General features: G+C 31.5%; 7 protein-coding genes and 2 long non-coding RNA genes across 10 annotated transcripts; 4 read left to right on the forward strand and 5 right to left on the reverse strand.

The window, feature by feature from the left end:
- Positions 1-11,446: 11,446 nt before the first annotated feature.
- CycB (Cyclin B) lies at positions 11,447-16,063 on the reverse strand. The gene is made up of 7 exons (XM_068770457.1): positions 15,840-16,063; positions 15,548-15,753; positions 14,873-15,008; positions 14,160-14,564; positions 13,161-13,283; positions 12,795-13,015; positions 11,447-12,495 (listed from the first exon to the last, which is right to left on the reverse strand). The coding sequence occupies exons 1-7, from the start codon at positions 15,867-15,869 to the stop codon at positions 12,111-12,113; spliced, it is 1,506 nt and encodes a 501-aa protein (XP_068626558.1). The 5' UTR covers positions 15,870-16,063; the 3' UTR covers positions 11,447-12,110.
- Positions 16,064-17,253: 1,190 nt separating this feature from the next.
- LOC137926741 (guanylate kinase) lies at positions 17,254-24,155 on the forward strand. Of its 2 annotated transcripts, none has more exons than XM_068770430.1 (5): positions 17,254-17,467; positions 17,539-17,806; positions 18,865-19,088; positions 19,792-19,896; positions 23,971-24,155. In XM_068770430.1, the coding sequence occupies exons 2-5, from the start codon at positions 17,550-17,552 to the stop codon at positions 23,985-23,987; spliced, it is 603 nt and encodes a 200-aa protein (XP_068626531.1). In that variant the 5' UTR covers positions 17,254-17,467; positions 17,539-17,549; the 3' UTR covers positions 23,988-24,155. The 2 variants fall into 2 exon arrangements, with proteins under 2 accessions (XP_068626531.1, XP_068626530.1); XM_068770429.1 differs by lacking the exon at positions 23,971-24,155 and adding an exon at positions 20,755-21,323.
- Positions 24,078-26,310, reverse strand: msb1l. The gene is made up of 2 exons (XM_068770428.1): positions 25,992-26,310; positions 24,078-25,745 (listed from the first exon to the last, which is right to left on the reverse strand). The coding sequence occupies exons 1-2, from the start codon at positions 26,115-26,117 to the stop codon at positions 24,603-24,605; spliced, it is 1,269 nt and encodes a 422-aa protein (XP_068626529.1). The 5' UTR covers positions 26,118-26,310; the 3' UTR covers positions 24,078-24,602.
- Positions 26,311-28,853: 2,543 nt separating this feature from the next.
- Positions 28,854-37,392, reverse strand: LOC137926956 (E-selectin-like). The gene is made up of 6 exons (XM_068770706.1): positions 37,207-37,392; positions 32,173-32,212; positions 30,628-31,016; positions 30,339-30,553; positions 29,735-29,933; positions 28,854-29,428 (listed from the first exon to the last, which is right to left on the reverse strand). Exons 1-6 carry the CDS (start codon positions 37,244-37,246, stop codon positions 29,202-29,204), a joined length of 1,110 nt encoding a protein of 369 aa, XP_068626807.1. The 5' UTR covers positions 37,247-37,392; the 3' UTR covers positions 28,854-29,201.
- Positions 37,393-42,090: 4,698 nt separating this feature from the next.
- LOC137927005 (uncharacterized) lies at positions 42,091-44,773 on the reverse strand. Its single transcript, XR_011107724.1, has 3 exons — positions 44,492-44,773; positions 42,833-42,994; positions 42,091-42,178 (listed from the first exon to the last, which is right to left on the reverse strand). It is a non-coding gene; the product is annotated as an uncharacterized lncRNA (long non-coding RNA).
- Positions 42,646-44,122, forward strand: LOC137927004 (keratin-associated protein 9-4-like). The gene is made up of 3 exons (XM_068770774.1): positions 42,646-42,987; positions 43,281-43,586; positions 44,023-44,122. The coding sequence occupies exons 1-3, from the start codon at positions 42,646-42,648 to the stop codon at positions 44,068-44,070; spliced, it is 696 nt and encodes a 231-aa protein (XP_068626875.1). The 3' UTR covers positions 44,071-44,122.
- Positions 44,774-47,531: 2,758 nt separating the features above from the next.
- Positions 47,532-48,636, reverse strand: LOC137926490 (uncharacterized). The gene is made up of 3 exons (XR_011107712.1): positions 48,522-48,636; positions 48,213-48,333; positions 47,532-47,638 (listed from the first exon to the last, which is right to left on the reverse strand). It is a non-coding gene; the product is annotated as an uncharacterized lncRNA (long non-coding RNA).
- A 6,304-nt stretch (positions 48,637-54,940) lies between these two features.
- On the forward strand, positions 54,941-57,053 carry LOC137927053 (uncharacterized). Its single transcript, XM_068770838.1, has 4 exons — positions 54,941-55,018; positions 55,086-55,140; positions 56,265-56,661; positions 56,937-57,053. Coding segments are annotated over exons 1-4 (546 nt in total). The 5' UTR covers positions 54,941-55,016; the 3' UTR covers positions 57,029-57,053.
- A 1,055-nt stretch (positions 57,054-58,108) lies between these two features.
- Positions 58,109-60,186, forward strand: LOC137926686 (uncharacterized). Its single transcript, XM_068770362.1, has 3 exons — positions 58,109-58,258; positions 59,442-59,543; positions 59,989-60,186. Exons 1-3 carry the CDS (start codon positions 58,109-58,111, stop codon positions 60,130-60,132), a joined length of 396 nt encoding a protein of 131 aa, XP_068626463.1. The 3' UTR covers positions 60,133-60,186.
- Positions 60,187-70,177: the final 9,991 nt, after the last annotated feature.

Here is a 70,177-nt window from a genome sequence, read left to right on the forward strand (position 1 = left end):
TGGAATTCTCATGCACCTGCTTGTTTAAAGCGTGTACAACACTCACAATTTTTATGATGTACAATCGTAAATAAATAAAAAAACAAGTTAGATTTAATAGCTACACACAATTTGGTTATATTTAACAGTGCTTGCCGTGCTTACTTATATATACAGCTACAAAATACATTTGGGAGAACACGAAGTTCTTTTAACCCAACAGTTGTGCTAGACATATACATATCCACTGATAATAGCATTTTTGATCCACTCCAGTGATAATCTTTCACTCTTGGTGTTAGGTAGCATTGAATAGTTACAAAATTGACTTTTATTTTGTTTTGATTATTATATTTATTCACAATTTTATTTTGTATTTTTATATGTTTTGACTTATAGAATGAGTATTTTTTTTTAAATAAAAGTGAATTGTTGTCTTTTTATTAAAACATAAGTAAGACGATTTTCATAGTTACTTCTTTTGAAAGGAAAAGTATTTAGAGCTCTTACTAAGGAACATATCTACCATAAGTTGGGTGTAAATGCGAATACACCATATTATAAAACAAACCAAAAATAGAATAATTATTAATCTATAAGTAACGAATGTGACAATATCGCTTGCTAAGGCGAGAATATATGTGGAAAACTTTGAAACGTCTAAAGTAGAAATACACAGCATGCGGATAACGGAAGCGGAAAGTATACAGCATTGACGTCCCGTGGCGAAGCCACTTCAGTTCCTGTGATCACTTACTCCCAGACGCTGACAAAGTAACTTAGTAATATGTTAAAACCAAAAGTGCTTAACGCAGTTAAGGTATCCCCGTGATGTTATACAGTGCAATTAGCATACTCCTATATAAATTTGCTTTCATAATACTTTTGCGCATTTTAATGATCTACAAAAATACATCATTAGACGGTTGAGTACTTGCATTGGATATGTCTGTGCTACGTATATACAACCTAAGGGTTACGGTGTTGTGAACAAGAGGCAGGTTTTTAGCTACTGACATGCACTCTGTGCATTTGTAGGATTTTGAGAATCGCTTTCGGCTTAATGTATGTGCGTGCTGCAGCAACAATAAACTATTTCAGACCCGGCGCTGACAGCAACGCGAAATAACATTTCTAGTGTTTTTTTTTAAATATTTTTGCAAAATATGTAAAGATCATTATATTCGTTAAAAAACAATACTTAACTATTTTATTATTCAGACGTTTAGTTTGAATTTCAAAAATTTTATTAATTAATTAATATACTATATACTTAAAACCTGGCGTTCTTTAAAGAAAGCCTATGTCTTACAGTGGGATTCTATCTGCTAAGCTGACATGATGGCAATGTCGATGCATTAAATAAAAATCGAGTAAAGATAATTCATTGAGTAAATAACTTATTAAACTAAACTATTAACTAACTAATTAAACTATTGATATATCTGTGAAGATGCCGAGATATAGATAATTAATCGATTACAATCTGTTACTGAGATCAAGTGTTATAGAGTGACCGTTAAGAGTGAAAGTAACGATTATTTCCCTGTTATTTTATTAGCTCCTTACCCTCGACCGGTCCATGTAGATGGATGGAACAATCAGTCGAACCCTGTCGGGGTCGAAGCTGACTCGGATATCGCAGCAAGTCCCTTGCAGGGGAATTTATGGATAACACGTTGTAAATCTACACGCTCTGTTTGCGCATTACATATAACTGCTCGATAAGGCATGACATTACGTACTGATTTATGCATCCTGTTCTGGTTAGGGATTGAAAAATAGACTCTGCTTACGAATGTCATAATATATAACTGACAGGGTTTTAGACAGAGACAATAGACCGTCACGATATCATCTTTATCATTTCAGTTGTAGGACGTCCATAGCTGGACTTGGAAATTCCAATAGATTTTCAATAGAACTGCTTTGAAACTACTCGCGTACAGCGTCTTCTGACGAGGTTCTTTGTCCACCTTGTGGGTGAACATACTACGCTGTGGTCTCCTTTTAATGGTCTCCAGAAACTTGGGTCCATCTTTTTCTGCGTGGTATACCTGTCTATTCCCACAACATCAAGCTATATTTGTTTTAAAACTAAATATAAAAAGGTCGATGTGATTGATTAAATTTAATAAACAAGGTACATGATTCGCAAGTTACAAAATATAGTAAAATACGGCTTATACGCAAGGGAGCCAAAAATAAATGAAAATTATTGTCGAACGTGAAGGGGGTGACGATTGCCCCACCTGTCTCCGCCTAGTTGATTTAAAGCCGCGGCTGTTAATAAAATAAGCTGCCTAATAAGAGTTCGTAATAACTCTCGCTCGAGCTTTTCCCTACCGCGTTTTTAAGGTTTTAAACAATTAATTTATTTTTGAAAGTAACCCACACTCACCGACGTTTAAAGAAATTGTGTGTTTGTAATTGTTATAAATCTAGGCCTGATATCAATCACTAATAAATAGTGTATTTTATTATTATTTAATTTAAACCGTTTTATATTACGCAATAAAAGACTACAAAAAAAATTAATGAGGAGTCCCTCTAAAGAAGAGAAATAATTATTTCAAAATGATTATCATCATCATGATTACTGCTGGTAAACGTCCCGTACTAGACATAGTCCTTCTCCAAATTTCTCATATATTATTATGACCTGTTGGAAGCGGCATTCAGCATCTTCCAACAACTAACTCGTCTTTCCGCCGTGTGCGTCTGTTGTGTGTCTTTGTCTGTCTGTCCTATTGATTTTATACTGCGCTTTCTTGTCCATGGTCACCTCACCAGAACCTTAAGGCCCTGGCGGCCAACTAATCTGCGCGCTATGTGGCCTGCCCGCTGCCATTTTAAGTTCAATTCATTTAGCCCAATCGGTTACTTTCGTTCGCTTATGGAACACCCTTATTGCTTGCGTAGATTCCCGATTTGATCTCGTACAAGAATCCCGAGTATAACACTATTAATCGCTTATTGAGATTTTTATATTAGTTGAGATTTTTTTAATCTCAGGAAGTTATCGACGGTCAATTAGAAAAGGTCTTTATATTAAGCACTGAGGACAGGAAATTCCCCCAACAGTCTCAATGGATTCAGACATCAGAAGCCTAGAGGCTTACGTGCTTACAGCGACAATGTTACAAAGCCACCAACAGAAAGTTGTTTACAGAATGAAGTAATACTAACATATAAGCTAATTTAATCTTACGGAAGAAAGGGAAACCGCATCGGCTAGGTCCGATATTTGCGTTTAAAACGGTTTTAGTTACAATTAATTAAATTTTTCCATTGATTTAAACATGACATTATATGTATAACAAATATTTTACATTTAGAAGTAACGTGGAATTTTTGGTATTGTTGCTAATTCTATTTTTGTAATAGAAAATCAGTTATAGTGCTACCGAAACCGGTGTACGGAGACGAGAGTATAGGCCGTTCCGTGCCGCCAGATTGCTGTCAACGCTCGCGGAGGGAGTACTCATGCTCTTTATTAAAGTAGCACTTTGGACCACCGGGCCCTATGGGCTTGGTGACTCAATGACCCTTTCAACTAAACGCTTTAGGAGCTCGGCGGCCTCCCAATTTGAAACTAGTATGTAACGGCACGAAACAAAGCTCCACAGGGAGCCGATGAGCTAAGCTGCCTTAAAAGAGATTTTAGGCTGAGCGCCTTCTCCACCCTGTCGTCTCAAACCGTCGGAATCTACAAATACCAATTGACTACCTGTAAGTTAGATTAAAAAAAGAAAAATAATCAAAGTCAGTAAAAAGTAAGTCTATATAATGGCATTTTTATCGATACTTCCCAGTATATTAAATACATCACTAAGTCTGCATTCGGAATCAGGCGCACGTCGACAATTTTCACCCCATTTTAGGTGCGTTTTCACGAAATCCACTCATGCCTGATGCTCGACCCTTCCACACAGACAACAAACATTGGAATGGATCAAACAAGCTCAATTTCTCAGTTCCGTTATGCGCTCGATGGTTTCTGTCTTTTCTCCCCGCTTTAGACTACTTTTAAGCGCTTTATAACTACTTCATTATTTATATTACAAAACATTATGATAATCTGACTTTATTTCGTCGTTTATTTTTAGTTGGTCTATTGTTAAGGCATTGGAATCCAAAAACTGCTTTCAATAAACGTTACTTTATTTCCGTTTTATACAAAAGTTTTCAACTCACTTCTGTTTGCAAAGTAAAATGAAACAAGCTAAACTAGTATTTTTAACTGTTGTTTAGATAGTAATGTCATCGTTATACCAAAAAAAACATACGTTTGACAGAGAGCGTTAACCATTTAACAGCTTTATCTAATTGACTGTTAAAATAATTAACTAATTAATTATTTAATTCATTAACACCGTTGGCATATCAATATTATTTACGCTATATATAATTATCATTTTATTTTCTGGTCATAACCTTCAATTTTTTAATTAATTAACACAGAAAAATTTTTTTAGTTTTATCTTGGCGTTGCACTCTTATGTTCTTCGTTCCAATAAAAAAGAATATTAAAGCTTCACACAAAAGCAGGAAGTTTTAACTGACATAAATTTAATTTAATTGAACTGTTCTTATACAATTTTACAAAAGTTAAATACCTATAAAAGTCCTACATACAAAAGAGATCCGTCACTTAGTAGATTTTAAAAAGCGTTATGTCAGATACTTTCGAAATCAACACACTTCCAGTACAAGACAGTTTCGATAAATCTCCTTATATTTGCTAACAGCGTAACAACGTCCTAAAAGATTAGATCGCTTCCGCTATTCCAGCGACAACTCTCCATTTACCGTTGATGTCTCTTTATTAATGCGAGGTTCCCTCGTCGGGGGCCCTTGATCCTAATTAATCCATGGAGAATCCGCCAAAGCAATGGTAAGAGCTCAACGGCCTCCCAGTCCGGTAAAATAGTAGAATGTAACCCGAGCAGAGGCTCCCAAAACAATAAGTGTATAAACGTACCAAAGCCTTGAAAGAGAGAAAGATAAAGAACTCATTTCATATTTTGTAGTTAGAAGTAACACATGTGCGTCATCACTTCGGGCTTTTCCACTCGTGTCCGACAAACTCGTTAAAAGTTGGCGAAACAACGGAAGCGTCGTTACTTTGAGAAACTTGCGTCTTGTGACGTTAAGCATAAAACTATAACAGGGCAATAAAATAAAATATTTTTTTTGCTAGATAATGTGGCCAGCTGTTTAATCCAGCCAAGATTTTAGGCAGAGCTGTAACATACATTACCTTCCTCGCTCATCTAAGTCAGATGAGTTAACGATTAATAATTTCTAAACTCCACGTAAACGAAGACTATTTTTACTTTTAATTATGCTTACAACAAATAATAGTAAATAGCATAATATCAATGACTATTAATACTGTTACAATTTGAAACAAAATTTTTTGAATTTTTCAATTACACAGCCAGAGAAAAAAGGTAATAACTTTGAAAAAAATTTGATCACTGAAGACGTAGATGGACGGCAACTATGAGGCCGCAGCCGCATACGTTGGTCCGATCAGATGCAAGCTACGCTGTAGTATCGCACAGTAGTTGAAGACCGTGGTAAATGGCGTAACATAGTGGTCATGATCCTAAATAGTGTGGGGTACAAGGCAACGAAGAGAAAATGTCAAGCGCAAGATGACATGCAGATTTTATATTCACCATCCCTGCTTCCTAACCTGGTGCTGATGAGACGAGATTGTTCTTATATGTATATACAAAGGCAACTGGCTGGCCATTTTACTTCTTGTGGATTGACTGCGCTAGGAACGACCTAAAGTTGTCTGAGATTGACCAAGCCATGTATTCTCGTCTTTTCTTTAACGAACACAAGTAGCAAATTAACAAATCTTTATATAATGAATTTCTTCTTTGTTTGTACGTGAAGTGCATGACTTCATAAGAAAACTACATTTCTCATGTGAATTAATGATCATTAAGAGGTTACAGAAAAAAAATACTCTACTTAACTACGCCAGTTTTCCGTTAAGAGGATTCCCAAAGCTGTAAATTGTGTGAGCGAAATATTTACGAGACAGGACTACGCAGCGCTACAATAGTTGTAAGCGTATATTGAAGTAATGCGTTCGTTGCAAAATGTTATGTTCAATACAAAAAAAAAACATTATACTTTATGTATATCTGTATACTGGCTATGATATAACTATGACTACTGATAGCCGCTAGGGCCTTGAGGTTCTTCGTAGACGACGGACCGGCGAGCGCAGCGTGGGACGTCCACCCACAAGGTACACAGACGACCTTGCTAGGATCGCCGGAAGACGCTTGATGAAGATTGCTTCTAATCGGTCATATTGCAAATACATGGAGAAGGCCTTTGTTTCGCAGTGGACTAACTACTAAAACGATGATGGTGATATTTTAGCTATCGTCGTGTTTCAAAAGTCCTTTTTAAATAGTGTGTTTTGAGGTTGTAATTTCATAAAATCCATTCTTGGTCATTTAATATCCTTAACTCTTGTAGTTGGTAAATATGCATTTATTTTAATGGCAGCTCCCTCAAGCCCTTTTAGCGGTCGGAGTTTCGTATAATCCGTTCTTAATCCAAATTTCAAGTCCTTATGATTCCAGAGAAATCGTTATGAGTTAGTACATAGGTGGAAATCTCTTAAATTGTGTGACTGACTTTAGATGTAAAACTTTAAAGGGATGAATACATAGATCATTTGCTGTTAATTAATGTATAATACCCGGCGATGAATATTGCTCATGTACCTTTGGAAAAAGATAATAGGCTAATTTCGGCTTCGTAGAGCATTATCTCTATCGTACGAGTGTGGGATAGAGAGAGAGGTCGATGTGCAATATTTATCGTCGGGTACTGTATGAGGATTAGTTGATTATATTTCATAAGCATTCATATTTAGACTAGAGTCAATAAAAATATAAATAAAATTATCATACTGATTTATATCTTATTATTTACTTTTCCTATAAAACTGATATAAACCAATAACTGTTGATAGTACGAAATCGCCGGTTCGATAGGTAGCTAGTTCAAAATCGTTATAAATAAGTTCGGAATTCAAAATAGTACCAAACTAATCCTTCCATGTAATACTTCTATTTTCAAAATATAATATTGTAACAATAGGCCTGTTTTTACTTAAAAATAAAATTATTCGTCTCGTTAGCACTATAATTTCACTAATTAGAGCGCCTTTCAATCCTGATCATGGCATTGCCTACGCGCTTTTAGACGAAGCCAAACAGAACAGAGATGATCCCTTTCTATGCCGAAGAAGTAATAAAAATGTGGAAAAACTCTTGATCACTGGAAAGGTAGCCGACCACGAGACCGCCGCCTCATGAGCTGGTCCAATCAAATTCGGAATACGCTCGACGTCACAGTTGCCGAAGTAATGCACGCCGCCGGAGACTGACATAGATGATGTTACATATAGTGCCACAAACTTTCCAAGAAGGGTTACGATCCTCATTAATGAGGGATTCGACGCAGACTTCTTCCGAAGTCTTGTCAGTGCTTACACGTTTAGTAGATGTAGTACGGGTTCTTGTTGTTGCTTTTAGAAAGTGTTCTCCAGTAAGAACGTTTTCTTTTTTCCTTAGGAACTTATGACGTATTTATTTCTTATAATGATTTTTAAAATAAAATTTTGATGAAAATACTATAACAACATTATCTTTTTAAACCAATGTTACAAGAACTTACATCTTAATAAATAATATATTCAAGTATTATTTCAAAGTAGGCATAAATAAACTCATCGAGCTTTAAAAAACAGAAACAAATCTTTCTTTGTTTCTAGTTCTCACGGCAAGAGACGCAGCCATGAAAAAAACAGAACACAAAAATTGTTCGGCAAACCGCCCAGCGTTAATAAATTCTTCGAATTTGTGGGTAGGGCGAGAGCCATGGAAATCGTGGCGGCTTAGCGTGCGGTGTGGCTTACGGATGACAGTGTGAATGAACTACACGAATATCGAATATTTAAGACGGATACAGTCTGATTTGCAATTTTTCAAAAAAGAAATCAAAAGTGAATGTGTGTGAATTTTCTAGAGTAGAAAATTTAGAAAAAAACATGCTTTAATGTTTTTTGCTACAGTAATATTTATACTTAAATTATAAAATTAAATCAAGCTACTTTGCTTACAATAATTTGAGAAAAATTTACGGTTATCCAAAAAAATATTAAATTGGAGTTCGACTCCTAAGATCGTAATTTTAGTATTATTTTTATAATTAATAATTTAACAAATTAATAATAATAAGTATTATTAAATTCTATTACATTTAATTCACTGTTTATTTTGATTTGTGTAGTTTCCAAATAGTTCTTGAACTGGATTTTCCAAAAAAATTGTAGTTGCTAATGGGAGCTTTAATATGAATAACATGGTAACACATCCAGAATGAGACCGAGATACTAATTATATTAAACACTAAGTTTTAGTATAACACAATTCCTCGTTTTATTTTATTATATTTATATAATTTCATATACATATAACTATATAATTACATAAACATCAATTAAAATAATTATTTCTAAATAATATTAATCTATTACATACTTCCTTACAGGTTATATACAAAAATCTTCAATGTTCTGGTGCGTAACATTTAAAATACTGCCCCTGTGAAATTGCAACTAATTTATTAACAACTTGAGCCTTACATTAATTATATTTACATAAAGCGAACGTTATATATTGTTGTATTGCATAAAGTTATTTAATATATTGCTGGATTGGATAATTTTGCGCAATTGTTGAGCTGTGTAAACAGATTTTGATAAAAACAAATCATATCATTCAAACAAAGGTAATCAATCAGCTATCATTAAAAAATAATTTAATGTTAATTATTAGTTAAAATTTTATATCAACCTTCGCTTTATCGTGCTTTCAGGAGGTCTTATAATAAAGTTAAAAGCGGTGTCGAACAATCTTCAATTTAAATCTTTTTACTTTACCATTAGAAACTTTAATGAGACCTGTCAATTTTGTACCTTCTCGAGCGTTAAAAGATTCCCCGATTAATGCGGAAAATCTTCGCACTCATTTCCTAGTCTGCCGCTGATGGGAGATTGGAAGTTACAAAGGAACAATATTTTGTCGAGTTAACGGCAGTAAATTAATTGTATAACAAACTTAATATTCATAAATATATACGTTGCCAAAGTATTAACAGTGATCCAGTAATATTAACACCACACACTTTTATTCGTCTGCTATTTTAACATTATTAGAAGTTAGCAGCCAGCGGCGCAGAATTCTGATCTAAAAATTCAACAGTTGCTGTTTTTTTAATGAAATTTCACAACGTTTGATGCACACATTCTAATATTAACCATGTAAATCTATCAAAGGAGGTTCCTTATATTTCGATCGCCTGAGTCTTAAATACTACAATAACATTTAATTGATAATATATTCTAAATTTTAAACTTAAAACTAAGAAAAAAAAGATTTTAGATATCTTGTGGAATTTTATTATATATGGGTACACTCAGACCCGTCAATGATTTGCTAACTTTTTGAAGCCGAAACTTAGCATTATAATATCACAGTATTATGAATTTGTATGTATATGCGAATAAGTATTTAGTACATGACGAATTCAGATGATGTTACGCAGTACATTGAAATATAAAACAATGTAGCACCGTAAAATAACAAGCGATTCTTGACATTAACCATAATGATTAACTCTTCCTAGCTCTAAAAATACCCACATTGGTCTTAAATCAAAATTCTAACACGAAGATAAAACGCACTCAATGAACTCACAAAATCTTTTGGACTTGTTCTGTGTACAGTGGTAGTTTCGAATGAGAAGAGTAAGGTGTGGTGAGAGCGCTAGAGTCCCGGATAAGATTTTTTTTAATGAAAAATCTTTCTTGTAGTCGAAGATATAGTTATTATGTTACTAAGTTCTATCATTTTGTCTTGTGGGTGTCAATCGTAGTAATAAATTCGAGACCTTCTGCTACAATTCCATCATCGTAAATTCTGTATGCAGAATCCAAATTAAACATATAAAGATAAAAAATAGCTAAATTAACTGGTTATACCACGGTTAACAAAAAAGTCGGCAATTTAAAATGGCTACCCTGAGTATTCATTTTTTATTTTTTGACTTAATAATTTTTTCACACCCGAACTAAATGGATAACTATTTTTCCACTTATTGATGTTTACTGTGAAAACAATAGAGCAATTATAAAAAAATAGAAAAATTGCTGTCAATTAACCTTTGGCTCACTTCCTATAATAATAGTATCAGAAATAATAAATAACGATAACATAGTTAAAAAAAACTTCCAAATTCTCATTAATAAAATAAATTATTGTTTGCCATCTCTGAAAAAACTAAACTCACGAAAAAATAAACTAATGCATTATATTTTTGAGTGATCGATTTATAGAGGACAATTGTAAATAGCTAAAGCTTTAAAGCTTTTTTGTTGACCAATGGGCTATACAATTAGTCCTTTAAAGCTTTTGCACCTATTATTAATCACCTATATATACCTAACCTTTCAGTATTGTCTAACAGAGCATACTGGTTCAAAACATTATTTCAACCAGTCACTACGATACAGGCTTTGGCTACTGTACTAAGTTTTATTGTGGTAGAAATATCAATTATTAGCATTATTATCTACTTCTGTTAAACATCACCTAGTAATTACTTTATTTTTTAACACAACCGTCCGGCACTCATTCTTCCCACGTGTACAAAAATTTTAATGTAGCATATACTGCTCAGTGGTCTCGATGTACAATACAAACGGCTGTGCAGTTTCCAGTATAACTATGCTAAGCAAAACAAGGTTATTCAGTAATTCTTGTACACTACGCATACTCATATTCTCCGATGACATCGCAACCTTTAGGTAAATTATCCAAAATTCATGTCAACAGGTTCGGCATTTACTCAATCACTGCACTAGCCAACCCTTGACACTTCACCGTCACAAAGTCACTTCGTCTGTACCAAAATATCCGAAAAAAAATTGGTTACAAAGCTGCACAAAGCTGCTGTTTTTAATAAAAAAAAATAAGTAACAGCTTTGTAAGTTTCAAAAAAAAACATCTGTTTTCAAAAAAAATATGTGAAACTATAAATGGTAGCCGCGACTAAACCAGTCTTATCCAGAGTAATCATGACTATATATTCTAAAAACAATTAGTCTACTGTGACAGATTCTTTTTCCTTTAATTTTCTTTTTCTTTTCAGGCGATAACACAACACCCTCTGCAAGGCATAGGCCTCATCACCCTCCTAAGGATGGTCACAATGTCAGTCTTGCGCCTATCATAAAAAGGATAACAATTTTCCAATATAAAAGATAAAAACTATTGTATATTTTTAGAAATAAAACTAATTCTCTTAAACAATTTATTGCAAACATTTCTCAAAGTATAACTAATCACAGGTTCATTAAAATTAAATTCACAAAAATATAACTATATTAAAGTTTAAAATTACTTACATTTATATATGCATTTCAATTTGGTCAATACTTGTCAAGAAAATATAAATTTTACCCTAACATAGTTTTAAAAAATTATGAATACAAGAATATAAACTTAAGTCAATTATTGGAGGTTACAGGGTACAAAATTACAAATTTTCTAATTATTATAATCTTCATTCAATATTTTTATACTTGAGTAAATAATAGTATATATTTCTAATCAGTTCATATTTAGTAAACAAGGTAAACATCATCAACACATGTTTATTCTCTAAATTAACTAAAATGTTTGATAAATATCAAGTAATATCAAATTAGTTGGTCAAAAATGTTATTATTTATTTATTATTTACCATTGCAAAGAAATTACAAGTCCTGTTCAATTATAAAAATACAAAAGTCTTACATAAATAATAAAAAAATACTTGAATAACTTAGTCAATAAAACCTTAACATTTAAGTCATACAATACTACATCAAAAATCTAAAAGCACTCTTAAGCAGACACAGGTACTAAAACAAACTATGCTCAAAAACGAAGTCCATACGAAAATCACAACATAAATTATAAAACAATATTGAGATACAAAACAACTAGATTCTGACTATTCTAACAAATCTTCACCAAGCATAGCTAGGAACCCTGTGGAGTATTTGCCACTATATGAATTGCTTCACCGGTCAATTGCGGTAAAGTAGACACTTTAGCTAGAGATATGTCTGCATATTTTCTGGGCACTGCTTGAAACTTTGAATTTTCCACATTAATTACAATGTTAGCTAATTTTGTAATAATGGGCTGTATATGTTCTAGCGAATATCCAGAATAATGTTTAAGTGTCGGGGTCCATACTTCTTTAAGGCTTTTAGTTGAGAGCAGATGTAAGGAGAGGCAAATCGCAGCAGAAGCCAGTTCCGAAGGGCGGTAATGTGACATTGTGTACTCAACAAGGCTTAAGTCTACAAAATATTTGGCAAGGTGATGATTTTTCGATGTCCCTTTGGCAGCCTTCACAAATCTAAAACAATTCGAAAAAATTAATATATAAAAAAATTGGCAAGAATTAATTAATTTACTACATAATCCGTGTAACAAATTTAACATTTGTATATTCAATTTCTTTATATAAAACATCTGCGATATTACACCGTCCATTCTCACCTGTGGGGGCATTACCCATTCGGTGTCTAATAATGGTTAACAATAATGATCATTTCTCACCAAATAATTACAGAATTTCCAAGATCAACAGCTCATTACACATGAATAATATCAACTGGTTTATTAAAGACATAAATAGAGATATATATAAATTACCTTCGCAGAAAACTAAGAGGTATGGGCCTTGCAAGACAAAATCCAAGTTGTGTCATGATTTTTCTCTCACAACAGAACACATCTGCTTTTTTGTATGCATTATCAGTCACATATACAAAGTCCCTTATTTCAGGTGGATAAATCTCTTCATACTTGCTTGCAATAAACATTGCTGTCACACCAATTAACTGTAACTCATTCCGCTGAACATTTGGTGCCACCTAAAATATTTGAGATTTTTTTAAACAATTAGTGGAACAAACAAGATAATTTCCAAATTCTAATATTATTCGATTACAACTTTAATCAACTCTTATAAACATATTTAAGTTCTGTTATTAATTACTCTTTTAAAGTAATGTGTACCTGTAAATATCTGTCAATTATTCCAACAGTTAAGTGGAAAGTCTCCAACATTAAAGAAAACTGGCAGTGAACTTCAACCAACCAGTCAAGAAGAGTGGCTCTCATTTTACCTGTTATCACAGTCTGCAACACAAAGTTATGTATAAATCAATTTAAAGCAATCATGAGAATATGTTAAAATAGAAAAACATATAGAGTACTAGTTTTACACATAATATTATGTTGAGGTCTCAAAGCGATGAATAATAGTGAACTAAAAAGACAGGTTTGACGAAACACTATTAAATTGATTTAGAACAATGTAATAAAGAAATACTAAAAGCAGAACAAAATTTTGGCAAAGGTAAAATAATTTTTTGACGGCATAGAAAAATTAAATAAATTAATGCAATCATCATTTGGTTTAGTAGCCAATAACTAACAAACACCAATTGTAGAAGCTGTATACTTTAAGTACCGTAATGGTAGAATTTTATTTATATAGTTAATTTTATTTAAATTTTTCTTATACAATATGTGTACAATGGTGAATAAAATATATGTAAAGTAGACATTTTTTACCAGTTAGCTGCTTGGGTGAAGCACAGAGAAATTTATGAAGTGAAATAAGTAAATATAAAAGATGAAGAAAATAAAAATCCCAATGAGAAGGAAAATAACAAAGAAAATAAAACACCATAAATATACTAATGGCTAATACTAACTATAATGATATATAAATGTAATAAATACATGTAGTAAATAATAAAATACAATTATGATGTGTGATGATTCCATCAATTTGTCAAGCAACAGCTTTTCAACCTTCCTTCCCTTCAAATGTGCATTATTCCCGATTGTCCTCAAAGGGGAGCAGTTGCAGAGAAGAATAGACTGTATAGCGAAGAAAGAAAGCTTTTCCTTGTTATCATAAAAATACTTTCTTATTACATGTATGTTACAGGTATTATATATATAATATTTAATAAGTATATCTCACAAATTTTTAATAGCACAAACCTGTTTTCTTAAGTGATCAAATTCAATAGGGTATTTCTCTTCTAATTCTGTCAAATACCTATAAATGTCCTTTATATAAATTGACATAAGTAGAGGACTATTATTATCTCCCGCATCAATATCTTCAATGTCTTCTGGTATTGGCTGTTCCCAAGGTTTTACCCCTTCTTCAATTCCATTGAGAGTTTTAGTTGAAGCTTCTGACAACTTAAGTTTGCCTAGGTATTCTGAAGGATCTTTTATAACTGGTTTCAGCAAATTTTTATTATCTTTTAAAGTGTCCCAAACAGCAGGTAGTTTACAATTTTTTTTGCCATCTTGAGTATTTTTCTTTACTTTGACAATGTTAGCATTACTGGGCTCTTTAAACTGATTTGGTTCATTTTGTGAGTCTTTTAGAATTGCCTGGAAGAAAATTACTCATAGAATCCACAAAGATTTTCACAAAATTAAAGCCTAATAGCTGAAAAAATTAAAAGGAGATTCAAGTTTATACATATTCTAGTCTCTAGAATCATGACAAGTTATCTTACCAAAATTTTATATAAACCATCTAAAATACCTTAATGTAAATACTGCTTTCAAAAACCATCATTCATTTCAAATAAAAACAAGCTTAACTAATTTCTAATAAAAAATGTTTAACCTTAAGCTATTTTAAATAACATATTAGGAGTTATGTTTAAAAGAGCATATAAATAATGAAAATATACCTTGGTGCGTGCAGCTGCTCTCGCAGCCAAAGCCGCTGTGCTTTCCTCACGTCGCAATACTGGTCTTGATGAGGGCTGTAATTTGGATTTACTGGCAAGCCCAGTATCAATTTTAGACTGCACATGACTATAATTACTGAAAATAGATAAATAAATATAGTAAAATATCTCAGTTCTGTAATTTAAGTACTTAATTGAAAAAATAATTATTAGAACAAGACATCCCTTAAATAATAGTATACAATATCAATGGAATTAAGTCAATAAAATTATTGAGATATTCTAATGTATACTGTCCCTATGCAAGTTTATTAAATCGTGGGTAGTGCTTATATTGCCTGCAGCTCATTACAGTTGGCTCGATTTTGTCAGATTCTGCAGCAGCAATTGCAATTTTACTGGTTTATATTACTTTGAAATTTACTTTAAGTCGTATTACTTCGAAATCGTTCATATTACTACGAAAGTTTTTTTTTTATTGTGGGTAATGTTTATCTTATTCACTTCACATTTTAGCTTAGCTTGCTTTTTAATAAATTTTAGCAACAGCAATTGAGATTTTACCATGCAAAAGCATGGCGCTGAAATTTTATATTAAGTCAATAGAATTTATGAGATAATATAATAATTACTTAATCATTACAAAAGTTATTTAATACGGTGGGTAGTGCTTACCTTGTCCGCAGCGCATTACGACTTGCTTTTTTGTCAATTTCTGCAGCGGCAATAGCTTTTTTACTAACGTTGGCATCGCGTTGAGCTTGCACATTGGTATTAAGCTCGTCAAGAGCTCCCCGAACAGTCAAGCCTTGTCTTTTTATTGGGAGACCTAAATTAATTTTACCTTTCGCATATATATTTTCCTGATCTGAATGATGCACCTAAAATTTAATATGCATTACACTATTTTTTATAAATAATAGTATAAGAAAATGATACTAACTAGCAAACTAAATAATGAACTTACCGTCCTTGGTCTTCGAAATTGAATTTCCATAGTAATTGTTTAAATTAACAGTATAGTTATACTTCAATCGAAAATATTGTCTGTAGCTTTAGCTATCTATAAATATTAACACTATTTTTTCCAGTTTATTAGTCCTCATCCACTAAATATCCACTCCAAAGAACACGGACTGTGCTCTAATCCGTCAGAGCACCACTGGAATCTAACGGACAAAATTGAATTTTACTGTCTAATTCGGAAATATATGGTTCCATAGAGTATTATAGACACAAGAGACAACTGCCCAAAATAAAGAAATGTAATTGGCTGAAATAAACTTACCGGAAGTAAACAAGTATATTAAATTTTTGAGCGACACTAATTTATGAAAATAAAACAAAATTAGTGTCTTTAAAAACTATGCTTAATATTTTAAATTATTTGTAACAAAATAATATGAAATTTTTTTAACTGTACTTAGTATAAATATTAATCATTATACGTAAGAATATGTCGTTTTCCGTAGCATAAGCAAATTACTTTTTTTTTAATTCCAGCTACATTTAGAACTTTGTTGAACAAAACAAAAACGTTTATTTTAAAGACATAATTTTACCTTTAAATTTTATACAAAACAAAAGCATTTTCGGATATTTCGTTTTTCCACGAAACTAATGATTATAAAAAACAAAACACTTTTAATAAAATACATAATAAAATTCTTTCTTACACTATATTTATGACCTGTTTTTAATTAATATTATTTTAATTAAATTTATTGATTAATCATCAATTTAATTTACAAAGTGTATTCACCAAACAGCAGTCATGCCACAATTATTCTTATACATTAATTGTATATTCGTTTACATAGTTTACGAAATATCATTTAATTTATGCCAAGGAAAAAATACAACTGTTATTGTTTCATCGACTAAAAATAAAAATGAAACCGTAACTGTAATTGGCTCAACTGATAGTTTTAAGAAAAATTATTTGATATATTACAATAATGTTTGGGAAACGAGTATTTAATACAGCTTGTGATATTTTGGCCTAGTTTATGCAACCAAGAACTATAATTAAAAATTTTCAGACTAATCTAAAGGGATACATTGCAAAAAATATTATACTTTTAAATTATACTATCACTAAATGGAGTTATTTTATAAGATATAAAAATAAAATGGAAAAAAAACTAACTAACTAACTAATAATGTACATCGCCTACATATCACCAAAAACGTTGACACACAGTTATTTTATTGATATATAAAACCGACGGTCAAATTAAAACAAATTTATAAATTACATTATAAGTAAATTTAACTTGTGCACGTATCACAAAAGCAGCCATGTGTAAAAGCATCTTTAGATTTCTCTAAGTTGTTGTCGCTCAATACAATCATCTGTTCTCTCACTTGGGTATAAAAGTGCGGATAAACTTGTCAGTCGGGTACAGTGGGTTCAAAAAGAGACATGACAGCAAGCATTGACATTTTGTGAACGTTCGTCTTTCGTTAGTCTCGTTCGTTACTTATTCGTGAGCAAAATCAATATCAGCGTGTTACTAACTCTAATCACTTGAATGTTCGTGGAGTACGTACAAGTACTTAAAATATAAAACGATATCACGAATTTCTTCAAATGTTAGTTGAAGTGAGTTAATTAAACTATACCTAACCTTAATTCGGTATTTTAATTCAATTATCGTTTTCAGTTTTTGCTAACATGGTGCAAAAGGGTCCACGACCTTTGGTTCTCTGTGGTCCATCAGGATCTGGAAAAAGCACCCTTTTAAAACGCCTTCTGAAAGAATTTCCAGACAGATTCGGTTTTACTGTTTCGCATACTACTAGAGCTCCACGCCCTGGAGAAAAAGATGGAGTACATTATCATTTCACCAATAAGGATGATATGACTGCTGCTATCAAAAAAGGAGAGTTCATTGAAACTGCGACTTTCAGTGGGAATATGTATGGGACTAGGTAATAAATAATATTTTACTGTAGCCATGTGGTCAATGATTAAAAATAAAGTTGGCATTACGCCAAAAGCTTTATTGTCATAAACATTTAGTCATTGTTTACAAATAATTGAATCACAAATATCAAAGAAAATAAGGTTTGATTATATTTTTATTTAATTTTTTAAATTAAGAATTAGTTACATTTAATTTCCCACATTCTTAATAGAACTGTACTTCAATATTCATTAATGTTTACAATAAAAGAATTTACTCTATCAATGAGTAATGATTAAGTTTACTAATTATTTTCACAAACTTTGAATTATAAGTCATCTAAATAACATATTATGTTATAAAAGTAGCTTAATCAGATATGCTGGAGCTATTACTATGCTCCACTTTTAGTGAATACTGAAAGAGGCTTGTAAACAAATTAACATATAATGATTATATTATATAATTACTTTGACAATATCAACAATCCATTAATATTTTTTATATGCTAGGGCTAAACTCCAGCGCCAAGTCATATGCACTCATTGAACAATTATTTTTGGCTCTGATTGTTTGTTAAATTATTTCAGTATTTAAATTTACACAACCATTGTCAGCTCCTGGGAAATTGAAACAAATTACTGGTGTGAATAATAATTATTATTATTCTATCATAAAATTAGTGAAATCCAAATACCAATCATAATTAATTAACCAACATCTAAAGTATTATAAGGAGTGTTGTCATATAAATAAGCCATTATATCTAACCTCAATACACATATTTTGTACTTTTGTTTAAATAATTTCAATATATATAATTTTTAAAAAAAAACATCCTTGACAACAATTTTCATGTTTTAAATATATGTATTCAATTTAAAACATCAGCTAGCAAAAAAGTTCAAATATCGAAAAATGGCTGGCACTATCAAAGAGCTTGGCCATCCTTGTTATATTATTATGCACTCTTAATAATAATTTTTTTTACACAATTTTTACCACCAGTGAGTGGAAACAAATTTTGTATTTTAATTAGTCATTACTAATATAGTAAACTAACATTTTATATTTATATTACAGTAAGAATGCTGTTGATCAGGTTCGACGAACAGGCAAAGTGTGTGTCCTTGACATTGAAATAGAAGGAGTAAAACAGGTGAAACAAACCGATCTAGATCCCCTCTTGGTTTTTGTAATGCCTCCATCTATAGAAGAGCTTGAAAGACGACTACGATCCCGTAATACAGAACAGGAAGAAGCTTTAAAAAAAAGACTTGAAACTGCTCAACAAGAAATTGAATTTGGTTTGTAGCAAATTTTAGTTACCCTGTTAATTAAATAATCTAAAATATTATTATATAAAATATATTGTACAGTATTGAAACAGTGTAAACCATATATCTTAAACAACTTTTTAAATTTTAAAAGTGGTCATATACGTCCCACGTTACCTGAATGGAAAATCTTCAAACATTACTATGGAACGGAACGTGTAAAATGAAATATTACTCTATATATCAATCTTGCGAAATATGTTTTTATTAGACTGGAGCATACATGATAAAAACACAGGCAAATAGAGTAGAAATAACATCAGTTAGTCTATAACAGATTAGGTGTGAACAAAAGTATGTTATATTTAATAAAGGAAATTAAGTGAGTCTAAAGTCTGCTGCATAGAAATAATATACACTTTTAAATTATACATTTTATAACGTCAGGAACATTCATAATCACAGTCACAATATTTTATTTTTAAAAACTGGTTGTGTATCATTATTTTCCTGTGTTATTTGAGTTTATTTTTTTAAGGATACATGTTCATTCTTATTTTAAACTACACATTGCTATATACTTTATAATTATCATTAACACAATTTACAATTGCATATATCTCTTAAGATTAATGTTGCTGAAATTTGATAACATTAATTTTTCAGGGAAGTATGTCAACTAGTGAATAATTCATCTCATATGTTTAAACAAATTATTTTAATATTATTTCAGGTCAACAGCCTGGAAACTTTCACATTATTATACTTAATGACAACTTAGATAAAGCATACACAGAACTATGCAAATTTTTAGAACAAAATGTTCCTGATAAGAAAGGTATTTGTACATATGTATTGTTTATAAATTTAATAATAATTTTTGTGAGTTTTTTTTTCCAATAAATATAAGAATATTTTATGTTTCCTATTTTTGAAATTGTTTAACATGTAAATTACATGAGAAATCATAATTCTGTATGCATTGCATTATAATGAAGACAAACGGGAATATATATATACTTATATGGAGGTACCCATAAGTTTCTTCTTTCATTAAGTATATCAGTTAATAGATCTGTTGTTTTTAATCTAAGAAACCAAGTTGATGTTTGGTCATCTTGAATTAGAGCGCTAAACAAATATGTGGTAAAAATTCAAGTTAATGTTCTCTCTAGTAGGTTCCTGTATTTTGATTATGCCATGGGCGTCCGTCCAAGCGTTTTAAAACCTCGGCCTTGAAATTTAGTGAAAAATCTAAAGTAATGAAAGATGAGGTTTTTGCTCTCTGCCTATACCATTCTGCCCCAACTGTAGAAACCAATAAAAATTATTTTTAATCACGAAGAATATATTTGCTACAAATAACTTATATACAGATTTTTATTGCATTAATAATAGTCGTGAAATTTAAATATTTTTATATTTTATGGTCTGTTACTAATGTCATATAAGTTCATGGCTTTAATCATAATAGACACCCTTTAGTTGAGATCATTTAACTTAGATGATGTGAGGAGGATAATCATATCAGTCCTATGTGTTGTAGTGAAAACCAATCAATAATTAGGATTGCATCATGCAACATTTTGTTTAATTACAATATGATCTCAGATTGCTAATTTTGTTTAACATTGCTTCAATATCTTTGTTTCTGTATATGACTATCATCATTAACCATACTAATAATTTCTTACAGAATCAAACAGTACAAATGAAGAGTGAAAGTTTGGGTGACAAATATATTTGCATGTATTACCTCAGCCTGTTACACCAAGGAAACATATTTCTTAAATATTAAACTGTTATTTAAAAAATTGTTGATACATATTACTGTTAGAGGCATTATATTCTTTAAAATTCTGTTAAAAATACAGAAGAGACCGGTATTTATATTTCCTAATTATTAATAAAAAAATCAAACTAATTTTCCAGGGTACTGAGATATAAAAATAAATAATTTTTGTTATACAATGATATCCCAATACATTGTAATATAAAGTTATTTATTTTATAATATTGTATTTGTTTTATAATACTCTATACAGTTATGAGTGAAGACTATGTGATTACTTAAATAAATGTTTCATCTGCATAATACCCAGTGATTACAAGTATTTAAAAAGTTAAAATAACTGTATTATCACAGTAACCATTCCATGTTAAGAGATTTTTATCTATTATTTATGATTTTGTATATTTTGCAATTGTTTTTTATTCATTTTTAGTGTAATTTAATTAATTCATGATAGTTTGTCATTACTAATATTATCAATGTTTTGACGAAAGCAATTAACAGAAAACTACATTAATAATGCAATATTGTGCCTTGATGATTTACACAAAAATTGACACTAATAATATTTGTAATTGTTTTTTATTTAAACTCCTTTCATAAATGAAAAATACCATCATCATTATTAGATATCTGAATCAAATCTAAAATACAACACTGGATTATTTAAATCAGTCTTATTTTAAAGGCGTCACATTATGATTTCATGGTGTACAGATAAAAAATAGCTCTACCTGTTTCAATAATTATTATATTTTAACATAATAATATTACAATTGGCTTTCATATATTATTCAATGAAATGATGTAACATAGTTAGATTAAGGTTTTTATTTATTATGAATGTGGTTGCTTAGTTTGACACATTTGCGTCCAACTACTACTTCAACTATTAAATGTATTCATGGCAAAAAAAAAAACGGTATTGTAAACAGATAAAGAAAAAATAACTTAAAAATTTTCTCTTTATTGTTTAAAGTTATAAGACATGTCATTTAAAAGTTTAATATTGTTGTATCACATCTCATCTGATACATTGGATTTTATTAACTTGCCTAACTATTAAATTAACTGCATGTTGGATTGTCCTAGTGATAAGCGCAGACTTTAAATTATTTGCTTTTTGCCAAAATACATGTTTTAAATTCACACAAAACAGTGCTGTTATCGAGTGATTAGCTTTAAAGTTTGCGATTAAATATATATTGTCAGTTATAGTCGTAAGTTGTTTGTCACAATTATGTGGTACTAATATCATTCACGTACATTGCTATTAAGCGACTAAATAAAAAAAACTATTATAGCCAGTGCCAAATTAGTTTCATGTTATAAGATAAATAGATAATTAAAAACTTAAGAGTACCTTCGTTTATTTTCAATTGTTTGATAATGTCTACAAAATAATTCTTACATTGTTTTTGATTATATGTATATATCTTAACCTAAATTAAATGCCAAAAAATTGCAATTGATTTCAGAAATTTTCTGTTCTATTCATAATAATTTAAAATTTACTTTAATTTAATGACTAAGTTATATAATTAGTATTTATTTTATATTCTTTAGCCACTGCCATATTATTTCTGGGCTTGATGCTCAACAAATTATAAAAAAAAATTTAACCAACTTTTATGTTTGTAATTATATCACGACAGAAATCGCTTATGTATTTCAAATTGCAATTTATTGGTTTCTGTTTCAACCTATATATATTCTATTTCAATTTTTTTATTATGATCTCACATATTTAAAGTTTCCATTGTCTTCTGATCTTATATATCAGTAAATTAGATCTGTAAGACATTTTAGTGTTAACCCCTTAACCTACGAGTTAGATTCGAAGATGTTGGGCCGAAATCGTATGAAAGCTCGCGCAGCGTGTGAGTCATTCGCACGACTTGTGTAACACGCTGATCGGGTCAATCGTAAATATAACGGGCATAGCTCGTGTACGGTGATCGGACCAATCGTAAATATAACGGGCAACCAACACCTAAATCAAGACCTTCAAAACGTTGTACGGTTTGTCACAAACATAAAAAACGTAAAGAAAACAACAACATGGGAGTGTAAAAAGTGTAAAGTTCCATTACATGTACCGGAATGCTTTGAACTATATCATACCGTTACAGATTATTAATTTCGTATTTTACATTTTTGTATAAATAAACATTTTGCAGTAAACAATTATTGCATCAGACTGTAATTGAATATCAAATATTCCACCTAATATTCACTATTCACTGGCACGACCATCCTACGCGGGCTATGCCCGTAATATTCACTTCTGACCCGACCATCGTACGCGGGCTCTGCCCGTCATTGTAGGGTAAGGGGTTAACAGTTTTATAAAAAATCTAGCAGTAAAGCAGTGTAGTCTTTAAATTAAATTATTTGAATTAGAAAAATCTAATGTAGACACTTATTGTGTGTGAATTAAACTAAATAAAACATATGCTTCATATATGCTCTGCCAGTTATTGTGTGCCATTAATACTTGTGTAATAATTATAGGAATGCTTAATGTGTTTGAAAGTAAATATCTGCTGGCCTGTTGTATATTGAGGTATGAAAACATATTTGTTGTAAGGATCAAACAATCAATCAACATTTTTGGTTGTAATATTTTTAGAAATATTTAATTACAATGTACTGTAAATGTACTAAAAATGGATGTTTTACCATGTATTGCTCATAATATTCTTCAGGTATTAGAAAATAGTTTTTCAGCATTTTGTCTATCTTGTTTTTTATTAAAAATGTGTAAGTCAAAGCATTTCTAAGTAAATTTCAATACAAATAAATATTTTGTTACAATATATTAGTTTTTCGCTTATTATTTATTGACTTATGTCATTTATTTTCTTTTAAATTTGTTAGCTGCAATTATCAAAAATGATCTTTTTGAAAAATAAAACTAAATTATATAATTCATAGTTCTACAATGTTGTTCAGATTAAAAAAAAGTAATTTTAGAATAATTTATAGGATCATGTGAAAATTTTGTCATGTGGGTTAGCAGCAAATATGTTTTTTTAATATCAATATATTCTCAAGCAATACTTTTGACACTTGCATTTTAGTCTTTTTATCTTAATGTACATTTTTATTTCATTATAGCTTTACGGGCATTGTAAATGCAGTTGAAGAACTCAAGACATCATTTGAAATATTTTTATTAATAAATGAAAGTTTTTTTTTTTAACAATGTATCAAAGTAGTTTGATATTGACGAAAGAAATATTTTATATCAATTTCAAATCATTCCAATATTGTCCATAATTTCTTGCATTCTTTTTGTATTTAAATACTATAACTTTGCATACATTATTTTTTGTTCATAAATTATAAAAATAAAGCTGTGTGTTAATCAAAGTTTGAATCATTTTACAAATTTTAGTGAAAAGTTGTCTTCAATAAAATGTTAAGATTGAGCTCAAGAATAAATTTACAATGATGGTGAGGCAAGTCTTTTTGAATCTTTAAAATATAGCACACTAATGCAGAATTACAAAAAAATAAAATGCTGTTTTTTTGTTCTTGTAATTTGCAATTATTTTGGACAAAATAAACATGATCTTAATGTAGTCCAAATAAAGTTGAAAAAGAATGATTATTTATGGTCAATCAAATACTGATAATAAAAACTTTTTTGATTTAATTTTCAGTACCTATGATAAGTAATTATGAAACTATGAAAATAAAGTTCAATGAAAAATAGTCAAAAACCTGATTACACTATGTGTAGTAGTCTAAAGAACAATACTGTTATCTTTGTCCCATTTATCTCTATGAGAATGTGGTGGTGTATTTTCACAATCACCACTGATTGCCGAATTTTTGGAAATATTCTTAAGTGAGACTGAACTTCCTGTAGAGATTGGTTTTGACAATGATTTTAACCTGGGAATATGTGAAACATATTTTAGATGTTTCACTGGAAGAGTTGAATCTTTGTTAGTTTCATAAGTGTTAGCTGATTTTGATCTAGTGTGGGCAGTGTCTGCCTTGTTCTTCATGCAAGATAATGGAGTTCTAGCACCATTCATACTAATAGATTTCGTCTTTCTTGGTGTATCAATAGAAACTGCTTCATCCTCATAAATAAGCAAGCCATTATTATTGTCTTTCATGTTTTCAGACTGGTCCACATTTGTACTTTGTAAAACCTTAATTAATGTGTCGTCAGACATTTCTTCAACATTGCTACCACTCTCTTCAGTCTTTGCAACAACAATTGGTGTTCTTTCTATACCCATGGAAGGAGAACGTGGATCGTCATCTAATATTTTAAAGACAGGAATTTTTTTCAATTCTAATTCACTATCTTCAATACATTTATTTTTAAGGATCATTTGTTCACTATCTTCATATTTCTCACTTTCCAATTCAACATAGTCAAAATTAGTTTCTAATAATGTCTTAGGTTGGTCAATGTGTTCAAGACCCGAGGCTTCTTCAATGCAATTATTATTGGAAGTGGTTGATGATCCCAACTGTTCTTCATTTTCATTAAGAGTTTCACTAATGGACATGTCATAAAATTCTTCACATAAATTTTTAGCAATTACTAAATCTGGACTTAGATTTATTGTATCTGTTGTTTCAAAGCTATCATGAAACTCATTTTTTAAACAGGGACTATAAGTGTTGTTATTTTGTAATCTTAAATTCTTTTTGAATGTGGTTTCATCATCTTTTGTGGTAGATATAACAATAGGAGTTCGTTCAATCTCTTGTGTAGGGGAACGCGGATCATAAGATTGTAAGTGGTTTTTAATTACTGCTGAAAGTATAGGGTTGTTTAGAATAAGTTTCTCATCTGGCTCTCCACTTTCAAAAGTTTTTCGCAAGTCTACATTTTTAGTGATGTTATGTTTTGAAGTACTTTTGTTCTGAAAAAAAAAACCGTTATTATAGCACAATATGTATTTTTTTATGCGAACGGATGAGAGAGGGTAAACACATATATTTTGAGCAAAGGTAAACAAAGATAATGATTTGATTTTGATTTAATTGACGATACAAATTTCATGATGCTCTACATAAAATTTATAAATTTATGTAGATAAAACGAATAATTTTAATAAAAAGATACTTAATTTAAGACAAATTTCACACGGGCTCAAAAATTATTATACCTGTAATGGCGTCCGAGTTATTTCTGGAGTGGGCGATCTAGGATCAGGATTATCGCCAATGTTTAAATCACTTTTTTGCTGTGGAGCAGCTGTTTCGATAGTTGGTTTGCTTGTATTTGTACCCATGATTCGTTTCTTTTTCAATGAAATAAAATAAAGTTACAACCTTGCTAATTATAGTACTACAGAACTAACATTATATACTAAAACCTGTCTATACTGTCTCTAATAATAATACAAGCAAGTGATATTCCCTGCTTATGAATTGCCAGAAAATACTAGAGACCGAACACGACTAAATCAAACAAAACTTTAAATATATAACGGCTTGAAACGTCAAAATAGATTTCTAATTTTAAAATACCAGTTAATAAATGTTGCCCGTATATAAAAGTAAATTGATTAGTTATACAAACATTATAAAATATTTAGTTAGTGGAAAATAAATAATCAATTTCTCAATTAGTAAATAAAAGTATTTTTACGATAATTAAACAAAATGCAATGTCAGGAAACAAGCCGTGATTAAAGGTCTTTTCATTATCTACTATATTAATTTGATTTTGAGAAGTGTGGATGGGTTATTATTGGAAGAGTGCGTATTATCAATGAAATTTCATAAATGCTATTTTATGCTTATAATCGATATTTACACATCGTTAATAAGCATAAAATAGCACATATCGTTAACAAAGCCACATGTAAGTCATTTTATAAATATGTTAAGGTAATTATATGTTTCTGTAATTAGTTGACACTTTACTTATGAAAATCCACTAGATATAATAATGGTTGTGTTTGCTTGCAAAAATTATCTAAATCATGAAACTTGTCTGTCTAGCTGCTGTTTGAGCTTTTTAATCTTAAAGCTGCATAAAGGCTTGCGTTAAATTAAAAATTCTACAGTTACTGGAATTTTTAACAAAGACTTTATTTTTAAAATATTGGACAATATGTTATATTTTCCATTCTATAGAATCTAATAAATTTAAAATATTTTCGGGAAAATTAATTTGGGAATATTTGGATACTTGCCCTATGAGCTTGCTGTATGGGAGTATTCAGTGTCATAACGTAATTACGTGTTGTCGTATTTCATTTAACAGAAATCGTCATGGATACGTGAAATTACTAACTCGATATTTACAATTGCTCGAAAAATATTGTGAAGAACAAAAATTGAGAGCAATTGCAATGAAATACTTTAGTTGGAATAAATTCAACGTTGCAGTCCGTCATTAGAATTTTTTTAACTTCTTATATAAAAATAGCTTTACATTTTTATGTAAAAACATTTGAAAATAAAGTTATTGTCTTAAAAATGTTTGGTATAAACAATCATTCAGGTTAATAATAGAAACAGGATAGGCGACATGATTTTATTAAATTATGTTTTATACGTTAGGAATAAATATAGCAAGCGTGATAATGGCTCCATCTGTTAATTTATTAGGTAAAACTTGCCGATCGCTATTTATGCTCACTTGATAATAAAAGTAAAATACGGATCTTGCTCAATCAAGATGTCATGTAGCAATTTGTTGTTTGTAATAAAGGGCTTCATTAAAAATGACACTGACTGCCTAAAAATACTGCGTATTTAAATGACGCAGCAAACTTAAACATATTGATATACGGCCCTATATACCATACTATATACCATAATGATACAAAAGGAACTACTGGTAGTAAGTGTTTAAATTAATCTCAAAGACAAGTCCAATGGTTATAGGTTATTCCCGGTGTTCAGGGAGTGAAGACAATTGGTAAATTAAAAACTTGTCTGAAAAATGAGTTACTATACAAAGATTGTGTTATAAAAATGTTCCAAGTTTACAACAAGTATTCTGCTTTGGGTGATGTTTATGATAAAACTTAAATTACTAGAAATTATTGAATCCTGCTGGTAAACCACTTTTGTTGCTTGTACACAAGCAAATATTAAAGAGTCAATTTCTAATCAAGTTCTTCCTAGATTTTTTAAATAAAAGTTGTTTTTTAAATAATTACTTATTAAATTAAAAAAAAATAATAAAGAATAGTGACCACGCTGTGTTCCCAAGATACTGCTCGTCTTTTCTGTTGTAACTTTATCAATAACCGTTAATCGTTTACAAGCAACATATCAAACATGGTAATAATATCAGAAAGGTAACAGTGAAAAAAAAAAACTTTTGATTGCAATTCAATTTAACTGCAATTGAAGGGCTAACATTTCTGGCACGCGAACGGGATTTTCTTTCAATTCGTGCCTGTCATTAATCAATAATGCATTTATTGTGGTTGTTGGTGTCCTAACGCCACTAGTTATAATATCATAGGCATCATTCAAAACATTTCACAACTGTTCGAAAACCAACCGGCCTCTTCGGAGTCTACTTACGTTTGAGTATTACAGTCGCCAAACTTTGACCATTGAATTTAGAGAAGCGTTGCTGGAATTTCTTTAAATAAATCGAGGTGCGGTCCTCTCTGGCTCCTCTGAGTGGGAATGGTAAACAGTTATTATCGAAGAGTAACAGTCCTCGCCTAGCTACTCTCACCTTTGAGCCTAATTACTCCACGGAGCATCCGCCAAAGCGATCTAAGAGCTCCGTGGACTTCCAATCGGCCTCCCGTGCTTCGCTATTTAAAAGATTTTATTAAGATTTTTCATTCCTACTTTGTCCTAACGTTTTTATTACATAGACGGTTTTGTAAAAAGCTACAAGTTTATCGATTTTGATATACTATTCTTGTCAATTATGATTAAATAAAAACCAAACATTTATTTGTACTTTATTTTATTACACATTGTTTAGTGATTCTTAAATAAATAAGGTATTTAACATTATATGATTTTCTCCTTATAAAGCATATTAAAGTTAATATGCATTACATAACGTTTGGTTAAATAATTTTTTATTTTGTTTATTGTACGAAACAACACAGCAAATGGATTATCATTGTACATGTATGAACGTTAATAAGGATTAAACAATTAGCCTATATTTAATTTATATATATATGTATATATATATATATATATATATATATATAAATTAAATTTATTTTTATTATTTTATTTTATAATTATACACTTAATCTACCAAATTAAATTGGTTTAATTACTAATAAGAGGTAAATAGAGATATTTATTATTAAGTAAAGGTAAACATAGCATACTTTTTTTTAAAATATAATTGCATGCCAGATTCCCTTTATTATTATTTACAAATTATGTCGCGTGGAGTTTTTCGATTCGCACACAAGTGGACGTGTCCAATTTCCTCGACGACAGAAAGCTACGAGCCGAAGATTTGAACGCCAACCCTTTTCGCAACGTACACGACACCTAGATCCCTCCGCAAGTCCTTCATGTGATTTCCCTGCTGGTTGTCCAGTGCAGCTAATCCGACCGTGGTCAGGCGGTGGCGGCGTAATGCACCAGTTACGAGCTACAAATAAAATATTAGAACTAAGCAGAATGCACTTCCGTGTCTCCACTTCAGAACCATAAGGGTTCAGCGGATATTATTATTGTACTTATTCAATATTTGGGATAGTCAGTCATCATACGTTATATAAATGTTAGTTTATTTCTCTTCCAGGATGTTTTTTGTAACTTATTAATTTATCGGCTCAAATCTCGGCTCTGTGATTCGCATTTGAACGCAAATTACACTTACGCAAAATTGATTCATTAATTTCAATAAATAAATAATTTTCTTTACCAAATGAACGACAATTGATCACAAAGCTACCTTTACATATCGGAAGATAGTCATCCCACTGTAAATCTTCTCCGCACGTAAGTGAAGTTGCGCCGTGTATTTCCATTTTGCTGTCGCGGCAAGTAAACGTACAGGGTTGATTAAGACCTTTACAATGTGCGACTAGTGATGGCGGCGTATGACAGCTTTGTATAACTACGTGTACTTTAAATTTACACATTTGTAGATTCTACAAAAAAGAAAGCATGTACTTAAAACACTTGATAAATATCTATTTCAAGTTTTATAATTTAAATTCGTTTTTAAACATCTTAAAAATTTACAGGAGGACGATTAAAGCAGAGATGCACGAAGATTAAAACAATTCAATATCGCAGAGGATGCGCAGTGCAAGACATGGAAGTTTCCCTGAATGAATCTTAACCATCAATTATAGTTTTGGAGGAAGTAACGTGGGTGATTTTAATATTAATTTGACATTCTCGTTTTTAAAGGCAGCTGATCAAGATTTACTCATAAAGATAAAGTATTTTGTTTCTATTAACTTATAGGAGTAACGTATTCAAAATGTGACAACTCTATTAAATAAAAAAAGGTAGGATTACAGTTAAAATATAAATTACAGCGGACTCACTTCATTCCTGTTCATAATTCTGCCAATGATAGAATATGTACCGCCTTTAAGTAATGAACCAAATTTAGGACCAAAGTAATGTGCGAATTTTATATTTTTTGGTGCTTTACGTCCCGAACATGTGAGCAAGCGAGGGCTTTGTAGAGCGACGCGATCATAGCCTGCTTTAGCTATTACTGTTCTATCTCGTGGGCATTTTATACAGTGTTTGTTTCCTGAAAAAATAATAATTATATTTTTTCTAAATTTAGTAAATTATGTAACATTATAATATTCTATAGCTTGATACCTGCGAAATCATTTCGATGGTCATCTCTACTTTTCAGGCGATGAGCAGGTATTGTTTTTGTTAAACCTTTTTCACCAATTCTTATGACTTCTCTTCCTGGGTAAATATTAGTTACCTCATAATTTATACTTTTTCCAATAACTTCCTTAAGATATTCATCAGATTGGTAGTAAAGACGGGGGTCTTCTCGTGGTTCGTAGATCTTGATCGGCGTTTTCGCATCGGTATACGACGGTCCGGGATACGGAATGTGCATTGGCGTGCGCGGTTCGGCGACCCCACTGCTATAATCATCATAATCATTGCTCCTATATAGATTCGAATCTAAAAATGAACGGACGTGATTCTCTGATCGTCCAGTGTATGAAGATTCGTTGGCTTCGTTTAGACTGTAAAATATAACAACAATAGTATTATTAGATGTCTTTTTAAAACCTCCGAGGCGAAATGTATTAATTGCTTAATAATCTACGTTATGAGGAGCGACATGCCTGTGAGTTCTTTATCGCAGACAAATTATTTGCATCATAATCTGCTACTTCCCTCTTTAGAAATTCATTAGTATATGCCTAGTGTTTGAGTAGTAACGAAACAAAAATAATTTATCGCTGCAATTCAAATAAACCTTACCTACATCTCACGTCTATGGAGTAATAATATTTCATCACTTAATATTTTTAATCAGATATATATAAGGAAAAATTAATTGCTAAGACCGTTTTTGGTACACGTTTCGACAGTCATTAATTATCCTGATTTTTCCAAACGTCCGCAATGTTATCAAGTAAAATAGGTTACTTTGCATATGAAAACATCTGGAGCAGCTGTTAGTATTCACGATATAAAAGCAAATAAATTACCTACGTCCAGACTTTGAAATATGTAAGTACCGTAGGCATAAGAATGACGTAGGATGTGCTATTTTAAAGTCAGTTGCTTGCTATTGTAAATAAGACATTCAAATAAATTCATAGCTTTCAATAATCAAAACAGGAATTGTAAGGATGGCACTCAACTAAATTGAATTATTATAAAATTTACACAGTTTAATTACAAAATAAACGATTAAATTGAAAATAATTCTACAAATAAAATTAAATGATTCTACGATTTTTAACGAGGACTCTTCTCCTATCACACGTAATGTGTACGTGACTGGTTGCTATATTGATTTTTAGTCCTTTTTATCTATTATCTGTTCAATTTTCATTCATACAGTCGTCATTTATTTATTGATACGATTCAGTAAGGATCTTTTAGAAAAGTGCCAAAAGAGCCAACTTCAAGGGAACGAACGTAGGTAAACAATTCTTTTAAAGGATTCTTCGAGAAAAATATTAAAGAAATTAAACATTTTATTTAATATCTGTATTGATATCGGATCTGCGAGCCCAAATTACGACGAAGCCGTAATACACAAAGAGGTTATACTACTTAAATTATAATTAATATACATGTACCTAGCTCTTTATGATTATAAATGATGTTGTTTAGGAATAAACTTTGCATAGCGCACTTGCACCTAGCTATGCGTCACCCACTAACCTGTTGGTGTTGATGTTTGTTTGATGCGCTCCGTTACTTCCTACAACAACAGAACATATTGTTATATACTAAAATAACAACAAAGTGGTATTGTTATTGTTCTCTTTTGTTTTAGTTGCTGATCGTGTATCGGTCGGATACGGCAACTAGTGACAAATTCTCATTGCTTCAGGATGTCGTCGCTGTCTCGCGAGATCCATGCAGCTGAGAAATATATTGAATGTCTCATAGACGTATCTAACGTTCAACATTTTTAATTTGTTTTAATTTGCTACAGTATTTCTCACACTAAACTGTTTTTTCTTTAAAGTAAAGAGTAATAAGAGTATTATAAAATACCTTTTTTGCATACTTATTATATTATATATATTATATAATATTATGTAATATGTATTATATAATAAGTAATTTTTGAGAAAATTTTTATACACTCATCTGACAAGAATAATATCGTATCGTGTAGACTTTACTTGTTTTTGCTAGCTATTGTATTACTTTTAATTTGATTTTAAAACTTACTAATGGTAAAAAATTTCTTCTTTTTTGATGTTGTTGTTTTTTCATGATTGTTAAAAATTTTTTAATGAAGCTGTGCTACTTCCTACTAAAAGACAACACAGAAACACTAGATGTGATAAATATTGTACTTGTAGTACATTTGTCACTATTTTGTATTGCATCAATTTTGAAGCTTAACAGTTAAAATTATTATTTTAAATTACTGAAATGTATTTACAATTTTTAGTTATTTACTTGCAAATATAAGATTTTTTCCAAAAGAAGAAATGTATATTCAACATTTTAGACTAATAAAAAGATTAGATTTAGACTAATAATAATAAAATAAGTAAAACGGACGTAAATTTATTTTACTTATTTTGATAAATAGTTAGTGTCAGGTTTTATTTATTACATTAAATTAATTAATAATCAAGAAACTGATATTCATTAATTTCATAATTATCAATTAAATTATTTTATCCAATAAAAAATAATAAAATAATTTTATTTTATAATTGTCTGAAAGAGACTGCCTCGTGTGATAAGACCGCCTATTGTACTTTTTCCTTTATTATTATGAAACTTTGTATATATTTTCTAGCGTGTACAATAAAGAATATTAAATAAACAAATAAATGATACAAATTCTGATCTGTAGCTTTACTAATATCGTTGCTCTTATGATTAGTCGGCTAATTTGCTCACGGTAATGTTTTTATTTTAATGATTTGTTTTATAAACAACTTTGTGTATACTTATTTTTAATATTTTTACAGCAAAGATGACGTCACTAGTGAAAATAAACCAATTTTACTCTATTCATCAAAATTTTGTTAGTATCTCTTTGATCAATGGATATCGCTCTGTGGTTATTAGCTTTGAATTTTGATGCCAATTTTTATGTTTTGTGATTAATATTTATCGACACATTCAAAAATCTTTTTATGTGCAGTAACCACAAGGCGTACAGAGAGATTGGCCGTTATCCAAAATGTATGAAATATAAAAACTTGAGGAGATAAAACGTTTTTTTTATGAATGCAGCTAAGCTAAGCTGCTATTATTAGGTTTCGAATCTATACGTTTTCTATTTGCGTAATACAAAGCAATGTCAATAATGAAAAATGAGCTTACAATTCCACAGGACCGAAGTCACAAGTTTTGTTTGCAAATATTTCGATTTCAAGGTGAATAGATGTGCCAAAATATATTTGTTGTATAACTCTTATCGTTTCTTTAGTTGTATAAACTAAAAGTATGCATCATAAGCGTAAAAAACCTTTATATCTATCTAGTTCTATCGAAATAAATAATAAAAGAAATTTATTTAATTCCTCCATCGATCTATTTATGTTAGTTAGTGCTTTATTTATTTTTAGTCACAAAGAAGGTCTGTAATCTAAAATATTTTATTTGAACAATTATTAATTTACACTTCCTTTGTATGTTGGTAAATAACAGTCGGAGATAACGCCTTATGAAATTATCTATCAGCCAACCTTGATGGACAAAAATAAAACAAGTAAATTCGTAGACAGTTTTCTTCAACATTATACTTAGATTATTTATTCAGATAGCTCTCATCTATATCTTGTGTTTAAAGATTGATTTTAAGATATGCTATTTATTTAACATATATTTAATGGATACTGTCTTCGAGCAGTGGTAACTCAGCGGTAGAGGATTTACAATCTCATGTTACGGTCGGGTTCGATTCCCAGGATTCAATTTTATTTATATATATTTATCACACTTTGTGCTTATATAAGATTGCTACTGCTTTCAAACAGGATACCAGAGAATAGGCAGCAGCGTGCCCTGCGTACCATAACACCTCACTCTGATCGTCAATCCGCCTGCTAAGCGTGGCTATTGTGGTATAGATATCTTTGAAGGAGGCCTATGCCTTGCAATGACCGTATATGGGTTGAAACGACAACCGTCTTCTATAGCTCTTTTGTCTGACATGTGAATGTAAACCTAGACAACAATTTGCAAAACAAACACAAAAGGTAAATCATTCAGAGAACAAACAACAACAAATTTGCATTTACAGTAATCACGGGTAAATAGATACGATTAAAAATTTACGGTGAAAAACTATTTAAGGTGAAAACGAAACGAAAATGAAATTGATATTGTACAATAATAGTTTTGAGAGAGAGTTATGAAATAGAGTTGATAAATATAAAAAATATTGAAAGGGCATTAAAAACATTGATATAATATACACACATCTGTGTAATACGAGAAAGAAAAACACATTTAAATATAAATAATAGAAGTTTTAAAGAGTAACGTATATTGCAGTTTATTCGCTGTTTTTTTTGCATGTACAGACCTGGATCGACAACAAAGCGAATTGTCTAAGGTATAGCATTTAAGTATGATATTTAATTGTGATTACAGAAGAAACTATATAGTTATTGGACTTATTAGATTACTTAAACTAAAATTGCTCAAACGACCCGATTTCCTTAAGCTTTGTTAGATGAATAGAGATACTTTATTTGTTACACTTTAGCAATAGAATTAAAAGATAATTTTTTTGCAGTTGGGGGTCATAATTATTTGTTACCTCCACTAACTAGAAGGTTGAAAACAATCAGCGTACTTAATTTTGATCGTACATAAAATATTGAAAAGAAAAATTCGGTTCTGTGGCACACTTAGCAATAATCATGAATACCGGATTAAACTTGATAAGATCTGCTTGAATATTAGTAAAATTAAAAAAAAAACTATGACAAAAACTACAAGGATAATTTTATATCAATTATGGAACTAGTCATTGTCCTAATTAAAGATTTAAATGTTGCTTAAAAATCTTCGCAAGACCGGTCATCGTAGCAATTTTTCGGGGAGTACAGTGCCTTGCAGTGGAACTCTATCAGTGGATATGAAGATAATGATAAGATTCTGGATAACAAAAATCATTAAAACACTGAGGGGTACGGTTTTTAAAATCTGTCTTATAAATTAAAAGACACATCAATAACAATTGCCACCATAATATATGAAAAGTAACTCGTATAAATATTCCAATATTTTAGATTTATTGGTTCTGAAAATTATTGGGCATTCTTTCATTGTATATTAATTAATTTATTTATGAGCATAACATCAATTTGTTTATAAAGCGACAATACGAAAAACAAAATTTTATGCAAATTTAGAACCTTTTAATTCAATCTTTAATAATTGGATATTTTAGATGTAGTTATCTGTTAGATGTATTATAGTTAGATGTAGTATCGTATACTCGCTGTAACTTCTGCATTATGTATATTAAACCAGCCATGTTTTATGACGCGTTATTGATTTCAAACGTGCCGATTTCCATTGCATTAGGAATAATCATACAAAGGATTACTGAGACGCATTAAGTGACGTTATACTTCAAGTATCTCAAAGTGATATCATTAGTTTTAAATAACAGTGATGTTGAACTCATTGTAGAATGGGTACAGTGTTGTATTCTTAATCATTTTAGTATTAATTTTCGTATAAACTCAGTTACAACGACTCATCGTTTTGTTTTGTCACGTGATAAGACACTATTATTACCGACCTTTGTTCAGTTTTCGTAGGGATAGAAATTATATTTCTTGTTTGTATGATAATCACATGCTCATTTTGCTTTTAACATGAAAATATAAGCATTGTAGCATATTATGCATTTTTGTGTCGCACTGTTCGTTGTATTTAAATATGTATTTTTGACAGTCGGCGTTGAGAAAAAACAACTTCTACATTAAAATTTAAAAGAAGCCTATGTTTATTACACATGCAATATAAATTCAATTAGATTTTTCTAGTTTTCAGGCATTTATATTATGACAAATATAAATAATTTCTCTTTTTTATTTTTAAAATGTTTGAGGTTATACTCAATTTATTTTTGAGTAAACAATAAAATCAAGAACTTTTTATGAAGTGTAACTACCATTTTTTTTAAACTTTAATTTTGAAATTAAAATACACTAACCAATAATATTTCTTTGTATTATTTAAGCTAATAAATGTGATAAATTTAGACGCTACATCTACAGAAATAAGGAAATTAGGTGAAAAAGTGATTTAGAAATTAGGTGTTTTATAAGAAGAACTTTAGTTTTACTTGGGTTAAAAAATAAAAGATTTCTTCGACTTCAATAGCTGTATTAATATTATAAAGAGATGGCACGTGTTTGGATATATTTTTAAAGGGAAGGGAAATTTCTGAAATTTTACTTTAAAAGTTTCTAAAAAAAATTCAAAGCGTTAAGAAAACGCACATTCTTTTACTAAAAGAAAATGGTCTTTGTCCCGGTGATGCATGTTTGTCCTTTTGACAATTTCAAAATTATAGCTATTTCACTAATTTCTGCCATGTGATATATCTCATCTACAAAGCATTTTTAAAAATTGTTATTATTCTCTGAATAATATTTATCCGCGGTTAAGCTAAACTTAGTTTAAAATAGTTTGTCCATTACTAAGGATAAGTAATTTTTAAAGAATTACGATTTACAATTAATGAATAAAACTTACCGAATAATATTACAAATAAGTAAGCGAAGAAATAAGACATCTTCGGTCAAACATCAGTTTTTAATAATTCACTAGTGATTCGAATCGTTTCAAAATTAAAATGACGATGCGCAACCGTAGACAGTTTATGCGAATCACAACAGAAGCGAGCGGTGGCCAAAAGCGTGTGCCCGCGCGAAGCCAACTGGTAAGAAAAAGCGCGCAAAATCTGCTTGCGGAAACACTAGTCGCGTAGGCGGAGAATTATACACTTGCCAGAATAGTCTGTTGATGCACAAAACACTACTTTATGTTCAGAGCTTACTCTCGGGTGATTTGAAGGTTGAACATTTTCCAGCAAACATTTTTAAACAAATCATCAATAACAAAACAAATATACAATTGATAAATCATTTAATTTGAAAGATTTATATGCGGTAGAGTCGTATATCTTGAATAAATAATTCAAATTTAACGAAACACAGTATTGAGATGTGGTACAAATGAATAAAAATGTATATAAGTTTATGTCATCAAATTTACAAAATGTAATGATTGAATTATTTTGTATAGAGGTATTTAATAAACATCTCTTTCTAAGTTGTTTAGACGAGCTTGTTACAAGTTTGGTAACAGCATGGATGATAAGGTGGATTGGGGCAGGTGAAGGCTTGACAGGGCGGCACAGCGGGGCAGCATTCACCGGGATACCAAACAGTACGAGCATATCTACCGCTGGGTCTTGTACATGCACCGTGGTTGAAGCAATCTGCTTTACATGGGTAGTCATAACAGCACGGTCTGAAAAAATTTAGTTTGCGTTGTTTATTACAAAATTACGTTTACTTTACATTTTTGTGTCTCTAATCGCGTAATAGAGACGTGAAATAACTGTGGAGCAATAGTGAGGGCAATCTCAATTTATATATGCACTGTAGAAGAGAATATAACACAATACTTAAATATCGAATGTAGAGAATCGAGGTTTAATATTATCATAAAATTGTTTTTATAACTACTTGGAAAAAAAATAGTTATTTTATGGCACCAACCGTCGATTGAACTATTTCAAATATGACTTGACCTATCTAACTGCCATTAAATTGGTTTCAGGCAATAATAATCGTACAGATTACCGCTAGTTCTGTCGAAAATATTTGAATTTTCTTTAAATCAAGAACAAATATCATGTTTTTATTTCGATTTTTTAAACTGTTATAAACTGAATAAGGTTACATCACTTATTTGTATATGAATTTTACATGTACAGGGAAAATTAACATTAAAATTGGTAGGAATTTAGGTGAGGAAAACAAGGTAAATTATTAACAAACATGCATTGCATGAAGATTGTAAACTGCACTATAAAATTTTATAGAGTGCACGTACACCAAGGCTACTTGAATGTGTCTTTAAATAAAAGCGTTCCCTCTTATAATAGGTTTTTAATTTCTTTCTCTAACATTTTTTATTTATAATGATTGAATGGATTTTTGGTTTCTTTAAGACACACACTTCGGGTTTCATTGGCAAGGTCTGATTTCGCTATGAAATGCAATCAGAAATGAGGAAATCTGTAGACGGACAAAAGTAACCAACGTATCTTGGTACTTGGCATGCCTAATAATACGAACACATAGCTTCTCGGGCCTTCAGGTACTAGAGCGGAGATTGGCAAGCTCGTTGTAGAACGTGCTGGTGGGTTGTGTACTGCAGAAAATGAATAGACGACTATCCTGTTAAGGTTGTCGAAAGACGCTACATGCGACGCTTCCATGGTCCTATTGGAAATCTACGCGGGTATCCTATGGCGCAGTGGACGTCCTGCGGTTAAAATTATAACAAATTGCTTTTACTTAGTTACTGCATTTGACTAGCACTTATCTGATGTATCACGTTATACCTGTCACACGGAGCATTACTCGGACCGCCATTGTATGGAGCTACCTCTTTCTGGAATGGTTGAGGTCGTGGCTGACCGCAACGGGGCCTTTTATAGTAGATGCTGGCTTCTCCCCGTACATACCCGTACCTAGGGCATGGCCGGAAACTCTCAAATCCTCGTGGAAGTACTGACATGACAGCAGAATAAAATCTGGTAACAAAGCAGATATTTTTATCATAGTGATAGTATTCTTTACAGCTTGTTTTAGATAATACTTCTTAGGCGTCCATTTCTTTCGACAAAGTGTAATGGTAACTCAAATTCAATTTAAAGAGAAGAATAGTAAAATTGTCGTCATATTAAAAGAATAACTTATGGTGCATATGAAATTGTATTTTTAATACCAGAAAGTTTTGAGTACTAATAATAAAGAATGTATTGTTACGACTCATAAGAAAACTATTCAAGCAAGCGATTCATGTATTTCTTGCAGACATTGTGTGTTTGTGACAATTTTTTTTAATGTTTTATCATGTAAAATGACAACAATATTGTTAGCGAGTGATTATTTTCACTCATACAGGGTGTATAATCGAGCCGTGGAGAGAATTATTCTCGGTATTTTGCTACGAGATCGCTAACAGTAATGAAGAACTAAAGCAACCAGAATCCAAACCAGATCGGAAATTTGAACTGGCATGGGCAGACCATATTGCGCGCAGAACTGATTGCCACTGTGAACTAACTGGAATCTAAAATTTACATCCCATGTATGACGACTTTGACTATCCCAAATATTGATTAACCACAATAATTGTAACTGCTAGATTCTTAAGGTATTGAAATGGAGACCGTGGGCCGATAAATGGACCTCCTCAGCCGAAAATGATGATGAAGAAGTTATAATCCACTTGGTCACAAATTTAAATAGTCAATCTAAAGTTAAGTTACTAAGATTACATTTTGCATGAGGCTAGATAAGGAGGCATGAGATATTTTCACTAGCTTTAGAATTTCTTAATGTGTCGCGAGTGCGTCAAGCAAAATGCTTAATTCGCACCTCACAATATTAGAAGTATGGATACTTAGGAACCAAACATATAACTAACTTATAAAAATATTGTTATCAATCTATGCACAAAATATCACCGAACGTCAATAATAGAAATAAAAAAAAGTAAACTTACCCAAATATCTAATATTTAAACGTATTTTACTATTTTTATGTATTTTATCTATTTTAAAACAGTTTCACTATTTTTAATTTATTTTAATATTTTATACGAAAAAAATTCCTACAAGAATTTTAATGTCTGTTTAGACAGGATATAAAAAGAATAAAAGAAAATTTTTTAATTAAACAAACTTTTTAGATGTGTTGACAGAATTGAGTTTCTTATAACTAATCTAAAAAGTTTGGTTTGGAATAAACTCTTATAGTAAAAGAAATGTAGTCCAACTTAATTTAAGTAATTGAGAAAATAACTTTTATCAAAGAATGTTATAAACAATTCTTTAGAGTAATTACATTTAAATATATTTTGTCTTTACGAACTGATTATTTTACAGTTAATCTCTGTATACGCTGGAAACTTCATAGTTTGAGAATTATTATATTGTATTACGAAAGTAAACATCAGAAGTGAACATTTTAAACCTATATTCCTGTCGAGTTTTGGAATGATTCATAAATTGATTTCATTGTAGTTACGACAGATAAATTTATAGGTTAAGATGCAATCAGTGGCACGGTGATAAATTGTCACTAGTTATTTCGTCAATACATCAATGTTTTCTCGAAGGTTTCGTTCATTTGGCTACATGAATTTATTATTTTGAGTATCAATAACAAGAGTCCAAGTCTTGTTGCATTTCTTAAACGAATACAATAAGTATTACCACTCTTAAAGTTAGAGCACATAATTTAATTTTTGTTACGTTAAAATACATATTTATGAAATATCTGTAGCTTATGATTTTTAAATGGACTAGAATAAATTAAAATTTATTGGCTTAAATCTTGTTCTCCGCTAACCTCTTTGGAATAAAGGATTCGGTTCCGGATGTACGTATATACTTAGTACTATGACTGTCTTACGTATATATATTAAATGTTCTAAGTCCTTTATGAACCATTATTTTTATTTGCAAGATTACATATGGAATGTTATCGCATAAACTTAATCAAACATTACCCGAGGAAATTGTCAATGCTTTATATATTCTATATACTTAAAATAAACATAAATCATTAAAAGAATTTGCGCTTTTTGTGAAACATTTATTTCAAAAACATCGAAGTTGTGAAGCGTATAAAAAAAAACTTTTCATTTTACATTTTTTTACCAAACTGGCATACAAGGTCCACAGGATCCACTGCAAACTGGAACTCCAGGGTAACTGCAGCGTTTTGGGGAACAAATGGCAGGTTCTGTGCAACAGTAGCATGGGCAGGGTATGCAACGGTTTGGCCGGCAGCATGGAATTGCTACGGTGTCACATATACGCCTAGGTGTTGGTACTTTGCTTGCAGGCTTTGAAGTTGAAAATTAAAAATTAATTAGTTACATTTATTATAGCCTATTTTGTAGAAATATGATGTAAGTAAAACCTATTGATAACTAGTTTTTTTTCACTAGTGGTATACTATATTTAGTAATTAGCTATTCCCTGCCCGCTTCTCATAATTTCTTATTAATAATGCCCCAGCATTGTCTTTTGGCGGCATTAAATTCATAAAATTAATTATTGATAATTATAATCAAGTTGAAAAATTTTCTGTGCAAATGATATATACCAATAGGGGTGCCATAGTATACATTTTTAATAGACGCTCCCTTAACCCCTATGGAAAGAAATAGATAAATTCTTAGTTGAGCTCTGCTCGGCAAGAGGAATATTCCTACGAAAGTTGAAGTCTCTGAGCTTATTGATTCCAGAGATATTGTGATGATTCGGTTTATAGATGTAAATCTCTTATATGTATAAGATAAGAAAAAAGTACCTTGTCACAGGGCGGACATGGCGGTAAGCAAGGTAGAACTGGCGGAGCAGGGCACGGAGCTGGGCATGGCCTCACTGGTGCTGGACAGGGTGAACATCCACCTCCTGGGCAAACAGAACAGACACTAAGATCGTTAGAAGAAGCCGCACAGGGTTTTGTTGAATATGGATAGCAAGCACCGCAAGGAAGTCCTGTGCAAACGCAAGGATCAAAACTGTAAAAAGGTGCACTCATTTTATTTCGTTTTTACAATTTTTTTAAAAATTTATAAAATTAGTTTCCAACTTAGCGGTGTCAAAATAAATAATACAATATTTTTTTTATCAGAATAGTCATTAAAATTATTTTCAACCAGACCGCTAAAACTTGTCTAAAGTTACTAAAAACCTCAACCTTCTTGAAAGAAAATTTATGACTTAATAAAATTAAAACAAGTTATGACAGTGTAAATTGAAAAATCAGTATCCATAAAATTTTTTTAGGAAAACTTGTTCAGAAAATTGTAAGTAAAAATTGCAAAAAGCTAGTGTTAAGTAAAATTTAAAATAGGGTCTGTATTGTAAACTACGAAATGTGTTCAACTTGCTTCTGTCCGACATGCCCTGCTATACTACCCTGCGGAACTGGATTGTGTCGTTATACATGTCCGCCTCCTCCAGCATGTTGCCAACCCTGCTGCCCACCACCCACTCCATGTACACCCTGTCCACCCTGTATATGTCAACCAGTCTATCGGCCATGTCCATGTCCTATCTTACCTGATATAGTGCCACCGATAGTACCAGTATTGCCTTGCTGCAAACCACGTAGAGCACCACCATGCGATCCACCACCGTTTCCTCCGCCAAAGCCAGTTTGTTGTCCGCCAGTGTTACCGTGCTGCCCGCCGCCCGAACCTTGCGATCCACCGCCGGTAAGTCCTTTTAATTTTACTATTTTATTTAACTTAGACCTTCAGCAACGGATACAATAAGTTTACATGAATAAATAATCGATACGTTTAAGTAATATAATCATTACAGCTTAAATTGCAGATAAACATATGAGAAACTGCGCACATCTTTTGTCTGCTCGTGCAGAATATTGTACTACAAAATCCCGTATATCATCACTTTGTAATAGTTGAATATTGACATTTAGTATCAAATAAACATCGATCGATCTCGTCACTAAAAAGTTTTTTAATAAAAAATAATTTCTTTATAGGTACGTCCATGCCCAGACCCCACGCCTTGTTATCAACCGGTTTTACCCTGTTGTAACCCGCAATGTCCACCAGCCATAATCCCCAAACAGCGACCAATTTGCCCACGGGCTCCACCGTGTCCATACCCGTCCTTGCCTGTGTGCCGCAGTTGCTGCCCTGATTGTGAACTGGATCCAGTCACACGGAGAAGGCCGTTGATCGTACATGATAGCGTTTTCCAGAATCGGCCATCTGGTCTGCCCGCAAACTGCTTTGCACGTGCTAATCCCAACGTACGCTATTCAGTCTCGAACTATGTTAAGCAGGTTAGTCACACACTGTTCATTAATACTTACTAGTATATCATATATCTACATAAACATGTATGAGAAATACTCCTTTCGTGGAGTAGAGGTTAGTTAAAAACAGATTTTACGAAATTCTGTCTCCAACGAAAGTTGATTGATTGGCGTTCATAAAAAAAGCTTATTTTCAATCTGAAGTTCTTTTGCATAAAATTTGGCCAGAAAGTTTATTTTTTGCATGGTAAAGTTATCAAGAATGTTATGGATTGAATTAGAGAGAAATTGATGTTAATGAAATTATGCGTAGAAACGGCAGCGCGAAACACGTCAAGTTGTCAGGAAACGGCAACCACTTGCATGTACAGTCAAAATAAGTTATTGTCGTAAGAAGGGGAAATGATTTTTAACTACTTTCTCTTTAAACAAATACTTATAGAATTATTATTATTTTTTCCAGGGACCACAGGCAGGATGTGTGTATGCAGTGAATGTTCCTTTGAAGTAGCGACGTTCATATTAGTTATCGGAATTGTGTATTGTATGAAATAAACTGTGATGTCAAATAATAAAATAAAGCAACCCTTTCGATATTTACGTTAATGCATATATGTATGTCCAAAATAAACGTTGGGTTGTAATTATTGGTGTACTTATTGATCCTTAATCTTCTTAATATAGTAAAAGCTTTGATTTTGTTGATTTTGGAAATGAAAAGTGTATTTCAAAACATCGTCAAATTTGTCATATATCGGGTTCTGTTATCCGGAATCGATTTTCTTTTACGGCTTTCTCAAAATTGTATAAGATGAGTCAAGCTAAAGTTTAAAGCTTACCTTGTAATTAAATAAACTTTTAAAGACTAGGGGGTATTCACAAATAAAATCCGATATTTCTCAAAAAATCTTATTGAAAATTATTTCAATTACAGTTTATTTTACAGCATCTTCTTTCTTCATTTTCATATCTATCTCATTTATTGCCTTACATAATCTGTGTATGACAACTGTAAATATTGATACAAGGGTTCAAGGTGTAACACCTTTGAGTTGGAGGAACGTTACTTTGACACACATAGGGTCCTTGTGGCCCGCAAGTATTGGGAATTGATAGGCACGCCGCTGGCACGTTGGTTGTTCCGCAACTTCCCATTGTCTTGAACTGTCGTGTAACTAAACACACTGGTAATTTAGAAAAAAATGCAACGGTTGTGTTTGACCAAATGAGAGGATGGTTGTTGTTTACCACTATTTATAACCATGAAAAGCCCAACTCGATTTTTAGTTACAATTTGTTTTTCAATCTAGTTGGTTAGGCACTGCAATTTGATCTATTCCAATAACATAAATTTAAAAAATTATTGAGTAAAGAATAGGTAGAGATTTTATTTGTACAATTTATATAATTGGCGTTAGAAAACATTTTGAAACCGTGAAGTATGTGACCAATTTCACTATATTTCTCTCACTACCGTTTTAGTATTTTTATGGAGAGAAGATTCTAGATAAGGTTAATAAAGGTTTTTGATTTACACAGAGAAGTTTATAACAAAATATTCAATTCATTGATCCACAACCGTTTTTCCTTTCATCTTATACTTTTTTCAATGAACAAGTGAACTAAGTCAAGTATGTCATCAGTAATAATGTTTGACGATACTGAAAGCTGGTCTGCCACCCTGATCCTCTTTGCCAAGCTTGGGATTTCTCTAGAAGATGGAATCAAAATAATAAGCAATCAGACATTTGTGAATTGTATGGGATATGGGCATTTCATAAATAACACTATCTCACGTTTAGTGGAATTCTAGTTTAATGTGTGCTATTAAATTAAAAACATTTATAGAAAAGTTTAAGTACCTAATATGCTAGAGATCTGTGTTTACCTATTTATTATAAATAATAAATTTCCGACGGGTTTACTTATAAAAGTTGAGTTTTTCTATAAGAAAAATGCTTACTTGCAGGGTCAGGATGCTTTTGACGCTTCCCGATCAAAAAAACTGCTTGTTTGGCGACGGCCAATCTTGTGTCTTTAGGCAAGTCTTTGGGTCTACATATAACTAGAAGGGTTAAGTAAGACTTTCACTTGCATACAATTTCTTTTGCATTATTTTGACAGTGCTATTTTATCAATAATTTAAAACTTTCTCTTACCTATGAAGGAATATTGACTAGGAAGCTGTGAATAAGAATGTTTTGTTCATAATCTATTATACTATATCACGAATCATCGATAAATCGTGGAAATGTTACAAAAAATGTATGTTATTGTATTATTAAATATATTATTTATTGTAATGTATTGCTACCCAAATCGCTGTACCGCGCCTTAGGAAAACGGCGGGGTGAGAACCGAGGAAAACATGGCATAAGCACGCCGCGAGCGTTCACAGTGAACTCGTTGCCGATGCGCTTCCCCGTTTCGCCACGCGCATACCTAAGGTGTTTTTAAGTGGTTTTGGTAGCACTATAGTACACATTCCTTTATTACATCTTATCATTACTAGAGACGTAAATACTGAGATAAAAATATACGATTTCCTATACGGAAAAGAGCAGCCTCACTCGGACTTCTCAGAGCGATTAAGCATGAAATTTCCAAAAACGATCTTAAGTTCTATCCTTTTGAAATTTTCGATTGTTCAAGAATTGAAAGAAAGTGACTTTGTTTCATGTAAAAACTTTTTTCAGACACTACCGGAGCGTTTTCTCCCGGTAAATCCCATTTTCAGAGCGACGAGGTTCTCACGAGAAGTTTTCCGTGAAAATTTATTAGTTGCAATTAAAAGTCACCGAATTCTATTCAATTTATAATAAAAAATATTCGCCAGCTAATCTGCTAAATTGAGCCTAGATTTCTGCGGCACACAGTGCAGAATACAAGACTCCAATTCGAGGTGTGTGCATCTCTACGAAAACCATTTGGGTGACATGCTTTTTAAAAAATAATATCCGCATTTCTGTTCTCTGGTTCAATGCTTTTATTAAAACTACGCGTTATTTCAGTTTGAAAATTTAAACCTGACATTAGATTCTCCATTTTTATCCCTTCAGAACTCTCCCAGATCACATTGAATAGTATGTTTCTGAAATAGTACCAAATGTTCCATGACTGAAATAGTCGTCATATTCGCTAATATTTTTCACCTCATTGGATGCAAACAGTAAAGTTCTTGTGTTATCGTCACTTTAATAGTCCAGTACCAGAAATGAACAAATTTAGACGGAACCTAATCGAATATAATTTTTTTAACAAATTTTAACTTGAAATATTTTATTTCTATGTAGGTAAAGCGTCGACTATGGAGAACTTGTAAGTTTTTAATCAAGTTAATAACACAACTATTGCATGAATCAACAGCTTTTCGATGTTTTGGGTACACAGTATCTCATTCATTTACTAGTTTTTTTTAGTCTAATTTCATGTTTATCTCGGTTTGGTCATAATCAGAGCTATGTTGATAAATGTAACGTGGTTTTCAAAACGATATTTTTAAATTTCCTATTTCGGCGCATTTACTTTTTATATACAGTAATGATAGCCGATCAACTTTTACACAATTGATATATTAGTACCAATTTATTTTTAAAATAACTTACTTTTTGGACAGATGCAAATCGTTGACCAAATATATCTATATAAGGTCTTCGAATTTATATTTTAGGACACGTTTTAAATATATTTATACATTCAAGTAAAATATGTAAAATTACACATAGTAATAAGAATTAATTCGTCTCAAATCTCAGTAAAGTAATTAATCACCAAAATAGTGTTATACCAATTAATAGCAACTATAAATTTTTCCTTGGTTCACAACCAGCTATTCCGCAGAATGAATTATTATGAAGAGAATTTTGAAATAAAACAAAGTAAAACATCATTAATTTATCACAAAACACAGGTATTACATTACACATTGGACAGCCAAATATACTCGTATAATATTACAAATTTATTATTTAGTAATTATTAATGATTACAGCACGACACTCCATGTGGGTTGACTGCGATGGTCGCTTTATCAAATGCTGCTATTGGTTGAGGCGGCTGGCCCACAGCTAATACAGCGTCTGTAAAAATATGGTTATTGGTCTATATGTCTTTCAAATAATATACGGTTACTAAAAAAAGAAATTAAGCAATTTAGAAATAATAATTTGCATTAAATTTGAATTAATACAGTTAAAAAACGCAGAAAGCAGTTTAAAGAGCCGAAGCCAAAATTAAAATAAAGTATGTATCGTGTAACATAGCAACGGTCAAATTAGAAAAAAAATGTTGCAATTTCGATATAAAAATATGAAGACAACTATACACATTCGTTTAGTAAAAAAATAACTGCTTGTGAACTCTGATAAATAGAAATAACATTTTTTTTCTAATTAATTCATCCCGTTATAGTTCCATAAATAAATTTATGATTTTCATCGATGGTCGTCGAAATGAGCTAGATGCAGTCTGCTTCCTACCGATCCTGTAAGAAATCTCTGAGGAGACCTATATCCCAGCAGTGGACAGAGACTGCTGAAGCATTGCATACTTTCTATATTTTAAAATCGAAAATTGGAATAAGTAATTTATTTACTACACCGAACTGTTTATTTAAAAAGCAAAATCTTTTAATCCGCAGAAGCGCTAAAATACCGGTTTGTGGATTCACTGAATATGTGCTACTTGACTGTAAACTGTCACGAGTGAGCCACTGCTGCAGCATGGCGGTGCACACGGCTTGCAGCATCTTGCAGGACAACCAGAACAACCACCCCTAAAATTAAAATTTTCTTGTTAATAAAATCCAGCAATCCAAAAATACAGTTTTATTTTATTAAAATAAGGTATTAAATACCTACATTAACCTAGTCTTGTTAAATATAATCTAAAAACATAAAAGAAATAAGGGAACAATGCATTGCTTACAAAATGTAAAATTGTATTGGAGATATATGAACTTACTGTATTGTCGAGATGATTGTTTGTAATTGACCAATAACGCTCATTCGATCGCACATTTTCGATATGGACTTTTAATTTCTAAAAGATATTGGAATCAATAAAAAAGTCAACTTGAGAATTTAGTTTTTCCGAAAACCGAGAATTTCATTTGATTAATGCAATGTGACATATATTAAACTTTCTTTTTCAAAATTTGACAAGTCTCTCCAAGAAGTTTTTAATGTTAAATAACAAAATTATTTTTATTCGCATATCTATTTATGAATAACAATAATAAAAAATATGTTATAATTTACTATAAAATTTTTCTGACCGGATTTTTCGGATACGTTTAAGCGGCACTGAAACAAGTTATTCTTGGACTGTCCTACAACTGCAATGATAATGACTTAAAATAAATTGAAAAACACATACACGTATAAAAACTAAATTCTCTATTGTTCTGAAAACTACATAAAAACTATATTAATGATATAAAAAGGCTTACTTGATATTTTTTTATACATAGGAAGGTGCACACGAAGGGTAATGGGACGTAACCTGAAATATATGTCAAAATTAAAATAATTGTGTACATAATTTAATACACCTAGTTTAAATACAGCATATGATTCTACTGTGTCAAATAGTAAGCAAATACGCACAGGTCGCTCGTAATTAATCAGTTGATACCGCACTTTCTTATCTTGATTATTGAGTAACATCCCAGGCCAACTAGTTGGTCTATAGTCGAACGTGCTATCGTGCACAATAAGAGGACGTCGCACTGTCACCGGGTCCATGCCACATGGTAGACAGCGTAGGCCCTTTGGATAAGAAAATAAAATTCTAATCAGAATTATTCTTTGCCCGTATTTCGTCAGGTTTTATAAGAAAATATAATCTTAGTTATTCTAAAGGATTTGGGGTGGCACCTTCACAGACATACACATATTTAAAAGATGTTTCCTGTTTGAATGGTATAACTTAAAGTTTATTCGGTTAGATATTTAGTATCTGTTTCGATTTGATAATAACAAGAATATATTATTAAAGGGCCACGAAAATTTACTTTAGCCCGGAAATTTTTATGTCAGTGTTGAAAAGTCATTTCGATTGCGAAAAAATGGAACTTGTGGTTACGATAATACATAATTATGACCTATGTGAATAAGGCTACATTTTCAAAAAGTTAAAATTTGCACGCCATACAATTTGACTTGTAATCGAACGTAATTGCGATTAAAACGTTATTTTAATATTGCATTAAATTCAACAGTTTATACGTATTGATCAATGGTTATGAACAGTACAAGTGCAAAATCTGCTTGAGCTAAATGATGAAGTTCTTCACAGTGATAACGTTTTTCGAAGTTGCTTTATCACTTAATATTTTTAACTGTTTTTTTATATATATTACAAACTAGGGGTGCGCAACGTTTTTAATAAACGCGCCAATTTTAAATTTAAATTTGTTTGGCGGGCCGCACATAAAGTAACACGTATAAATAACCTACAAAATTTATTCGTAATAAACATTACGATAAGAAATCTAAAGTTAATGAAAAAAAATACAAATGCAATACAAAATAATCGCGCAGACGCGTCGCTTTCATATTACATGTTTGAACAAGTCGCTAAGTAACTTGTCACAAACAAATAGTTTCGGTATAGTATGTACTGCCATTTTACTATGATTAATTTTATAACAATGTATTATTGGGATATAGTCGATAAAATAAATTTTCGAAGTGCTTGGCAGGCCGTATAAGCTTAAGAAAAGGATTGCAAGCGGCCTGCGGGTCGCATGTTGCTCATCCCTGTTGTCAAAAATTACCATCTTACTCATCAAAAAATTATCCATTAACTCTAGAAAGTAATTTAAATTTAACTATTTGACCAGAGTGATGTTTCCAGAGTAGCATCGCCTAATAACCATTTTTTTTGTGGATTAATTTTCTAAACAAAATAAATACTGAAATAATTAGCTGTCCCTAGCCCACTCCAAAACTTAATGAACGCCCCCTCAACTCCTTTGCAGAAAGATATGTTAGAAATCTATATGTATATATATTCCAAAAAAAGTATACAACTGTACCTGTACGGGATAACATGGTATAAACTCTGGTGGTTCCTTGTAACTTGGTAAATTTAATACTGGACTACACATGACGATTTATTTACTTTGCAATTTTGAATTTAAAATATTATTTAAAGAAAAATAATTTTTATGGTACTTTTAATCATAAATGTATTTGATTTATGTCTAATACAGTTTTATTTTTTGAAAGAATACGTAAACAGCCAGTATGTGGAGCAAGAAGACTATTTCTTAAAAAAAATTATTTAGGTTATTTATTTCAGTTAAATTGTAACTTTATCCGAAATGATGTCTTTTTAAATACGAATAAATTATTATCGATAAGTAATATATTTTTAAACGGTTTTATTTAGTTCGACCCGTACGGAATTTATTTGTTTATTTATTTGGGTTAAAATTAGAAACTGAAATTTAAGCACCTTCCCGTTGTCAGATTGATCGGAAATTTGGTACACACATTTAATTTAAATGACAATATAATATAATAAAATCAATAACATTATAAATCTAAGATGGCCGCCGATACAAAATGGCGGATTACATATTTCCTTAACCCCCTCAATATGGGTATCAAATGAAAGGGCTACACTAGTAAAACACGATGATTATGTCAAAATTTAATATTCAAGATGGACGCCGTTCCAATATGGCAGACTAGGTACATATTTTTCCACAACCACCACAATATGGGTATTAAATAAAACCGTTTAAAAAACCGTTTAACTTAAAAGTTTTTTTGCCGATTTTTATTATAAATAATATTAAAAAGTGTTTTGAGAGTTTAGTAAAGGCTGTCATGACATTTTCAATATTTTTCCTAGAGGCTGAATTTTTTAATTAAAAATATCAAATTGACGTTTTCCGTCCAAGGATCAACCTCGTGAAAAAAATAATATGTCATTTCAATTGTCACATATCAGCAAGAATTTACATCATTTTTTATTAATTTATCCTATATATTTTTAAGAAATTGCAGCCACAACAAGAAAAGCAAAATATATGAACGTTTTATATTATACTTAGCTAGCTATAATTTATACACACAACTTATTTTGTATCGCTAGTCAGAATTTCTTTAGCATCAAGAATTTTGTTTTGGCATACTTTTATTCTATATAAATTGATGCAGCCCTTCTGAAATGAAGCATCCCAAAGGAGCTTTTAAATGTATATATATATTATGGCTATATAACTGACAAGTTTTGCATATGTAGCATGCCATTGTCGGGATATTTTTAGGGTTATTGTAACTTGGATATTAAGAATTTCACTTTTAAATATTTCATCTATTCCTAGTTTCATTCCAAGTTTTGCCGATTTATCTTGCCAATAGTACCAATGGGAGTTTTTTTTTTCAATACTTTCTTACTCTACTTCTAGGGTATTAAGGCCCACCGTAAACGATTACGAAATAAGTGATGAATCTATTAATGTATAAAATTTCAATGTATTTGCAACACAAGTACCTTAAGAAAAGTAAGCATACTATGGTATTAGGTTTTATACATTAATTGAGAATAAATGTATTTGTTCGAGTTGTCTGATAAATTTGAAATTAATATTATTACTTGAATTGTATAAAAGTCGAGGAGTGTTACTGTTGAAAACTATTTTAATACATGCCTCAAAACGTTTTGGTTTTGATAAATAGCGTTTTGGCCAGATTTTTCTATACACCTAGTTGAATTTTGGCTAAAAAAATGTCTGTATGTCTAAGTATTCATTTCTGTTACCGGACTTAGGCAAACATAACGAAAAGGCAAACAACGAACTATTTCAGCCAAAGAATTTGTTTTTCCAGATTTCTACGATTCTTGTTCATTTATACTATCGGAAATGTTCTAATTCTCATTAATTATATTTGGACTGGTAATATTTAGTAGGATTGAGAGGATTGAGAGGAGGTAATCCTGCATTGAATGTTCTAGTGTAGAGTAAGAGTGAGTGACTAATCCTACATTGAATGTTCTAGTGTAGAATAAGAGGAGTGACTTACTGACGACTGTGTTTTTATGCACGTATTTGTTAGTGCGAGTCGGGTATGAGGATGTGAAGTAAAGGTTAAGGTTGAGGAACAGAAAAGCAAGTTACTCTTAATACATTTATTTCACGTAACAGCACCGAATATTGTGTAAATGTAGGAGTTGGCCAGCTTAAGCCTTTTTAGGCTTCCCGGCCGAGACATGTTATCTTAACATATCTTGGTACAGCAGGTGTAGATAGTGATGCAGGGGCAGCAGGGCCCACCACAGCATCCTCCACAGCATCCTCCGCAAGGTCCACACCTGGAAGAAGAAAAGCAATTATTCGAACAACACTTCCCAGGTAGCACGTAGCACGTTGTCAATAGTACACGAAACAAACGAAATACTAACATTTTGATAAATTGGGCAAGGAGTACGAGACCTAAAAACAATTGTTTAAATTGACTTGACGTCAAATAGATGAAGAAACGGAGAACGTTTAAAACTATTACTGATAAACTATTAAAATATATGAATTGAAACAAAATAGCTTTTTTTGTTTTATGCTTTTTATATACTATTCCGCAGAAGATTTGATTGTGTACTGAAGAAATCATGTGCATCTTGCGTTTATATACCATAGACGATGTGAAAAAGAATTCCAAAGTCAAAAATAAAATTATTACTCTTTCTTTTTAAAGGCTGCTGCCAGAAGTTAATATTAAAGCGTTTAAAAAAACGCTAGTCGACTGTGTTTTATTAAGATTAGTAAGTAGGAGGTAAAAGAATATTTTTTGTAAAGAATTTTTTTGTGCTTACATTAGATATTAATTTTGAAAGTAATAATTTTTTTTAATATTTGAATAACATTTTATTTTTCCAAAATAATATTGATGCGAAGCTTTTCCAGTCGTTGATCTCTGAACATGATTTTTTCATAATCTTATTTTTTTTTACATTTATTTAAATCAATGTCATCTTAGTATCCTAATGTACACAGATTTTACAAAATTTTTGTAAATAGAACTCAAGGCGCCATCTAGAAATGTATATAAGTAAAATACATTAATTAATTCAAGTGTTATATTAATATGAAAGGTTAAAAAATATAAAACATTACCAATTTTGCCAAAATTTTGCGTGAAGGTAAGTTAAAATGTTTTGCTATTTTTTATTTGGTTAATTAAACGTATTAGGTACTGAAGCTGATGATATCCCATAACAATAACTTGCATCGTCGTAAATAAGAAAAATACATTTCAACACAAGTCATAGGCCTCTCCCAAAGATATCTATGGAAGAATATACTTTGAGCGAATGAGAAATATTCTTATTAGTTGTAGTCATACTCATGAATGTTTGTTCGTGATATTTTCTTGCCTCGTATATAAGAGGAATTACAGAGACTCTTCGTCATGCTAGTGTTTTGTCACTGACGCTTTTAAAACACGCCAATAAAGTTTAAAAACCTGACGGTACATTATGGGTGACAAATAAATCATTGCATGCAAAAGCGCAAAAGCTGCAAAGAGCGCCTCAATGAGCAGTCTTTCGCTGCCCGCGTCCCACCCACCTTACTACGTCTACCGGCTCTATTCAATGTAGTTTTTTTTTAAAACGAAGTTTTTTATGCCAAAATTATGTAAAATATCATTTGTAAGAGGTGTGTATATTAATTTCGAATTTCACTTACTCTTTTATTACAGCCTGTATCTGTATCGACAACAATGAATTAGGCATTTTTTTAAACATTAATATTATGCATTATTGGTTTACAAATGTTTAATTATTTATCCAGCATCTAAACTTGTTCATTTACAGAAAATAATAGGCACCATGAGATCCTGCACACCTTTAAAAGGCTGCCAAAGTCGGGAGTTGCGGGGAGGAATTTTATATACCGACTGCAGCTGCTTGCGAAGAAATGGGTTGCAGTATGATTGTCGTAGAAGTGGCTGCCAAACATCACCATACTGCCAAGTTCTGCCAGTTCCAGTCTGTGGTCCAGCTAGCATGGCCTGTGTTAAACATAGTGCAAATCCCCACGCCGAGGCTTTAACCTGCATTTGCAGAATGCGACGTTTATAAAAATTGTTTTATTTTGAAGATTAAATTTTTTATTTAAATCTTAGAAATTTTCGCAAAAAAACGCCCAGTTTGATCTAGCCCTATTTTTGTCGAATGTTATTCGTACTCTTAAAAAATTCTGGCACATTAGAAATAAATACAGAAGACAAATAAAATACGCAAAAGAATCAAAAGTAGAATTTGTTGACAAAAGAAGTTATAGCTTCATCTTGAACACATGCATTTTTATAAAATAAAATTTATAGTGTAATTTAAATAAATTTCATATATCAAAATCCTTAAGTAAATTATTTTAAACGTTTTTGTAAAAAAAATTAAAAACCTCCCCCTCGTAAAACTCGCTTATCGCGAAGGATAAACAAGATGTGAGTCATTAGTTTTCATTGTAATATTTCTATTGTAATGGTTAAGAATCGAAGTTATGATTTTCAGGTGTTCACCTTGTGGTCCTATGGTCTGTTATAAATACGAAGATTGCGGTCCACCGGTAAGCTTGTTTTATTAATTATAAGTAGAAATTAGAATCACTAATTTTTGTAGCATTGTATTTGTTCTGGTGAGGTAGAAGCTGCTTCTCAGAAAGTTTTTACTCGTCGAACGCTACTTACACCAATTCGCAGCTATTTCGCGTTTCGATGAAACTATTTGTCGATTTCGTTTAGAACGTAGCGACAAAATTACAATAATACGCCAATCTTAACCGTATCCAACATCTACGATTGTATGGCTGTTCCTATTTATTTATGCGCAAATGCATATTTTGCGATATAATACATAAAATGTTTAAGGTACGCATGTATTCAATTTTTTAATTTTTTAAAGTAATTCGATAAAAGATTACAATAATTATCGACATAGCAAGCTAGGGAAGAGAAGTTGGAAATGTGCGTAAGATATGTACACAGAGCAGATAGTCGCTGAGGTCTTAAGGTTTGGAGGTCACACTGCGCGACAAGCGCACCACTGAACTCCCACCCAATAGGTAGACAGACGATTTTAAGTTCGCGAGATCTTAATAAAATAGATAAAAGCTGTTTATCACATGACGTATCAAAAACAAGGAAATTATAGAATTGTTGTACAGTTGATTTTTACTCCCGATTAGTTCAGAACCTATAGGTTTGTATTATATTGATTAATGTACCTGGTTATACAATAGTGTGCATTGCATTTGAGGCGTTTATTTCTGTGTTAGACGTGATTTTTAAATGCCCTTATATATTGTTTTCGTAGGTCTAGTAAAACACTCATGTAAAGAGCATTTTATTAAAAACGTTATATATATTCAGCTTCAGTGTCTCCCCCGGTCTGCATTCAAACGCAATGGACTCCAGGACCTGCAGTTCTTCCAGCAGGGCTCTATACGGTACCTCTGTCGCGATGGCCCTGGCTGCGCGCGGCCGTGCCCGCCACGTTGTCCGCCGTGCGTGCGCTGCCCTCCGCCCGGCAAGACCTACGTAACGCGTTTCAGCGACTTCGACCTCCTATCGCAGTGGTAGTCGTCTAAGGCGTCGCTCGTTGGGTTACGTGCAACCACTGGTAATACTCATTTAAAACACGGCGGACATCGCGGGCAGTGTATTCAGTTTCTTAATTGGTTACATTTTGCAGACTAAGAGTTCAAATGACGGAGCGCAGAAAGCGGAGGGCGGTGAAGAAAAAACTGAGAAAGAAAATCATTTAAAACGAATAAAAAGCCGCGAGTTGCGCGGCGGTGTCATGTACTACAGCTGTCATTGCATCAAGCGTAACGGTCTCCAGCACGATTGCCGTCGTACTGGTTGCGGGGGAGAACCCGCTTGTTTAGTTTTGCCGGATCCGTTGTGCGCACCCAGCCAGTTGGCGCGCGCCCGAGGTTTGGCAGACCCTGCTCCTCTAGCAAAGCATCTAGGAAATGTTACAGGAAAGCCAGAAGACGGCACAGTCCATGGTGGCAAAAGATTTATTGTTTGTGAACTGAAGAGCGTTGTACCACAGTCTTCTGAAGGACAGGGCTCTAAATGTTGTTGTGAGTATAAATGTACATTGGAATTATTCATTTACATTACATTAGATCTAATCTATCCTTCATTTTCTTCAAAAGGAAGTGTTTGCCGTTCATATATTATCCGTCAATGATATGAACGGGGTGATGTTAACATCATCCATAGGCGTGGGCTCTAAAAATCTAATATTTCGTAAACACTTTGTTCGTGTCGTACAAAAAAAGCTCTACCATTGAAGTGCTTTAGTCATGTAATTAATAGTCGACAGACACATAATTTTATTTAAAATGTTTAACAGGTTGTTCAAGGGATGCAAAGGATACAAATAAAATGGCGACCGGCAATGATCCGACTGCGGGGCCACCAATAGTAGTAATGAAACTTTGTTAAATCAAATACACCTATATGTTCTAAAACCATAAGAAAAAGTGAAAGAAATAAATGTTGTGTTCAATATATCTTTTTAATATTCCCTTTCAACAGTCTATAATTTTAAAAAGAGGTGATGTGTAATCCACCAGAAAATAGATTTTGAAAAAGCACAAAATAAGAATATTTATACTTTTGCTTTACTAGAGCTTTGAGTCCTTAAGACTATATTAACTTGAATATGTGGATTATAACAAAAGTTAAAAGTATTTTTTTAAACTATTGGGTATATTTTTACTTTCAAAACGCCTATTTATAATAAAATAGCACCTGTAGGTGAGAAAATATTCAATTGTTCATTCATTTGTTTCTCCGTCAATGACGGCGAAACAAATGAACGAGCTATACATGTAACGCGTTTAGAATTTGCTACATTTTATTGACTATTGGATATTATCAGTTGTGTAAATTCCACTCCATATTTCTTAGTAGAGCAAATACCTAATTGGTATCGTTTGCTTTCTATTTATATTTTTTTAAAATAATACTTCTACATACTGTAAATATTTACAATTATACTTCTTACAGTAAACTACCATGGTCTCGTTATTATTGAAAAACATGTAATGGTTAATAAATTGTCTGCCCACAAATAACAAAATCGTAGTGCTAGGTAAAAAACGCAAATTTTAACATCGCGATCTTTAAGCTCGAACGTCTATCACGGCCGTTATACTTTTTGTATTTTGCAAATTTTCACAAACGATTTTTTTCCATTTACATTGCCACAGAAACTATAGTTTTGTGTTATCAAAATATCAGTGTTCTTAAGCAATTATATTTACATAATTTATTTGTGACGTTTTTTAAAAAAATGTAACAGGCCAATTGCAGTTACTATGCCGTTACTAGCAATATTTCTATGACATTAGTGAAGCAAATAAAACATCTGTCTAAGACAACGTCAAAAAACAAACATGGATATTGGATAGTTTGTTACAATTTTATTTATGACCATAATATATAATACATAATTATACTATTATGGTTACCCAGGTTAACCAGGTTCCTGCATTAAGTAAAGAATAAAAAATAACAAAAATGGCACTCTATAAAAGTACTCAGTTTATTTTCGGAACTAAAATGTGTAGACAGAATGTTTTAAAATTATTATTTTATAGTACATGTGATAAAGGAGATAAGGGTGACGACTCATCTGGAAGACGCTGCCGATCTCCAACGTTGTATGACGTGAGTTGTTTTTTCATTAATAACTGAAACTAATATCCTATTTTAGCTGCAAATTTTACCCATAGGATTGACATTTCAGTTATTGCAAAATTTGGAAAATTATTCATGATTTATTAGTATTAGTCATAAGAAAGCTGAGGGTCGGTGGCCCAGAAAGTGGGGAGGGCTATGCTCTGAGTTTCTCTGCCAGATTAAATAAAAATGAGAAGATCCGCAAATGAACCAAACTCTCCCACGTAGCTCGAAGAATTGCTCGTCTAAAGTGGCAGTGGGCGGGGCACATCGCTCGTGCAACCTACTGTCGTTTCGGCCGAAAGGTTTCAGAGTGGCGATTACCGGTAGACTCGGTGTGGGTAGGACCCTCATAAGATGGGCCAACAATATAGTCAAGGATGCGAGCGGTGCGGGACCGGTCATCGTGGCCATCTTTGTGAAAGAATTATGCCTTGCAGTGGGCATCTATAAGCTGTCATGACAATGATTATTATTCTACATTTCTTTCCCAATTGAATGAGTATATATATATAATATTGGCTAGCAGTATATTAAACAACTAAATTAATGAAATAATTACAAGCAGTATTATGTTTTAATTTAATCGTTAATAAATAGAGACAAAAATTATCTACTCATATTTAAAGTTGTGTTTGTGTTTTATTCTCTGACGGTGTTTCCGTTGGGAATAGTTGTCATTTGGCCGTTTCATGATATGATATGAGTTCAGATATTATAAAATAGTCGCAATCAGGATAAATTCGGATCATTGTCGACCTTCAAAAATGTATTCGTTAAATAACAATTACATAACACAGGGTTTTAATTAGAACTATCCCAATATTAACTCTGTTAGTTTTATTTTGCTAATTCACAGGAATAGTTGCGAATTTATGCCTTGTGATTTTATGTTCCAAGTATATAAAATTGGACCGGAAAGTAATGTCGCTTTCTTGAGTTTATATTTTTAAGAAGTTTTTATTTCTAATCAACAATACATATATATACCTTCGTTATCAACAACCTTTTGCCATCTAATATACAACGCCTTCCAAGTACGTAATGAGCTACTAAATGACATCAAATATCGACATACGCAAAATGACAATACTTTCCAGTCCCCCTTATAATTTAGTATATAATTAATGGATATTTTGATTGTATTAAAAACTGTTCTCAATTTTATTAGTGTCGAAAATACGGTCATGACTTGCCTGGTAATAACGTGAAGCCTGATTTTGACACATTATGCAACATACCGTCTGGGATCTTTAGGTGTACCGGTGGTGAGGTATGCTGTCATTTTTTACCATCTCTCACATAATAACTATATTTTAAATTTATTCGTTATGGTCGGTAGTTGATAGTCAGTTTTGTTTCACTAGTGCCTTATCAGTGTAGAAAGTGACTACTATTTCTTTTACCTCTTTCTACCAACAGTAAAATGAAACAAGAATGTTTTATTTCTCTGTATAATCTCTTTCATTGTACTGCGTCTAAGTAAATTCCGTCGTGATAGGGGTCGAGGAAACAAAAGCATGAGATGAGATGAGCATCTCCGTCGCGGGACGGTGAACTGACGGAAGGGAGTGGTCGATAGCCCCCGCTATCTCACAGCGCGCATGGCTAAGGCGCGGTACAGCGGTTACGGTAGCACTATAGCTAAGCTCAAGAAGTTGATAATAATATTGAGTTTAATTTAATTTAAAACTGTAACTTTTAAATTGTGATTTTAGATACTCGGGCCTGGTGGACCAGATTCCTCTACATGCTATCAAAACCCTGAGTACTTTTCCTTTCATCACATGACTTACTACGACTTGCATATGGCGTTACGACAATATAGGAAAACAAGTCCTGTTACAGGACGGAAAAAGTAAACTTACAAGATATTTATAGACAGCAAGCTTTTTAGCACCAAGAACACGAGGAACGAAAACCTTAATATTATGAAATCAATTACTCTAACACCACACCTTATTGGAATAAAGTTCTTGTATAAAATTTCTTAAAATAAAGAAATAAACATATACCTAAAATCTGACTGTTTTCTAATTATTACTTGTTTAGAACCACTACAAATTATTAAGGCACAACCAAGTGAATTTGAATTACAAGGAGGAAGTTTCAACAAAAACATTTTGGTTAAAATGTAAACTGCAAGAAAATTAGCTGCAATAAAATGAACATGCAAAATCTTGCTCTTCTTTGTGATCAAACACTATCAGATTGATATTAATATTTTTTTTTCAGTGGTAGCCAACCTGTAGGACGCCAAAAAGGACTTGGATTTGCGATCGTAGGTCGTTTGATTCCTGGGATGCAATTTTAAATCTCTCTAAACTTTTAGTTTCTAGTGAATGGACAGCAGTACCATAATACCATACTGCGGTAGTGAACTCGCCTGCCAAGTGTGGCGATTATGATATATCCCCCATAGGTAACTTTGGGAGAAGACTAGGTCTTGCAGTGGGTATCTATTGATTGAAATGATGAATAATACCTTTTCGTCATACGGTCATGACATATTAAGAAAACCACATGAAACCAATGCACTTTTTATTCTTCTAAAGTATGTATCTTCTTCTTGGTCGTTTAGCGTCATTGCTAAAGGTCGCGACCTTGGATTCTACTAGCCGCCTCCATAGGTCTTTAAGACCAAATTTTCTGAATGCATCCGTTATTGTTAGGCCCGTTAACACCCGAACAAAATCCGCCTATCTGGTTGGTCCCCTTAATCTCTTTCCTTCTACTTTTCCTAGAAAATCAGTACGTGAAATAAGTAAGCCAAAGAATATTGTTGTTTGATCAAAACTATTATAGACTAGCTGCACTTCTGTATCGTCAGAATTTATTGGTCTGGCGCTGTCCAACAGAAACAATAAAATATATTGCATTATAGCATATATAGCTTGTATTGCATTTCAAAGAGTACTTTACGTATTTTTTAAACAATAAGCCACTTACAAAATTAAGTCTTCTAGTTTGAATATGTCAGACAAGTATTAACTTTATTATATTTTCATTGGAATGCTTTATGGTTTAATTTCATCCTAATACGTCTCTCTAAATCATGTTTTTGTTTAATCTGTGAAAGTTAGTGAAGAATATTGTAATTAACATTAAGCTACTTAATGTTTTTAGTTAGTCTATACAACCGCGACGTTGTGATTTTGAATTACAATTATGCGTTTTTTAGTTTTGCCAGAGGCATACTATGTGAAAATTAGTTAAGAAAGTTGTTAATATTAAATAAAAACTTTAATTTAATATTAAATAATCTCTAAATAAAAACGTTAAAGATTTGAAATAATAGGGCAGCCTAGGTAGTAAACACTAAGCTAAGTAATGTTCTTAGTTGCTCAACGCAAACGCGACGTCATGATTTTATATTTAACAAATTGCGAGTACCATAACAAAGTATTAGATAGTGCATAATTTACTATTATCAGGTTAATTATGTCTTGTTATTTAATAGTTTAAAAATCAACACATGTAAACGATAAATAAATAAATGTCATGTTAATACTCAAAAAGAATTTAATTAGTTCTCGTACCAATGACGTCATTTTAATACAAAATCACGGTCATTTACAAGTGGCCTTACCTGAAAATATCAATTGCATTTAATCAAGCTTGCAACAGCAGTGGTTGGACCGCGACTATAACTTAAATCACTTGCGGTTGTTTAGTTTCGCATTGTAAAAAATAGTAGTGTAAAATGTATTATTATATTGCTAGTCAAATTTGATTTTATATAGTTACTTTTTATGTTTTATATAGTAGTCAGAAAAAAGGTTTTAAGCTAAACTTCGACTTCTAGTCACTTTCTATGAATTGATCACTCTGAAACATTTTACATTATTTTTTTTCTGTTGAACAAGCCAATAACTTCTTGCATTCCAAATTTGCATGGGCAGATTGTAGGCAATAATAAAATTTTAATATGTAGTAATCTGAAAATTGTAAATATTACTATCCTATCACATTATTTACTATTTATAAGTAATTGATTTTTAGACTGGGTGTATTATACATACTCCTTTAAAGCTTTTAAACATAAAACCTATCATCATGTAAAAAAAAAGTTGTATCAAGTTCAATGATTCAAATGTGCATTAACCACTAGGCCATGCGGTATCTTTGATAGATAGATAATGTACAGCTTCCTCGTCGCACTGTTACGAAAACCTATTTGGTTAATCATGTGTGAAAAATATCACCTACTTCGTAGAGGTCGAAATATGTGACGCGGTAATTAAAACGAAGCTTCTTCCGAGTATCAGAGTTTCTCAAACTTTAATATAATTAATTGTGCCTGTTTTGAATAATTCGGGATAAATTATAAGCAATTGGTTATATTTTTTAAAATTCTCTACAACGGATTCAGACGGATTGCGATGGAGGACTGCGATGATAGAGATAAGGCTTTTGATAACAGTGCTTTGCTAGACGTCTTCTTATCTTTTCTTGGCATTTTATAACGAATTGTACATATGTACAGTAATAAAGGTAGATGAAGATGCCGCTTTGCTGCCCATGCGGACAGCCTCCAACAAACAAATGTACTAAATGTAATGAGAAGTACGTATTTAATTAGCTAAAAATAAGTTTTTGTGTGTGTTCAGTGTATTAATGTATGATGAGGTTTTCAAAAAGCTAATCATTTTCTATAAAAAACATGCACAGAAAATAATTAACGGCAATTACTATATAAGAAAACTTTGAATAACAATTACAAAGCCAAGACATGTTTACAAAAGAATGAGATAGTGGCATAACACAACCGTTTCCATTCTATTCTATTTTCTCACAGCCTTTCGTCGGCGGCGGATCACAGGCACTTGTAGCTATTGATACATTTGAGATAAGACGTACATATTCCCAGAATAATAACTGTGACGTACGTGCAAAAACATTTCGCTGTTTTTCAATAACCTACTGATTGACTTCGTAGATATTTTACATTATATAATCTAGTTCCGTAAGCTAGTCTCGGCAGCGAGTTATTTATCTACGAAAGCATTTACTAGACGTTTTATGAGGATTTAACGCTTAATCTATACAATACAAAATTGTAAATTTTCGCTTTATAGCACCTGGAACAATTTCGGAATATAAACATATTTTTTGTATTACTTTTATATTGTTTATGTTATTTAAAATTCATGGTTTTCATGTTTATTCACTAGTGTTTCTATAATTTGAATTAAATGTTGAAAATATATTCTAATGAACAGCCCGCTTCTAATCGGATCCAATCCCGCAGTGGATATCTGAAATATTGATTTTTTTTTCAGAATAAATGCAAATGTATGTAGAGTTGAAGTTAATTTGAAAAAATAAACTTTGATAGATGGACAGATTCAAATAAATATAGAGTGTATTAATAATAGTTTAAATATTTACGACAAAAATAACTTTTAGCAAAATAAATATTTTAATTCACTAGTAGCCGATGACTTCTTCCAACTAATTTCGACGAAGTATTTGCTAATGCACAAAGTTTTTTTACTTATCACGATATATCCCTGTTTTGTTTTTAACGTAGTGAATGTAATATATATTAACTGTTAACATAACTTTCAACTAATGCATTTTTATGTTTAACAAAAAACTTAATAGAACGAAGTGATTTCGAAAACATTATAAAAAAAAACATTTCTTTAAGATATATGAAGTACGTGTGTTACTGTATGTGACACCTTAAAATTATTTTCGAAATTCAACGTATTTTATGGTCGAAGCAAAGTTATACATTATTTATTTTTCGGAACAGCGACTCTGAAATTAAAAACAAAGCTCTATCATTAAATGTACTTATTTTTGTATCCAATGAAATCTTCATTTAAATCTGATAATTTTAGTACTTTGCTTAAATTATTAACAACTTTAATATCTTTCATACATTATTTTTTAAATAAAATATAATCTAAACCACACACACACACACACACACATATACATATAAATTTAAATTTAGTATTGTAAGACAATGTCATGTGTCATTATCCGTTTGAACTGTCAGAAAGCTACAGAAAAAGACGAAAGACTACTGTAATACGACTGTAATCTACGCTGTGGAAAATAAAATAAAAGATTTTGTATTCAACTGCTTTCTTTATTATCCGACGACCCCACGTATAATTAATTATTGAAATACTTTTTCAATTACGTAACTTGTGTTCAAATGAAAACGTATTATGTGTTAAAATACTACTGAATCTGAAGCTAGTCCTTAGCTGCTTGTATTTAAATGTTGAATTATACTCAATATAACTTTTCGGTCTTGATATAAAACTTGTTTTATTTTTATAAAATGCATACATTGTGGATTACATTGCAGCTCCCATTTCTAGATTATTTATTTCTCATATAAAGTTATACATTAACTCTGTACAAACTGTACTGTGTAAACTTAGTAAAGCTGCTATAATGAACTGAGCTAGAGATATTTGTAGTAACAATTACTGTTTTACTTTTAATTTTCAAATTAACACAAAATTCGGGATTAATAAATAATAAGTGATAGTAATAAATACTAATGAACTTTAGCGAGAAGGAACGAAATTTTATAATTTATCTGCAATATTTATTTATAAAACAATGAGAAAATCGACTAAGAAGAAATCCATAAGTAAATAAAAATCGGTAAAAAAACTTTTAAGTTAAACGGTTTTTTAAATAGTTTTATTTGATACCCATATTGTGGTGGTTGTGGAAAATTATGTACCATATTGGAACGGCGTCCATCTTGAATTTTAAATTTTGACACAATCATCGTGTTTTACTAGTGTAGCCCTTTTATTTGATACCCATATTGAGGGGTTATGGAAAAATATGTAATCCGCCATTTTGTATCGGCGGCCATCTTAGATTTATAATGTTATTGATTTTATTATATTGTATTGTCATCTAAATTAAATGTGTGTACAAAATTTCAGATCAATCTGACAACGGGAAGGTGCATAAATTTCAATTTCTAATTTTGACCCAAATAAATAAACAAATAAATTCCGTACGGGTCGAACTAAATAAAACCGTTTAAAAATAAAAGCAGCTAACAATGCTGAAATTTATAGTTTAGATATTTTAAATGTCAACTGTTACGCCGATATATGTTTGTTTTTTTATACAACATGTTGCTCTTTACATTTATTATTCCAAAAATGTCAAATGCTCTCAGTATTATTCTTTGGGTGTAAAGGTCAATCGTATTATAGTGCTTAGTTTGCGGACGCTGTACCAAGCAATACCATTGAGATAATTAGAAGAAATTGATAGATATGACTCAATGTCATGACTGCAGAGATAACGTTAGCCAAGATAACGTATTCATCAACAACACTTAAGCTCCAAAATATCTACTGCTGGAAATTGCTCCCCCCCACTCGCCTCCACAGATCTCTAATGGGACCGGTTCTAAACAGTCTGCATCAGGTGTCTTTCAACGATCTAGCTAAGGCTGACTATCTTTCTTGTCTGTGAACATCCTACGCTGCGCTTACCGATTCGTGGTCCATACTTTAGAATAGGTACCAGCGCCTATCTGTTCTGCACGCTATGCGGACCGGCGTGCTTATTGCCACTTCAAATTGCTATTCGATCTTTTAATAAAATCCCAAGCAAACCCCCTCCCCTCAATAGCCCACAATAACTCCCTCAATAGTTCGTTAAGACAACATATTACAATAGTGTATACTGTATTACAAGCAGATTGTATCATTTATCTACTCTTTAGTTGAATGACTTCTTCTTTTCTAGATTTTTATGGAAAAATAATGTGTTAATCATTATACAATTTCCCTAAAACAAATATTCAAATTGAAATATTGGAACCATGCCAAGAAAACTAAAATACCAGAAAAGCATCGCCTCTTATAGACGGCTCTCGTGCGAGCTGCCACAGCGCTATTATTAGTTAAAAGGCTTGCAGTGTTCCGAGGTATTGTTATAATCATGGTGAAAATCGCTCACACTTCGCGACAAACAGGATAGACGAGCATGACAAATGACGGTGATTTGCTTTGTGGACGCAAACAGCTCTCTAGCGGCGTTATAATCACGTGCACTTTATTGTACGTTAGCGTTGAATGTAACTTGTTCCTGTTCGTTACTTCGCTGCCAATCCTTTCTGGGCTTAAAACGTTATACATTTTAAGGAGACACTTTGAGCTTTTGGCGACACAGCGAAGTGTAATGTGTCATCAAATTGAGTAAGAAAATTATACATTTTCCTGTCTTCCCTAATTTATAATTTTTTTTTACATTACAATATGAAATCATTTTGTCTTTATGTTTTGAAATTTTTTGTATGCACAAAGACAATTCAACATAAGATAGGACGTCTTTTTGGCTTATATAACAATGGTTTTAAGCTGCAATGGATGTTACGTATGAGATTGTCTATTATTTAAATAATTATCACACTGGTACAATAATTGTTTTTTTTTTTTTAAAGTTCATGCCAAATTCTCTTCTCGAGAGTATTTCGCGGACATGCAAAGTCTACTTCTATTTATTTGCACTCTTTAAATATTACTAAGCACAACCGAGATTTATGTTCGGGACGAAGTGCTACCATTAGTGAAAATAAAATTATAACAACGGTTTTTAATTTTTTGTATAATAAACGTCTTTAAAATATATTCGTTTTATTTATAAGAAACTCTTATTATAAAACCGAATTTTACCCAAAATAAGTTGTATATAATAATTTACTTTCTAATAATTTATTGCATTAATTCAGCTTTTATAGGCTATTAAGGACGCGAATTTAGTTAATTATTAACATCGATATTGGTATTATTAATGATATTTGTATAAAATAGTTGTAATAATCCGTAATTTTATAGAATATTACAATGACAATGTTCTTTTACCTATTTCTTATGCTATGAAAGCAAGAAGACTGGCAGGAAAATTGTTATTTTAATGGAACTGTACCTTGGGTTACGGTTGTTAAAAAGTAATATTTAATCGAATTTTAATTTATATTTATTTCTTTTTACCCTAACCTTTCTTCTCCTTCTTCTATACAGCCAATGTACGCTTTTTGCAAGGCGTAGGCGTCCCCCAAAGATCGTCACGACGATCAGTCCTGCGCTCTCCGCATCCAGCAGCATCCCACGACCCACTCCTCGTCTCCCGTCTCCCGTCTCGGGGTCGTCACTCGATAATATTTCAGCCTCAATGGCCATCAGTTGCATGAGCGATGAGAGGGACCCATTGGCACTGCAGACGAGCAATTCTTCCCGCAAAGATCTTGGTACAGTGATCCAATCGTTTAATTTCTTTAAATATAAATTAGAGCTTCAAATTTAAAAGAGTGTTAATGTACGCAGCCTGTTTCCATTGAATTAGAAGCCTATTCAGAACTTGAGGGAGGGAGAGACCTATGTCCAGCAGTGGTTAATGGTAAGTGTAAATGGTTGATATGTGACTGCTTTTTAGAAGAGATATAATAATATTTATTCATGACTTATCATTGACAGTATTTATAAATTATTAATAAGTTTTAAAATATGTAATTTAGAAATTGTGGGAATCTTAAGGAATTCTTAAAGGTGTTAAGGAATTTTTGGCAGAAAAATCATCGTACAAGTTGCAGGAATTTTACGAGTAGTGTGAAGACGCTAAAGTATAATTACATTAAATAATGATAAAAATGGAACATAGATAGTTTTGCTTTTTTATTAATTTTATTCTATTAATTTAATACAATTATTCTATATTGTAATTTGAATACCATTGTTACTTGGTGTTATATGGCAAAAAAAATTATTTATCTTTCTAATTGTTACCAATTTTATAAATTAGAAATAGGGAAATACGCAGAAGAATAAAGTCATCGACGTAGCTCCAAGGTTCAGTGGAAGGGGTATATCGTGGAACCTACGGCCGTTGTGGCCGGAATGTTCTAAAGTATCGACCGGTAGCTCTCTTTATGTTGAAGTCGATACTGCCAGCTTTATGAGCTGGGTGAAGCAGTATCGGTAAGTCTCTCACTACGAGAACCGTCGACATAGTCAAGTTCGTGAGAAGTCGCTGCTGGATACTGGCAAGACCAGTCATTCTTATTCATTTAGTGGAGGTCCATACCTTGCAGTTGGCGTTTATCAGCTGTCATTATGATGATGATGATGACGATGAATTGCTACTGATGGTCCTACTAAAAAAAGTGAAACAAAGTGAAAAGCTACACGCAGGAAGTCAAACAAAACCAAGTCATTTAAAATACCTTTAGTATCAGTAATTGCGCATTGCTTTTACAGTATGTTTTGTTTTCATATTTTATTATAATGATAATTTATAACTTTGCACCGACCGCGGCTCTCTGCTCTATTGGCTCTGGAGTATTAATTTCAAACACGCAATGCCACGGCATCTATGATTCTAATTATCCGTAACCGAAGTGGTTTTATGTGGTCGCGATAAATCGAACAACAATTCTACAGACTGTTTTGTTTGACTCCAACAGCTACACCAACATTTGCTAATATAAAAGTTGTAAGAGAGATGGAACAGGTCTCCTGTTTAATTTGTGCCTTTATCATCAGGATTTTTTTTATATTTAGAACATGGCTTTAGCTTTAGCAAAAATATAAATAAAACTATAATATTATATATATATACACACACATATATATACATATATACATACATACATACAATTATATATATATATATATATATATTCTTTCATGTATTTAATATTAAAATCTTTATGTACTTGATGTATCAGTACGCATAGTACAAATTAACGTAATTAACAGATGAAAAACTACACTATATACAATGAGACTGGAATTTTCAAGAATGGATAAAAGTATAATATTCATATTACATCACAGGTACAATTATTGTTTTATTAAAGACAATTACGATGTCCGGGTAAACACAGTGGTTTATTTAAGTATTTCAAGTATAAGGAAATATTTTCCGCCTTCATTTAAGTATAGCATTATTTCACTCTCGTCATTATACCTTAACGTTTGCCGTTAAACTGTCGTGCAGATAAAAGAAGTTATTTGCGGTGAAAATTGAACACTGCTTTTATATTTTACAAGTGACAGGTACCAGTTCGGATCGATTTCTAATAAATTGTTGCCCATAGCGACGATTTCCCTACTGAGAAAACATAACTAGTACATTTATAACTTTGAGCGCCCTAACAAATGAAGCGGTTTTGAGATAAGAAGTTATAACGGGCTGTTCTGTTATTAATTAACCTAGTTTATGTAATAATTACGTTTTTTTAACGAAATTACGGAGGTAGACGATTAAGTCGTTTGAATATTTTCGATATATTTCTTATTGATACAAGTTGCTTCGCTAATTTGTAAGTTGCTAATTTGACATTCAGCTCCTCTATACTGATATCTTTTTTGCTCAAGAAAAATATTTCCCAAAACATACGAAATTAAGTAATATGTTTGTTTTTGTTATTCATTTTAATTTGAACGATTTTTTTGTAGTGTTAGATATTATATTTTAGTTTTGTGTTAAATAAAATAACTTTGTCCTAATTTTATAAAAACTAGAAATATTTTTATTATTTTTCATTAAACATCCTCACAATTGTAAGATCCTTTTAAGTTTAAACTTCTGCAAAAATGCTATTGACTAAAAATATATTCTCAAAGTATTATTTCCTGTATAAAAATATTTTTAAATAACCAAATAAGAACAAAATATAAAATAAGAATTTGGTGAAGGGCGATGGAATATAACAGAACGGGCGTGCGCAACAAAATGGCGCCAGTTGGAGGTCGCATTGTATGTTTGTCCGCAGTTTTGACTAAAGATCAAGGTGAAACGTTTTGATAGCACCTTGTCTTTTAATTTGAGGCTTTGATGAGTTTTTCAGAGTATATTCTACGCTAGTCTCTGAGCTATAAAAATAAAAATAAAATAATAATGGAA

Source organism: Battus philenor, unplaced genomic scaffold, assembly GCF_028537555.1.
Source record: "Battus philenor isolate CCGP_79_NKW_IND1 unplaced genomic scaffold, ilBatPhil1.0.hap1 SCAF_3, whole genome shotgun sequence".
Classification (NCBI taxonomy): domain Eukaryota; kingdom Metazoa; phylum Arthropoda; class Insecta; order Lepidoptera; family Papilionidae; genus Battus; species Battus philenor.

Excerpts from the sequence above, each read along its gene's own strand:
- LOC137927004 (XM_068770774.1), top strand. The coding sequence starts at position 42,646 with ATGTGTTCAACTTGCTTCTGTCCGACATGCCCTGCTATACTACCCTGC. Across the intron at positions 42,988-43,280 it reads AACCTTGCGATCCACCGCCG|GTACGTCCATGCCCAGACCC; the intron begins GTAAGTCCTTTT and ends ATTTCTTTATAG. Across the intron at positions 43,587-44,022 it reads TCTCGAACTATGTTAAGCAG|GGACCACAGGCAGGATGTGT; the intron begins GTTAGTCACACA and ends TATTTTTTCCAG.
- LOC137926741 (XM_068770429.1), top strand. The coding sequence starts at position 17,550 with ATGGTGCAAAAGGGTCCACGACCTTTGGTTCTCTGTGGTCCATCAGGA. Across the intron at positions 17,807-18,864 it reads GGGAATATGTATGGGACTAG|TAAGAATGCTGTTGATCAGG; the intron begins GTAATAAATAAT and ends TTTATATTACAG. Across the intron at positions 19,897-20,754 it reads AAATGTTCCTGATAAGAAAG|AATCAAACAGTACAAATGAA; the intron begins GTATTTGTACAT and ends AATTTCTTACAG.
- LOC137927053 (XM_068770838.1), top strand. Across the intron at positions 55,141-56,264 it reads ACGAAGATTGCGGTCCACCG|ACTAAGAGTTCAAATGACGG; the intron begins GTAAGCTTGTTT and ends TACATTTTGCAG. Across the intron at positions 56,662-56,936 it reads ACAGGGCTCTAAATGTTGTT|GTTGTTCAAGGGATGCAAAG; the intron begins GTGAGTATAAAT and ends AATGTTTAACAG.
- LOC137926956 (XM_068770706.1), bottom strand. The coding sequence starts at position 37,246 with ATGTCTTATTTCTTCGCTTACTTATTTGTAATATTATTCG. Across the intron at positions 30,554-30,627 it reads CCATCGAAATGATTTCGCAG|GAAACAAACACTGTATAAAA; the intron begins GTATCAAGCTAT and ends TTATTTTTTCAG. Across the intron at positions 29,429-29,734 it reads CTATCTTCCGATATGTAAAG|CTCGTAACTGGTGCATTACG; the intron begins GTAGCTTTGTGA and ends TTTTATTTGTAG.
- msb1l (XM_068770428.1), bottom strand. The coding sequence starts at position 26,117 with ATGGGTACAAATACAAGCAAACCAACTATCGAAACAGCTGCTCCACAG. Across the intron at positions 25,746-25,991 it reads TAACTCGGACGCCATTACAG|AACAAAAGTACTTCAAAACA; the intron begins GTATAATAATTT and ends TTTTTTTTTCAG.
- LOC137926686 (XM_068770362.1), top strand. The coding sequence starts at position 58,109 with ATGGCACTCTATAAAAGTACTCAGTTTATTTTCGGAACTAAAATGTGT. Across the intron at positions 58,259-59,441 it reads GATCTCCAACGTTGTATGAC|TGTCGAAAATACGGTCATGA; the intron begins GTGAGTTGTTTT and ends CAATTTTATTAG. Across the intron at positions 59,544-59,988 it reads TTAGGTGTACCGGTGGTGAG|ATACTCGGGCCTGGTGGACC; the intron begins GTATGCTGTCAT and ends TTGTGATTTTAG.
- CycB (XM_068770457.1), bottom strand. The coding sequence starts at position 15,869 with ATGGAAATTCAATTTCGAAGACCAAGGACG. Across the intron at positions 15,009-15,547 it reads CGTAATGCGCTGCGGACAAG|TAATTATAGTCATGTGCAGT; the intron begins GTAAGCACTACC and ends ATCTATTTTCAG. Across the intron at positions 14,565-14,872 it reads GAGCAGCTGCACGCACCAAG|GCAATTCTAAAAGACTCACA; the intron begins GTATATTTTCAT and ends ATTTTCTTCCAG.